Raw genomic sequence first — 62,859 nt, forward strand, 5'->3', positions numbered from 1 at the left:
CCTGTCATCCTCTGGAGGGAGGTCCACTTTGGCCCCATGAGATTTACTCAGGTCTTCACTGGACTGGGAGCATGGCGAGCCACAGCTGCACTGGTCATCGCAGCTGGCCTGGGGGCCCGAATGACGATGATGAGGGAAGGACTGATGGGGGTACGAGCCATCTCGGTCCATTCCATCTTTACACAGTGAAAAGAAAATGTAATTTCGAAAAGAATATTTGCTTTACCAAGTTTTATTATTAAGCTCTTCTTTGGATCTACCTCCAGTTTCCATTTTTATTCAAGGTTGATGATCATTTCATATGTCTGTTTTTAGAGCACCAAAACAAATTCCAATCAACTCTGTTGACATGGCAATAAAGTATTGAATCTTGAATCTATATCGATATACATAAGTGCCAGCTGAACTGACCTAATTTACAACCACGTCACTCCTTAAAAATAACAGATGTTATCCAGTTAAGCTGTTTTCCAGTTAAATAGTTTACTTTCAGTTTCAGGGAACGAATCGAACGATACGTAAAGTAAAAAAGGTTAACGGGCTGCATATCTGCCCATTTGCTGCCCATGAGTTTCAGGAGTTTGAAAAACGTCACGTTCACCACTATGAAAGACATTAAACACAATGAAAAAGTCTATCTTTTTTTAAATAATTGTATAACCTATATAATATAATTTCTATATTCCTATAATAAATAATAATTTCTCTGTGCAACATCATATTGATTTTCTAATTTACCAGGTCTTATCCGACAGTCCAAGGAATGTCCTCTGTGTCTTGTCTTGCGGTGAAAACCACAATCATCACCAGAATCATCAGGTATTATTTGTGGAACTTCATCGCCCTGATAAAAATAAAAATTATTTTAAATTGGTCTGAAAGATAACAGAACACAGTGCATTTAGTAATGGACATGCCTAAACATTTAAAAGTGTAGGTGTAAATGAAAAGTCTGTATTGACACAAAAGAATTGAAATGGTACACTATCTGCTCCTAGCAAAAAACACAGGTTGTTTTGAAACAGAAATGCAAAAAAAAATACGCCGCTACCTAAAATGTAGTTGTTGGAAAACAAGAATCAGATTCTCCATTTTATATCTAGAAACACCAAATGTTTGAATTCATAAACATTACATCTCTAAGGTCATAGGTGATCTCCAGGTTCCTCCAGAAGTTGTCTGCAAAGCTGGGGTAGATATCTAGGACCTCCAGAAGATCGTCCCTCAGGATGCGATGTAAGTCACAGTATGTAATGGCCTTGACATCCGAGTTGGACTTCCCTGGCTCCTCAAACAGGTGGATAGGCTCCCCAATGGTGTCATTCTTTTCTGCAACAGAATGACATGTTCATTGCCGCTTGTATTGTGAGATTATATTATTATTGGACAGGGGTTCCTTTTGCATTCCAAAATAAATATTGGAATGATCAGTAGGCTTCCACTGAAGAGATGCTTAACTTTTGGGCTGGAAAGGTCAAATGTCACAAAGGTCACAAGCAAGATCAAAGACAAACTTGTGAATGGATGGGTGGCTTTTTATTAAACTAGTTGGGGATGTAGGGTTCCCCAAAGAGATGATTAATTTGGGGGTCAAAAGGGCCAAAGGTCAAGGTCACATCAAGGTCAAAATGACATGATCACTGTCAGTCATATTGCTTACTCAGACATAGAACTTTGTAAGTTGCTCTACTTAATGCCTAAATTGTAATCTAAGGTGGAAATGGCATATCCTGACATAGCATTTCTGTTATATTTTATACGTACAGCAGAGAGGAAAGAGAGGTTAGATAAAGGCATGACAAGGTACACAGGTCACATTATGTGCTGGATTCAATATTGAGATGACAACTCTGTGCCTATAGCATGATACACACTCCAAGTGGCTAAACCACCAAGATCCCTTGGAGCATTTTTGACAAAGCAGTAACAACTTCCATTTTTATAGGACTTCCATTTATATGGGACCCCCATAACTCCCATACATATTCTGATAGCCTATGTGTTCATTAACTTCTTTACCCAATATGGCCACCACCACATCATCCCTGATGATCTGGATGGTGCCCCGAGAAATGAATAACAGAGAGTCAAGGATGTCTCCGTAGTGGATCAGAGTATCTCCTGGTGGAGCATGGACAGTCTTGAATCTCATAGCCAAGGCACGCAGACACGCTTGACTGCCACCGCGAAAGGCCTTGCAGTTCTGTAGCAGTGATCGGTTCAAGTGCAAAGAGATGTCCGCCTGCAAACACTCCGGAAATCCCTTCAGAACCTACACATGAGATTCATCAGAGACAACAATATTCATCAAGCGTAGTGATTTGGCAAAATGATACCATTGGTATGGGAAAATATAAGAAAATTAGCCTATGGAGTTGTCTAATTCACAATTTATACTTACAGCATTCATGTCAATGCCATTGGTGTAGGACCATGCATGTTGGAAGTACTCTAACAGCCGTTGGCGAAGGCCATTTGGAATCTGGTGGAAGCGGATGAATTCCTTGACACGTAACATCTGAGTGTGGTATCGGGTCGTACCGGAGTACAGCCGCTGGATAATCGCTGACACATTCCCAAATATGCTGGCATACATGAGAGCTGAGGCAAATTAAACCAACAATGAGGATGTCAGTGATTAGGCCTACATGGATTTGACTGAGACCTAGGTTAACCCCCTCATTTCCTAACTAATCTACAACCTCACAACGTTTGCAGATCAGCATCAGCTATTTTTGAAACATTTTGAAAGCATGAAATAGGGCTTAAATGTCATACTATGTATGGCATATCAATTAGGCTTGAAAAGGAGGTAATACAAATAAATAGTGATGCACATGATCTGGGAATAGTAGATAAAATAGTGCCGACTCACAGCCAATGACCATGACGCAGATGGAGAAGAGCTTCTCAGAGTTGGTGTTTGGAGAGACATTACCAAACCCCACACTGGTCAGACTGCTGAAGGTGAAGTACAGAGCTGTGACGTACTTGTCTTTGATTGAAGGACCAGAGCTGGAGTCACTGTCGTTGTAGGCCTTGCCTAGTTGGTCAGCCAGGTTATCAAGCCAACCAGTGCCAATCTCAGTGTAAGGCCTCTCCACAAAACCAATAGCGTACCAGATGCAGGCTAGCCAGTGAGCGATGAGCACAAACGTGCACATGAGCAAGAAGAGGACGGCAGCCCCATATTCAGAATAGCGGTCCAGCTTTCTTGCCACACGGACCAGTCGCAGCAGTCGAGCCGTTTTCAGCAGACCAATCAGGGTCGCCATCTTTGTCCATGAACAGTGAGAGGAAGATGAGAGCAGAACAATTTGTTTTAACATAATAATAATAATAATAATAATAATAATAATAAGGGTAATAAAAATAATGGATTTTCTTTATACCGCACTTTACATTCATGTTTCTGAATTCCGCAAATAAATATTAGAATGAAACCTGGTTTTCAATTGAAAATCTTGCAAAATATAGGATACAAATATAAAATCAAACAATTCACATGTAGGATGTGGTGTATTTTATTATAATAATAATCATTAATATGAATATTAATGTTAATGTTAATATTAATATGGATATTATGTGATTATGTTTGTGTTTGCTTTGCCCTATAGACAAATAGGGCAAAGAGGCTTTGCCTGGGTGCGGCCATTACTGAGGTGTACCATTAAGTGCAGCAGCACTGATTAGCTACACCTGGCCTACGGAGCACCTGCTCCATGGATTACACCTCAGTAATGGCCGCGCCCAGGGCACCCCTCTGTGAATTCGTCTATACAGATGTATGCTTTCTCATTGGATCCCTGTAGAACAAAACAATTATTTATCATTATTATTCAGCTCAAGCAGAGAATAAAGTCACTTACATCATCAGACCCAGATCTGAAAATGAACAGGTCAAAGGGGATTGTTGCAAAGAGATCAATTGGAAACCAGCCTTTGATGTAGTGCTTGGCTATCCGGCTGGACTGCGTGACCACTTCATCGTTATGGTTGACGTAGGTGGTGCGGAAGTTGATGACTATATCCACAATGAACAGCACGTCCACTAGCATATCCACCATACTTAACGGGTCACAGGTGTGGCCGCAACTCTCGTCGACTTTTTTACGCACATTCAAGTGTTCATCCAAATGGAATGCCGCAGAGTATGGTGTGAATACAGCCGTGTACAGGACCAGGAGCAGGATGATCCAATCCCAGAATGCCTTGAAGGGGCTGTAGTGAAGCAAGATGAACCATGTTGTCTCTGGAACCTGTAGTTTGTATTCTGGCAGCACGTCTGACTCCAAGGAAAGGACCTGTAGCCACAAAGGTATTGTGAACCTGCGTTAGTTCCTTTTATGAACTGGTATTCCAATTGAATTGAAATTAGGGTCCCGACTCCCCAGCCAAATACATTTAAATAAATTTCACTTTTATTACCATACAAAATGTATGAGTGACTATTCAAGCAATATGAGTCAATGTCACTGCAATACATCTAGCTGATGATGGTCTTATGACCAGAAACATGTTGATGTTTCAGTCTACTTGTGTCACCTGTTCACTGTCACCTTGGACTTTAATGCTGGCCTCTCGCACCTAATTTGGTATGCCTTGAGTTTAGAGCACAAACCTTTCTACTGTTTGTTTACAAATATGACATTTTCACAATTTAGTTTAATTTAATTTAAACCAACACAACACATTTAGTTTAATTTAATTTAAACCAAACCTTATAGAAAAAGCCAGATGCACACCTCAACAGGTTGATGATGATTGATGACAGGTGTGTAGGGCAAAAGTGCATATTAAAAAGGGTATCTTTGAAAAACAAAGAAAGGGAGACACACACACACACACACACACACACACACACACACACACACACACACACACACACACCAATTGTGCAAAGTGCAGTCTCTTGCAACATAAAACTTTCAAAGAAAACACTTTAAAAGAGCAAGCAGTAACTATTCCAAACCACTAAATCAGCACAAAAACATCCTAACCCTCTCTGAAGTTACCTCACAGACCTTTCCCACAGATGTGCTGCTCCTCTGACCATTGTTATGGGCTTTGTGACATACAGCAGTTTGGTCAGTAGAATCCTTGGTCATCCTGTCTAACGGATGCAAGACTTGGGCGAACATTTCTTCTAACAACTGCATCCTTCATGTCCAGGTAGTGCCAAATTATAAAAAAATTATCAACAGCATCTCTGCTGCTATGGAGAGTGAGGGTGTTGACCGAATGCGATGGCTGGCTGGATTGTTCTAATGAATGAAAGCACTAATGAATCAGGGCATCCTGATCACATAACAGAGTTCATTTCCTGCCTAAGTCCTCATGCTCTGGAACGTTCAATAGAACAATTGAAGCCCTGACTCCCTAGAGCCCTTGCACATCACACCTCACACGCAAAATAACAGAAAGGGAATGATAAATACAGTGGATAGATAGATGGATAGATCTTGTGACAGAAAAAACAGGGATCACCACAAGTTGGCCTCAAAAGTGGCACCAAGGTCACTATACCACTGTCATTCCCTTGAGCTTGTATCATAGACTCCTATACTATTACACATTGTCACGCACAGTCAGCCATGCACATGCCTTGCCCCAGGGCCCCGGGCAGGGTGAACCGCATGCATGAACTCTCCACATGCAATAGATGCATAGATATCACGATTATGATGATGGTGGGGGGGTGGGGGGGTTAGATATTCCTAAAAAAAAAAGTTAATGGAGCTGAGAACTTCTCATTTGGTCCAGCCCTTCCTGGGACATGCATGTGAGAATGGGCCAGTGAAGAAAACTAAACTAAACTAAAACAAAAAGCCCATTGTGAGTGTATGGGATTTTTCTATAACTCAACTCAACTCAAAATATATTTATATAGCACATTTAAATCACTATCACTAAACACGGGTGAAATTCACCCGAACACATCCCTGTAAAAAACAGGGATGTGGTCAGGGAAACAAATCTATACCTTCTATATGTCATTGAGCATCACAAAGGTACTAAAAGACCCACCCACCTCAGACATCAGCAACATTATTAATATTACAAGAATATAATTGTCCGGGTGAAAATCTGTGTTAAAACTTTTGGAGAATGATCCAGTGTGTAAACTTTATTGTTTTTGATTAAATCTACACCAGGATGTTGGCACCTCAATCTCTCAGATAAATAATCAAAAAAATAATAATAATGATAATTTATTTCAATTATGTACCATATATAAATGTCACTTTGTCTGCAATGGTTCAATACACTGTCAGAATGAAATTACAACATAAGAAGACTATGAAACTTTGTAACTCAATATTTGGCATACAGTATTATGGCACAATTTGGTCAAAGTCAAGCAGATTGATACATTACTTATCTTACTCATCATAACACTGCGTTTGTCTAAAACTCATTTTCAGCAGGAATAGTGTTATAGCACATCTACATTTGTGAACATGTAAATCGGCTATTTGGGGAACTCGATCCGGTCAACCAAGTATATAGGGTTTAAGTGGTTAATTATTGGTCAATTCCACACCTCCAGTATACAAACCACTGAGACACACAGTTAAGAGTAGAGACTGAGGCCAGATGTTCTCGGGCCCCGTACCTGAGTGACCTTCTCTGTGACGTTGTGCGTGCGGTCCTTCACCTTGGAAGGGCTGAGCAGCTCCACCAGTGGAGTAGGTGAGGGCAGGTGCTCAGTGCCCCTACTGGGTAGTGGTCCACCACTCGTCATGAGGTCCGAGTCAGACATGGAGCTATATACTGGTCTACAAGTGCAGTGACAAGAGGTTAGACTTTCACAACCAAACCAATTCAAACATACCAATGCCCAAACGTTTTTTACAAATATATTGGTTAATGGTACTGATTTCCATTATATACATAATACATGTATTATGCATTCCTTTAAATAATAATATTTAAATAGGCTAATAGTTTTATAATTTTAAAATGTATTTGAATAATACTACTGGATAAAGACAATTCTTCAATAAAGACAAGTTCGTAATCTCACTTCAGACTGAATTTAGCAGACGCTATAGAACCCAGTAAATGTCATGCTGTGCACCTCCCCTCTGCAGGTGCCTCAGGCTGCCTTTGTCTCCCAGAGAGGCTGCACCCTTGCTCATTAGGCTGCACCCTTCCCCAAAATAACCCCCCCCCCCCCCCCCCCCCCCCCCCCACACACACACACACACACACACACACACACACCATGTTAAATGCTTCTTATTGTATTTTTTTTTAATCTCACTGGCACAAACTACAAAAGATCTACTCTCACCAGCTGCTCAATTCTTAAACCAAATCATATTTTCTGATAAGCAAGCCAACAACACCATACCTGATTTATAAGCTCAGAACTCAGAAGTCAGAAAGTCAAATCCCACTACAGGCATCCGGTGCTAGTCGTGATTGGTCCAATTCTTCATTCTTCAGAGTACTTTGTGGAGGTGCTTGTTCAAAATTATTCGCCCATCTCTTTTGTAGCTCATGTTTAGGAAGAAATGGTTTACTCAGTGTGTATGAATGCAGACCTCAGGGTCGTACTGGCATAGGACAGTGGTCTGGACTGGGTTAGCATGTTCATTAGCAACACAACTTTCACTAACACTGGGGAAATGATCAATGGCATGCTATAGCAGTGAGCTTCTAACAGCACAATCAATGGCAAATCATTGATAACCCTGAGGATATGAGTTCAGTACCATCTCAGTTTCCCTATATCTCGTATGTTAAAAGTATAGGTTCAAAATGTGTGTGGCCGGACTCGTCATTAAATGAATCTTGCAGTGTGATGACAAAAACGAGTTGGAAAATGGTATGTCAGTCACTCAATATTGGCATGTGTACAGTTAATGTGGGAACCTTATCGACTGCAACGTTAACATTCTAATATGAGGGGTAATGACCTGTTAAGTGACATATGGCTCTAAATGTCCTTCAGTAACAACCTTCAGCTATCTTTTTCATATTATGTAGTCCTGTACTGTTGTGTGCATGCATGCATTACCGGTAGTTTGAAATACAATTGTAATTTCTTGGACTACTTCACCCATACATCCTAACAGAAAAGTCCCATCTGATTTCTAAACTACGTTAAACTCACTTTGACACTCGTTTTCCATTCACTTTATGCATGTGCATACCCTCTATCTATTCCACAAGCTGATATAAAAACACTCAGAAATAGCAGGATCTCATTCATGGTGTTAACATCTTATTGTGATTTATTGTCTTAAATAAAAAAACATTTGATAACAAAAAAAAAAAAGAAATAGCAGGATCTCATGATGTACGCCAGTATCTGCCAACAGGCTGCTTTTCTCATGAAATTCACGGCTCAAAATCCTGTGTCCATAAAAGAGTGTTCAGCTCTGGGCCTGGATGTTGTCCCAGACTCGAACCACGTCGGAACAGTTGTTGAGGGCTTCTATAAGGACTGAGGCTCCCTCCAGGTGGTCTTGAGCCAGGGACACATGGTTGTGGGCAACAAACTCCAACCCTGCTGAGATGATTTGTATCCCGAGCTCCTCCAGCGAGGTCCGCACCTTCTTCAGCTCTTGTATGTCACAGATAAACTAAGGCGAGAAAAGAAACAATTACCAAAACAGTGGGAATCTTATTCTTAGTGCACATCACAGTTAAGTGTGCAGGTTGTGGTGAACATTTAAACATGACATGAAAAATATCACTGGGTGAATCAATTGATGAAAATGCTGAGATAAAATGTCCTAATTGGCACAATCTTCAGTATCCTATCCATTACAATACCTTACTTGAGATATTCTGAATACCATTGCTGATGGAAAATGTTGTTATTGACAATAAGAAAAGCAGGCTTCTCGAGTTAGCAGCTGTGTATTTTATTAGCAAAATTTTAATGGATACCAGCGCAAGAAAATATATTACACACCTCAGTGCCCTCAGTACCTCAGAGGAAATGATTGCTCCCCCCTTAGTCAAGTGATCACCCCCCCCCCCCCCCCCACATCTTTATAAGCCCCTTAATTTTTTTCCCCAACCTATACTTTACTTTTTATGATTTGAATTTTGTCTTTTTGATTTGATGATTATGAACTGAATGCCCAGGACGTCCTGAATGGAAACAAGACCGCAGGTACTTTTTTCGGTGATCCCTTTGGACGTGTGTTTGACCGTACTCTGAATACTTTATTGGCAGAAATGTAAACAGTACAATCAATCATCTTCTCAATTTGTTCTGTGTGAGCTACTGACAGATTTAGGTTTAAATGTGTGTGTGCTGCTGATTCCTGTGCTCCACCTTCAGGTGTTCAGTCTGACCTGTAGGACGGGCTTGTCGTCCTCGTCCTCCATCTCCTGGACGTCCTCGGCTCCTGCTTCTATAGCCAGCTCTAGAGCTCTGTCTGATGTGATGTCTCCAGCTGGGGCCACTATCACTCCCTTCCTGTTGAAGTTATGGCGAGCGCCGTCTCTTAGTGCCCCCCTGTGGAAAAGCACAGAATTAGCCACTCAATGAGATTTATCTGCACAGCAATCATAGGAAATGTACATACATACATCGTTTTAGTTACCATCAGACGACCAGGATGAACCTGAACTGGCAAGGGACTACCTTTTTTGCAGAGCCTCGGTTTCGATGGGCGCTGATGGGACACTTGTTTTACAGCGCCGGCTACTGATAGTAGGGCGGAGTTATATAAACTCACAAAAACTATGCCTAAACCTAACCTCAGTAAAACTATATGCCCAAACCTAACTCTAACCTGTAAAACAAGCGCCCCCTCAGAGACCATCGGACACCAGGAAGTTGAAATTAGCATCACAAGAGAATTGTGGGGCATGGGACATTTTAAAGAACACTGAAATATTATAATGCTTATCTTTAACAAAACCTGCCCTGCAGCACTGTTTAATGCAATTTATTTGTGCGTGTATTGCAAGTATATTACTGATGACAAAGTAAAAGTCAACAGTATGTATATCCATAACATAAGCAAGCAGCACGCTAGCAGACAATACACTAGTTCTTTCTTTCAATCATTTTATTATTACCAGTAAGACGCCTAAGGGTGAGAAGCAACCTCGCCCTAAAGAGCGAGGTTGCGTGCACGCATCCGCCTTGTTGACAGCAGGGTGCTGGGCGAGCACTGGTGCTTTGGCATGGGGTGCCAGATCAACAGAATGATTTCTGTACTGGCCATATAAGGAGCAAGTCTTGAATGCAAATACTTATGCACAATAAAGGCAGTAACTGTACAACCCGTTACAAAAAGCTTTTAAAAGTGGTCAAAAAGGCACTGAGGCACTCCACATCCGGAGATCCCCACTCTGATAAAAATATATTTTATTGTAGCATGGATAATACAATAAAATACTATAAGAAAATTAATTTTAACTTCATCAGTGTCTCAGATGTACTTTGACTGCCACTTTACACATCCTTTTAAAGAGTTTTGGAAAGTCAGTACCTTGTATGTTTATACATTTCATCATTCTATCTCCATTGTATCTACATAACAGTAACCTTACTAAAGCAATAAGCCCAAAGAGGCTGTGGTTTACAGTCATTTTAGAACAGAGCATCAAGTCACTTTTCCTGACCCATTCCTGTGTAGTGTGTTTTTGAGCTCCGCGAGGCTACGGTTGATGTTGTCAGTCAGGATGTGGATGAGCATGGCACATCCACCAGGCCCCCGGGCTTCATAGCTGTGCTGGGTTCCTAATTTGGTTTTCTCCTGTGAAGACAGGACAGACGGCTTATTAGGAATTAACCCATTAAAATCTGAGGCTGATTCTACAAATGCCTTCTACACCAACCAAAAACACAAATTGATCTCTCTCTCTCTCTATATATATATATATATATATTATTATTTTTTTAATTAAAACATTTACAAGCTTGCAGCGCAGCACAAAGTGACGCAATGTGAGCTTGTGGATCTGATCTTTTTGAATAGCAATTAGCAAATGCTAAAATCTCCTAATGACAGATGCTTTCCAGCTTTTAATAGGTTAATCTGTTCTGTTCACCTGTGTTCTTACTCTGCCACTTCAATTACAAGGTATGAAGGGTTTCCTTTCTATTACGAAAAGAGAAAGTATTCATGATAATTCTACTGGGTAGGTAGTTAGGTACCTTGTTTTGGTGTTGGGATAATATAAGCCAGAAGGCTGGTAGCACGGTACACACATGCAGGAGTGTTAATTCAGTACACAAATACCTCCTGTATTGAATGGAGGCATCATCAATATATCGTATTTGACGTGAAATAATCGCGACTCATTTTCGTATCGTTTTCTCGTGCATCAAATGTGTTGTATTCAATTGAAAATACTATAATCTAAAAAAATATGTGCAAGGATTGGACACAATACAAATAGCCTATGGATAAAACGTTTTTTTAAATTTGACAGCATAACATACCGCACTCTTGATGGCAGCCTCTATAGATGCTTTAGGCATATTCTTGTTTCTGCATTGCTCTATTGCATGGGCCAATGCTACATTATGGTCCGGGTTAGATCCTCCTTCTGCAAAGACCACAGGGCTGGTTGAGAATAAAGTAAGCCAAAGAGGGGAAAAACTCTTGAAATTATGTAATTAATTTTTTGTTGAAAATTAAGTGTACCTTTAACAGCTATCATTATCATCATACCAAACTTTTGGAAGATTCTAGCTCGTGCTTCATCTTTGGGTCCTTTTATGTGTTTGACCTTAGACCATTTGTTGTGGCCAGCACATAAGTTAGCACACAGGTGTAGTGTTCTGACAGGTGAGAGTGAGACAGTCCACGGCAAAAAGTGATGTGAACTTGAGGGCGCTGTTTCGGTGTGAGTAGACCATATCCTTGCGCCTACTGAAGAGCTAGTCCAGGATATCCTTCCACCTATTGAAGAGGTAGTCCAGGCAATTCGGCGAGAGCAGACGTTCAACACAGCCCTGCGCATCACTTCTCCTGCCATCATTGCCCTTGAGATACAAAATCAAGGTTTAGACAGCGGTAATGTATAGCAGTTCAATAATAACAACGGTTGCTTGCTAATGCAGCTACAGAAACAAACTGTTACTATTTAGTATTTATGTCTGTCTCTTGCAAGCAAGCTGATATATAATGTGATTGCTCGTCTGCTCCAACATCAACGTCAAAATGTTCAACGAGAAAGGACTTTCAATATGCAATGTATTCATTCAACGGTAGATGATGACTGACTGAAAGTTATTGAAATGAAAGGTGTTCTGTGAGAACTTACAGTTTGCTTTGGCTGCAGTACGATAACAACATGCAGGCTGCTGTCCTTGTGTGAAACTAACTGACATTTCCTGGTTGAGTTGACGTCAAACGTACGTGCCGCTTTCAGAATAAAAGCTCATGTATTCATTAGTAAGATTAGCATATTGTTCTAAATAACTGGCCTATTTTGTCTAGTTTGTCTAGACAATTTAAAAATTGTTATGGGATCCAGTCAAAACAATAAAAAGGCCAAACTTAATTAAACCACACTTCTTTTCTGGTTAGGAACGGATAGCATATTTTGATTGATTGAATTGAATATACTTTATTAACAGTTTGCTAAAAATTGCACAGATTTATACAAAAGCATGCTAAAAGAATAACTCAAATAAGCCCAGGGCTTAATTTTTTCCATTAGATGTTTAAAGACCAAATAATATACAGCTAATATGCAAAAACATAATAAGGTAGGCCTATATGAGTATAGTGTAATACAAATACACTACTTTACTTTACTATACAAATCACACCAGTGTGAAGTGAGGGGCGCTCTTTATCATCGTACATCATCATACATAATCTCATTCCGGCCAATCACAATTTGCGTCCTCAGCTCCTCCCCTTCGTCACCAATGTTTGTGTTTATGCAAACACTCAAAATTGTCCATTCATTGTCAATGGCATTTAATGTTTGTGTTTACACTCTAGTTTTTTTTTTACACAAACACTCAAAACTAGTTATAGGTGGTGGTAGCAAAATAAACCCTCAAAGCTGGACATAGGAGGGGCTAGCACCCCTCAAAAATAAAGACACCAGTATGTACAGTAAACAGTTGGGGGGTGGGTCATTTCCAGTGATAGACTGTTTACTTTTTACCGGAGCCATGCAGTTACAAATTTCAGCCACCACCTGAACACACAGTTTAAGATACCAGCATTTCATGTAGGTCTGGGTAATTTGAAACCCCAGTCTGATTACAGTAGCATAATTGTATGAAGAAAAACAGTGTAATTCATGAGAAACTAAACAGAGGGCAAGAAGACACAATATAAGACATCATTTGGGGAATACTTGGTGGGATAATGTGTGGTGTGGTGTGTGTTTTCCTGGCTGTTGCCTGTTCTCTCCAGTCTCTCTCCAGGTATACCCCTCCCCCCTACAGAACACAACACTTAAACATTTTGAACATCCTCATCAAGAGCGAGGCTAGGACTAGAAAAAATGAAGTAAAAAGAGACAACCTGTTGTACGAATTATGAACTTGGAGAGCCAGATGGGCATGTGTCACTCCAGATTCAAGGAGAACAAAGAGTTAATTGATACAGGGGCCATTCTGCTGCTAACATTCAACAGTAGAAGGAATTGCACAGAAGGGGGGGGGGTCCTTAAATGCTCCCTCCTCTGCACAGAAGCCCACTCACACCACAGATTGCTTACAACGCAGCACAAGCAGATCCTCCTACATGGGCCCTGACCAGTGGTGCCCATTGATCCTCTGAAAACTGAGCAAAGGAGAGAGGAGAGAAGGTTTCGAGGGATAATTTCTATGCAGACTGCAGAGGAACCACCAGGCGCTTTTAGCACATCTTCAAAAGTGGTTTTACTATTTGCAGATAATTTCTCATTCAGCCATTAAATAGTTATAGGCCTACGAGTTCATGTCCTTGAGTAGATTTGATATTTTAACTTCCTCAAACACATTTCCATTCTGAACCTTCATAGCCTTCAAGTGGACCGTACACAACAAAGGCAAGAAGAGAAGAAATGGGACCAGAGGAGCACAAGTCTTTGTTTAGGAAGACCGATTCCTTCACCACACCCTGAGGAGTAGCATAAGGTGTTGCATGCTGTAGAAGGTTGTGTCTCTATTAAAGGTCTTGATCAAGTTGAAGGTCGGACAAAAGTCATGTCAGTAGGTGGAATGAGCACCCTGGTTCTCTTCCATGTCCTGGTGACAGTAACAGCATTGGTAAGTACATCAACTTCATTCAGTGTATTTCATTCATGTATTAATTGATTTTCCTCATCTTGTATTGCCAAAGGAGTTTCTATATTTTTGTCTTTAGCCTATTGGTTTATTGACAAAACATTGAAAACCAAATTATTTTATAGGAAGCATTTTAACTTTACTTCACTAATTATATAGTATTCAATAGCATTGATATCAGAATCATGCATTCCCTATGAAACAGCTTGACAATGATCATGTCTTGCTCCATACAATTTGAGATTGTTTGATTTGTGCTGATTGTACTTCAATCAAGTGAGTTATTATGGGGAACATAAACTTCATCAATAAAATACAAATCTATAACCGTTTAAAATATATTTGATAGATTTTCCATCTGCTGCCATGTGCATAATTTAAAATGCATTTGTTAATGTGTTCATCTTGTTGTGGAAGTGCACTTGGGCCAGACGCAAAATATTTCCATACGACTAAACACCAGGCCAAATATAGAAAACCTCATGCATATGGGACTTTCTCTTTGACGGTTCACACTGTCGGGTGTGCAGACACATTTGTCTTGTGTGTCAGGCAGCAAGCCAACAATGAGCCCACAATGTTAACTCAAAAAGGATGCTGCAAGTTTATTTTTATCTCAGACTGATGATGTGAAGCTGATCACTATTCTGCTGAACTGTTGAATCTGTTAACTAATGGCCATGCATACATAGTGTAGCTCCAACTTTAAATAACATACTGTACATACATACAGTACGTATATCGAGAGAAGCATCAAATAAATGCCAGTAGCTGACAAAATAAATGGCTCACTGAAATAGGCCTACATCTATTTATAACAGAGTGGCAGATTGTGATGCCGATAGTTATTTTTTAAATATAATCTTAAAGATTTCTGACTGAAATTAAACCACAATTCAATGACCATGACTTTATTCAGAAAAATACATTCCTGTTGACCATTGGTAACATAATACCACAAAAGGTTCTCCCTATGTCCTGACTTGTCTTGACAGCTGTTGTACTGCCAACACACCTCAGTTTCCACAATCAGAAATCCCCCTGAGGACTGAGGTCTTGCTAACTTCAGAAAAATGGATTGGTCTGCACCTTTTAACCCCTTAAACTGCTCAAATTTGACCCCTCTGCAGTAGGCGCTGGCCACAGTCTAGTCCCTGTTCAAACTCTCCATCTCTCCAAAATCGATCCTCAGGGTTGATCTTTGGAAGAATTATAACCTGCTGCTCAGTCAACCTGAAAATCACCCTGCACCAAACAAACCTAATTAAAACGCAATGACCAGGAGATGTCCAACAGTAATTGTTTTGTTTGTTTGTCTGTCAGCAATTTGTACAATGACCATGGATGGTCCATATTTGTCAGTCCCAGCATTCGGCATTCCATTATGCTATATAACATGACCGCACTTTAAAATATATATATATATATATTTATTTGAGTCCACATTTATAAAATACATTATCAAGGGCACAAATAGATTTCAGTTGCTTTTGATATCCCACACACTCGAAACATCATGTGTCTCAGTGCTTGAATCCAAACAAGCCCTAAATGTACAGAATGCACATGAACTTATTCACAGCCAACATTGGTCACTTCAGTCTGTCATATTACCAACCTCGAAAGAAAATCATGGGTACAAAAAGCACCTTCTCCTCCAAATAGACGACTGCCTATAATGGAGGAGATTGAACAGTATGTTGCGAGCTGCTTTTGCCTTACACTAGAGACAACCCCAGAATCCTCAAGCCTCTGACCAGACACACACACACACACACACACACAAACACACACACACACACAAACACACACACACACACACACACACACACACACACACACACACACACACACACACACACAGAGCCCTGCAAGTATGTGTCCACAGTCCAACAATAAACCCTTAAGCCTAATTCATATGACACTATCATTCACCATAAATCACTGATTTCCAGGGTTAATAACTGCTTTAAATAACAGATTTCCAGGCAAGCGACACAAATTGGCAGCTGAGGTGTCTTCATCGGTTTTGGCTGGAGGCCTTCCTCCACCACACTAGGAGATGATGATAGCTGTGAAGCCTGTGATAAATATGACAGCTGACTTTGGGTGCTGCATTATTTGAAATGCTACTCATCCATTGCCAGTTTATAGCTTTGGGTATGCAAAGAATGTGTTAATCACATAAAAAACCCTGTAACCTTAGTTGACCGGAGTCCCCCGCGACTATGCTCCCTCCTGTTTTCACTAGATATCTTCACTGAAAATTGGTGATCTACAAGCTCACAACGCGTCACAGCACATTGCGATGTGAGCTTGTAGATCTGCTGTTTCCGGCGAATTCTCAAACTAGAATACAGACACTATGGTTCACATGGTGGTTAATTATCACATATCCAGATGTATGAGTTGTTCCAGGAGAGAGCAGGTTTATTCAGTGACACTGACTGGTTTCCTTTAGCGGAGGTGGGAGTGGCCCCCAGGATTCCTGTAAAATGTATGCACACACATTTGTGGAAAAAATAATATTATGCACACAAAATTCTCATCTGTGAAGTTGACGTAGGACAGTACTATCTAGACTGTCCTATACTTTATCTTCTCTCTTTCTTCCTTTTATTTAGCTGTATTCCTTTCTTCCTTTCACGCCCTGTGATCTCTTTTTCCTCTCTCTGGCCAGCCATCTTCGTGCGAGGTGGCTAGCTGAATCGCTGCTAGTTTTGTTGTGCGGTTGTGAAATGTACCCAGGAACACAAAGCTACTTGTGTGGGGCTCGCTCTCACCCACAAGCCTGGGGTCTCGACAGACAAGGGCCCCGATGCGGCCAGCAGAAGCCCCACCACTGGAAAACAGGGTTGGCGGGGCATCGCCACATACCGCACCCCCATACAACTATTTCACAACACCTGGAGGCAGCACATCAGATCGTTGGGAGTGAGTTGTGGTTGACAAATCACCCCTGTGGGAGAGGGAGTTTAGCGAGGCTGCAATTAGATCACCTTTAATCTCTTAAATAACAATAGAGGAGCTATAAAGTTTGTCCAGAGTAAAAAGAAAAAAATAACATTTGTTGCCTAATGTCTAATGTCTAAATTATATTTAGAATCTGAATTTTATATTGAATCGAGTGAAAGAAACGGCTATAGATTTTAAAATATAAACATTTGGAGGCATTTTGGCCGACAAAGTGTAATTAGAACGAAACGTACATCTACAGTAATAGATCCCCTTTGTACCATGAACCTCTGAAACATTACATTTATCTGTCATGGTGCAGTTTAAAGCAGTGGTTCCCAAACTTCCCAAACCTTTTTAACTCATGACCAGCGACGGCTCCAGAAAATGGTGACGGGGGGTGTCAGAGTTATCTGACCTCACTACTGCACTTTTAGACAACATAATTAATTAATTGTATATAAAACACTTGGCTGGCTATTTAGAGCGGGAGCGGGGTTTGGTTTACTTAGAAGTCAGTCAATTGGGCTTGTTTGGAGGGACTCAGGGGAGCCTTAGGGGGGGCTGATCGAGTCCCTGCTCATGACCCACAAGAGAAATTGGACATTTGTCTGGGACCCAAACTGGTGAAAATAACAGATTGTCTATTTGTACTACTTCTTAATTATGTATTTTTGGAATTTATGGAATTTCTTAGATTTGTTTATTTGTTGTTTTGTAAAAAGAATCATGACCCAAACACAAATGGGACCCAATCCACTGATTGGGAAACAGTAGTTTAAAGAGTTATTCAACTCTCACTACTGCACTTTTAGACAACATAATTAATTAATTAATTGTATATAAAACACGTTTATTATGTCCTTCCTAAATCAGCATTTTATTTGATGTTGCCATTGAGTCTTGTCATTGTTATCTACAGATAGACGCTGATGATGTCATCACAAGAGACGAACAGGAATACCTTCTAATTGGGGCTCGTGAAAAGTGTGTTAGGAGTATCCGGGTACAAATGGCCCAAATTAAAGGTTAGTATGTTCTGGTCTCTGTTCACAATGGTAACAGCCTATGGCAATGTCATATAACAGTCAATATATCATGTCAATATATCATGTATCCTTTCAAATGAAACTGTCAAGACACTGAACTCCAGCTGACTCCTGCTTAGTCAATCTAAGCCACTCTGGACGATAACATCAGTAAGCAAGCTGCATCCACAGTTAAAACATATACATACAAACTTTTAATTTAAAAATGGAAGCCAAAGGAGCTGATCGGGTTGAAACTTTCCCCAAATTTGTTGTCATGCATCATAGATCACCATGCCGATTCCTGTGGATCACTGTGGGATCTTGATTTCATTAATGTTTTGGTCTCTGATACTAGTCATTATACTTAAAGTAGGCTACTTCAAAATCACTAATAATAACCATTAAAACTGAGACTTTTTAAGATCCAGATTATTGGCCTTTATAGTATTATTTATCTGGTGCAACTCCGCTGGCAACACAAGAAAACAGACGGGTCATATACTGTATGGCAAGTCGTTTTAACATTTAATCGAACCAGTCTCCTATTATATCTGTAATATATTGTTTTAGATATAAAAAATCATGAATTGAATCAAGATATCCATAATAACATTCTTACTTCAAGATATCTAGAATTGTATTTCTCCTAGTTTCCTAATCAAAATTTACGTTTCAGATATCCACAATGACATTCCTCCTATCCACAACTGTCATTTCAGATATCCATAAATGACGTCACTTTTGCCATTCATGTGTATTGATTGGGCTTTTAGTTCACTACAGGTGTCTGTACTGTACAATCAGAGCACAAATAGCTCTTTTCATCAGATGTATTATGGATCAGATAACATATCTGTCCAATATCCTGTTGAGGAGTACCCCTGTTATAGAAAGGTGTTACCTTGAGGCGTTCACAATGCCAGCGCATTTATCATTGAGACTATGAGGCAAATGCTGATGACAGCCGGTCTTGATAGTGGCTGTCTCTGGGGCATTAGAGGAGGTGGAAGAAAACACCTTGTATTAAACACAGTTAAGGCATAAATTTATAATACAGTATACAAAAATAACCCAGACATAATATCTTGCCTTGAATGTGTAAATGCATGAAATTACACATTTCCCAGAAGTGGAAACACAACACAATGGAGGTAGTCAATGGAGACTGTGACCATCATACATGTTTTGACTTTGAATCCGGTACACAAGGTATATTGATACAGTTAAATCCTGTCAAAATTGACTTTTTACCTTTTTACACTATCAAAGGATTTTACTGTGTAGATGCTGAAGACAATCTAAAATGATACAAAGTGAGCAATATGTTCGTAACTTCGTATAGTAAAATGGATATTCATACTCACATTCCGTGCAGTAATAATGCTCAACATTCTCTTGCTTGGGCAGGAGGCGAGTGTGAACCGGAATGGGATGGGCTGATCTGCTGGCCACGGAGCAAAGCCAATCAGGTGGTCTCAGTGCTGTGTCCAGTGTACATCTATGACTTTAACCACAGAGGTAGGTACACACAGTAGAGCGCTCATAACCTCAAATTGTCCTTGTACACTGTACAGTATGATACTTTCACTCAACAGTTAGTTGCTTTCTGGAATATCCCCGTCTTATTGTTGATACCGGCATAGATGGCCATCTAGGGGAGATATATTGACTAAGTCACTGACATTATTGAACTCTGCTCTACCTGTGATTGGGCACCATATTCCATTGCTTCTTATGTCATGTTAATGTGTTTTATTATTACTACCACATTTAATTCTTTCCACATTATTGAAAACATTTTATGACTTTTCTTTTTGTTGGGGTTGAGCTTCAGGTATCTCTGTGCATGCGATAATTTAAGTTTGACCTGATTAAATAAAACTATGATTCATATGGACCAGGTCAGGCTTACCGTCAGTGTGATGCATCAGGGAACTGGGAGAAGGTGTCCAGCATCAACCGCACTTGGGCTAACTATACAGAGTGTACCACCTACCTGACCTCAAACCAGAGGACCCAAGAGGAGGTACGTATTGTCGTCTGTCTTCATTGTGTGTGTGTGTGTGTGTGTGTGTGTGTGTGTGTGTGTGTGTGTGTGTGTGTGTGTGTGTGTGTGTGTGTGTGTGTGTGTGTGTGCGCGTGCGTACGCGCGTTCAGGTGCATCGTCTATTCCTCGCTCAAATGTTTTCAAAAACATTTTTGAGAGCAATGTTTAGCTGTAAATGACATATTGTGTGTGTTTACATGGCTGTCATGTTGGCAACAGCAGTAAATCAGCGGGGCACAGCAGGTGCTCCGAGGGTTTGATTAGGCATCGGTCTGATATAGAGCGGAGCAGTCATTATCCAGAAATAACAGACCGTTGAATTTGGCGATTGACCAATCAGAATCAAGCATTCAACCAAGCCACGTAATAAAGTCATATAATGGCTGCTGTTGTGAAATGTTACATGTATGAATGGGCCTGCAGCCTTTCATGTACAGAAGAAAGCTTTCATCATTGATATATGAAAATAAATAGTTGGAACATGAGTTGTGTTCAGGCAGCTGCAATGAACAACAAGAAACCACTGTTGAACCTTTGTGTTTGTGTAGCTTTTGTTCTCATTACTTTGTGGAATTCATCAGTACTCTTGAACAAACACTGACTCAACATGCACGCACGCACTCTAAGCATGTTTCTGTTTTGTTTCAGAAGGTGTTTGAACGGCTCCATCTGATGTACACCATTGGCTACTCCATTTCTCTCGTGTCGCTATTGGTTGCAGTCTCCATCCTCTGCTATTTCAGGTAAGAAATGTCATAAAACATTGCTTTGTTAATAGATGTGTATTTGGGGTGAATTAAAAACATTTCTAAATGTTACTGTAGCCAGTAGCTTCATGCAAACAATGAGAGAAGGCTTTCAGAAAGTATAAACCATGAGTCCTTAAGTAGCTGACAGTCGTGACTCGTGACTTCTTAATCATAGACAATCTTTTACAACAAATGTATCTAAATTGTGAAGCAGTATTAGATTTTCAGCAATTCCCATAGAGCAGTGGTTCAGGTCGAGACCCAAAAGAGAGATTAAACATTTGCTTAGATTTGTTTGTTTTAAGATTAATAACATTTGGGAAACCGTGCTATAGAGCATCGGTCGGGACTATTCCCATAATAGGTCCTGCCGTGTCTTATTTACGTAGATATAACCGTGCCAGAGGTACTGACCTGCTCTCTCCTTGAGGCTGCACCTTGATGAGTATCGGTGCACGCATGATGCACACATGGACACGGTGAGCCTCTTACGTAGCCCGAGGCTGGTCTGTCTGTCCATGGTTATCTCTGCTGGGATCAAGCTTGTCTGGTACACGGCTGTAGTCTGCTGCAGGGTCACAGTGTTAGTTACTGTGGTTCATCATGTGTAGTTCAGACCTGTTTTTGTGACAGTGATGGTTCGCTGAGAGTTGCTTGATTTAGGTTGCACTGCAGTGACGGAAAAATAACCAAGTGAAGTATATTTACTCAAGGTAGAATTCTGAGTTACTTTTACTTTAGGCTTCTTGAGTATTTCCAATTAGTTTTTCTAGTTTATACTGTATTCTGTAACTTCATTTTGATGACAGTATATCTTTTAAACCTTGACTCAAGTAAAAAAAAAAAAGTAATACAGAACATTTACTTGTATTAGTATTTATATATTGAGGTACTTTTTCCGTAAGTAAACAAATCTGAGTAGGCTACTTCTTCCACCACTGTTAGGTCGGTGGGATCAAAAGGATGATGTCTCCAGGGTGCTGAGGTTGACTGTGAATTCTTACCCTCTCTTTTCTCTGCACACTTCTGCAACACACACACACACACACACACACACACACACACACACACACACACACACACACACACACACACACACACACACACACGCACATCTGGCAGACGTCTCCACTGCACACGTGTCTACATCCACATAAACCTCTTCATCTCCTTCATGTTTCGTGCGGTCAGCATCTTCGTGAAGGACGCTGTGCTCCACTCCATGAGTGATGACAGCAACAAGACCGACCTACACATGGTAAAAGTACCACAATCTTTTTATGCAAGCCTAGTGTTGGTATTGTTGATGTTGTTGTTGTTTTAATTTAAGATAAGTGTTAGTATAGACCAGTGAGTGATCCTCATACATTTTTATGTCAAGGACTCCCAAATTTAATATAAATGTATTTGCTGTGGACCCACAATTGAAAATAAATTGTGCCAGGGACACCTACGTATAAGAGAAGATCTGGCAACATTTTTCATCATGATGTTGTAAGCTAGTAGATTTTGGAATAGCCAATAGCCCTGTATATTAATATGTAAAAGTAATAAAGTAATAAAAGTAATTTAAAAAAATGTATATATAAGAAATGTCCATAGCAGACTTTGTTTTATAGTTTTTTATTTTATTTTTATAATTAGGTTGGCTGTAAAGTTGCTGTTACTCTCTTCCTCTACTCACTCGCTACCAATCATTTCTGGATCCTCGTGGAAGGACTGTACCTTTACAGCTTAGTCTTCATGGCCTTTCTATCCCACAAGAAGTCCCTCCTGTGGGTCCTCAGTATCATCGGCTGGGGTGAGAACTACTGCTGGTCTGAGCAATGCTGCCTGCATGTTCTCACCTTGTTGTCTGTATGCTCACCTCATTGTATTGTTTAACTGTGAGAAATTTGGGACATACAAAGGTTGTTCAGAGACTACAATATACCTCAAAGTTAAAAGATTCTACTTGGCTTTTTGAGATTGAAAAGAAAAGAGAGGAATTAAAATTGTAGTATACTGACTCCACATCAATAACACAGTTTGGTGTAAGGTTCTGGAAAGCCTGACACCATTATATGATGGAAATAGCTGTTATTATTGCTGCGGATCACTGGAATTCAATGTATATATACCGGTATTAAGAATATAGGCCTGGACAATCTTTTTGTGAATGACATCCCCAATAGCATCCCCATCCCCAATAGTTTAAGTGGAGAGGTTGCAGAAATCTAGCATAAACAATTTTCCTTTCATTTCTCATGTACATGCTTTATTGTACTTTCAACTTAATGCAACCTCATCATTCCTCTCGTCACCAGGCGTACCTGCTGTGTTTGTGTCCATCTGGGTCAGTGCGCGAGCATCACTGGCTGACACACAGTGAGTCATGAAATCTAGTCATGTGTGCTCAGTCTTTTACAGAGCAGTGGATAAGCTAACATTTACAGAAATACCACTTATACACAAATATACTCCAATCGTTCCTCTTTACTCTATTTGCAGATGCTGGGACATCAGTGCAGGAAATCTTAAGTGGATCTATCAAGTTCCCATTTTGGCTTCCATTGTTGTAAGGCGATGATTAAACTGTTGAAAGATATTTGAGAAGCTAACATTTCATGCATTTTCTCCAGACGTGATTATTTGACCCCTATTATTTTCCCCCTGGCAGGTGAATTTTTTCCTCTTCCTTAACATAATTAGAGCTTTGGCCTCCAAATTGTGGCGAACCAACAGTGGTGAACTGGACCCTCGACAGCAGTACAGGTGATTGCTCTTTTTTTCCTACCTACACTGTCAAAGCTTCACGTATAGCCTAGATCTGTCACACACTACTGTTTGTACGACAAAGTATAAACACTATAAAGTGTACAGTATGTACCACTTGGTTCATTATCTACAGGAAGCTGCTCAAATCCACGCTGGTTCTCATGCCATTGTTTGGAGTCCACTACATGGTGTTCATGGCTCTGCCATACACAGAGGTCACTGGGCTGCTGTGGCAGGTGCAGATGCATTGTGATATGTTTTTCAACTCCTCCCAGGTAAGACACAACAAGCCCACACGCCTTCCCAAATCCTGAATGAGGATTTCAGAGGTCATCATGAAAACATATTATAAACTAAGTGCATGAATGGATGTATTTGTTTACTTTTAATTATCTGCTTTACATTTCCAGGGTTTTGTTGTTGCATGTATCTACTGCTTCTTCAATGGAGAAGTATGTAGGCTAATTCCTAATTTGACAAATAACATATTACTGCTTCTGGTAAGAAAATGACCTTTTCTTCCATTCCTGTTCTCAGGTAAAGGCAGAAGTAAAGAAGTATTGGCTAAGGCGGAGCCTAGCACTGGACCTCAAACAAAAAGCCAGGATGACCAGCAGTGGGGGCGGAGGCAGTTACTGTGGGGGCATGTTGTCACACACTACCACCCACAGCATCAGCCTCTCTGCCACAAATCCCAAAGCACTGTCACTCAATGGAGGTGTGATGGGTGCAGGAAGTCCCAGCTGTGGCGGGGTAGGGGTCAGGCAGCCACGCCTCACCTCCCTCCACCCCCTCACCAACCTGCCAGGCTATGTGCCCAGTGATACGGAGACTCTGTCTCTGAGGAGACCGGCTAATGCTGTTGGCTCAGGGATTGGGGCTTTGGCCAAGGCCTCTGAGGGAAGCCATGGAGGGGCCCCTGGGGGCCAAGGAGGGACAGGGTATCCAACACAATCCACAGGAACAGAAGATCCAGGCAGCGGTTTGTCTCTAAAGGAGGTGGAGACCGTCTTGTGACTGTTCTGATGTGTGATCAGTTGAACAATCAAATCCATGTGTTTCACCCATCTAGACCAAGACAAATGCATGGTCTATTACATGGTGGAGCTGATCAGAGTCCTGCACATCTACACACACTATGAATGATCTTAACCACTTTCACCCTGACGTGCATATTTTGTGCATGCCATTATAGGTGATACATTTTAAATATCTTCAAAAAGGTTCACACTAATTGAATTGTTAATTGGTTAATCCTAAGTATAAAGTAGGTTGTAAGTGGTTTAACACTGTACTATGGATGCTTTGGTACATCATGGATGGTTCATGGATTCACCTGGTTGATGTTGTTAGGTTATTTGTCACTGTATATTTGCACATACCTGAAATTCAACCTAGATTCCTTGTTTAAGGAATGAACAGGTAATATAAACATTATTTATTGAGCAAAGTTACTTTGAAAATAGAATCACATTCAATGTTTTCCCCCTCTTCAGTTACGCATTGTGATGGTATTTTCTTAGTAGGCTAGTTCTTCCAATTGGTCATGCATCATGCTATCACAATTCCTTTAGAAATGATCTGACTTATATGAAATTATCTGATATATGATGCACCTTTTGCTTTTAGCTAAATTATTGTGCATTGTGTGTTCCATTTAGATTTTAACGAATGGAAAGTACAGTATACAGTAACCTGTAGGTGTAAAATTGATTGCAGATAAAACAACTTCAAAACAATTGTATAAGCTAACATTCATTAGGCCTAAACATGCACTAGAAAACACGTATGTAGAAAAATTAACATACGCTGATATCCATTGAGAATTATTGTGTTTAATAGTCTTATTTATGTTCCTTTCATCATTCATTGGTGCTATGGTAAAGCCATGTAAACGGTCCGATTTGAAAAAGAGTGTTTAAAAACACCCTTCATATTTATTGTAAAGAATTGTAAAAACAAAATTGTAAAAATTGTAATAATGTTCATTAAAAATGAGGTTCTTGTGAAACAAGACTCCTTTTCCTATAAGAATATATGAAAGACCAGTTAATTGTAAGCTGATCAGAATCTGTGAAAAAAATCTAACAAATGACACAGGTCTCCATGATCATGAGTGAATTGCTCACCTCGATACCTCCTCATAACTCCTATGTTGTTTTAAAGATGTGCATGTGTGAATGGAAACTATTTTATATAGCCTACTGCGTCACAATCAAACACAAAAGTTAATCTTGAATTGAACACACAAACACGCACATACGCACGCATGCACATACGTAGTAGTTTACTTGACTTGGGCTACAGACGTGATATATGTTGCTGTTGCCATGTCTACTTTAGAGATGCTCTCATTTCTGCTGCTGGCAAGTATTGACTTCCATAATTCAGTCTCCATTTCCCCATGATTGCTCTGCAAAAGTGATCTCTCATGCTTCACAGCATTTCTCCTTTCCATCATAATGAGAGAGAAAAATACATTGTTCCCATTTAATTCTGAGGATTTCACTTTGTATTTACTGTCTGGTGTCCACTGCCTCATTCACCATTTATCTGTCTGAAAGGGTCCAGAGAGGTGATGTCTACAACCTTTCACCCCTGAAAGGTCAACCCTCAAGCACTTTCTCCCTGCTACCACTGCCCCAAACGCCCTCACAACAGCATCCAGTATTTCACACAATGACCTTAGGCCAAGTCTTGAAGCAAGAGGCATTTGGGTTGTCTACAGTCCTTGAATCTGAGTGACAAAGCTGACTCACAAGCCACCAGTCACTATTGTCTGCAAGATAAACATCAGTCCAATATGGTGGAGATGTGGTTAAGAATATTCATTTCATAGCAAAAAGAGCACTCAAGTATATACAAGTCATGGAGGATCTATGCCCAAACAAGATTTATTGCTGAATGTTCTTGTTGTAACCATTATTTTGGTTACATTTGTACACTCAGACTTACAAATGGATAAATTAACAATGAGGATTTAGCTGTAACCTATATTTCTGCATCTACAGGTTCACGAGAAAAACTTTGTTGTTGAACAATTGTTGTTTTATTGTATGTTTTTAGAACACTGTGAGGAATTCAAATGAATTTGTTGCATACCACTACAAATACATATGAGGGGTGAACAGGCCACAATGCTGTCATTCAATAATGTAGTTAGGCTACATATAGTCAAATACAGTAGAACAAGGGAGGTTATGCCTTTATTTATAGGATAGTTTAGAGACTGACAGGAAATGGGGAGAGAGATTGGGAGTGACACACAGAATCGGGATTCGAACCTGTGACACTGAGCCTGCTATTGCAGCATATATGTGCCCAGACCACTATGCCAGCTGCCCAAGCCAGTGGAACAATATTCTCTGCTAAATTATTTTAAAATAAAGATTATTACCATAAATGCCAGCTCATGTCAGGTGCATAGGCCTTCTTGTGGAAAACAAAATGATGCATCTCTGCCCCCTGTTGTACAAATTAAAACATTACAAGGTGGAGTATTCTGATTTTCTCACTTTATTGTGAATGACAGAATGAGCATATCAATTTAAATCCATGAGATCATCTTCTAATTGGAAATTGTGCACTTTTGTAAGTAGGCTACAGTGAACCAAATTGCCTGTAACTTGAGTCATGGAGCAGGACAAATTTGAATTGCAAACAAATTATAATAGCCAAATGGCATTGATCACGCCTCCAGGTCTTAAGTTAAGTAATAAGACCTGGTACTTAAGACATGCAAAATACAGCCCTCTGTCTCCCCAATTTATGGCACTGGCAGAAACCCATAAACGTTTAAAAGGTTGTCAAATCAGAATTCAGCTGGCTCTGGCAATGCTGCATGTTCCAAGGTGGATGCAGTTCGAAACTGGCCTCAGTAAAAAGTCAAAGCTTTATGGTAGGCCTACATATTATTTATTTTAGATTTCTAACCGTTTTAAGATGTTTTTGCATACTGAATAGTACTATATTTGTATGTCATTAAATAATAATTAGGTTAATAAAGTAGGAGAATCGATCAATCAATCAATCATCAATCAACAATCAATACATGGCAACAGGCAACCTATACAATGGAAATGGGGAGTTGATTACTTTGATGATGACAACGACATTACACTAGGCTACCTCAGCATATTGCTATCAAAACGAATCGATAATCCATTTACTGTATGACTCGTCATGTTTCTAGTCTGCAAGATGCGGGCTGAGGTCATGATGAAGTAATTAAAAGGAGGCGAGCTGATAGGGAGGAGAAAACAGAGGGTTGGAGTAGGAGGAGGAAGAAGAGTCGTCAGGCGACAGAGACAATTTATCACTGTTGTTGGGGGGAGGAGGCCTAATATGCTGTGAGTGACCGTGAGGCATGCATGTGCCATGGTGAAGCGTCAACAATAACAAGCTGAGAGGGGAAGTTGCAATAGCTTTGATGAAAGCAGCTGCCTCCTTCATTCTTTCATCTGATCCGAGGAAGGGACGCATGAAGACCGTCGGCCGGTAGGGAGGGGTCCCGTAGCCTACTCTCCTGTACTGGATGGAGCCAGGTTGTGTGCAGGCAGCGATGGCTATGGGAGATGTCGCGAAAAAGCCATCCACTCGCAATGTGTCAGTGGAGCGGAGAAACCTGCTCACCGTCTGCAGGTAACCCTTCCTTCATGTTAATATCATATGCTGTTGTATAACAATATTGGTTGTTATAGAAAGGGCGTATCGCTATATGTGCATGTTAGTTTGCGTTTGTGTTTTGAACAAAGGCGATGCTATTTAGCGTAGCCTATAATGCTGATTCCTTTATAATATTTAAAAGCTCTGCTGGTGTAACTTACATCATGTAAGTGTCTAATGTCTACAGTATATAGACACAAGACTAACTTGCTTTCCGTGTTGAGTCTGTTAACTGTGGTGCTGCTTGTGCCTAATATCTTGTAAAAGTCAACAAATATTTTCGAGATCCACGCGTATACCGGTAAGCGTATAGCCTAGCACTATAGGCTATCCTACCATTTATAGCAAGTCCTTATTTATAAACTTAAACATCGGTCGGGCAGCAATAAGGCACACCAGAAGGTTTGAAGACCAGCTTTTTTGAGAGTGGTGGTGTCTGCCTGTCTGGTGTGGTCGTGTCATCATCACGAGACGTTAGATTTTTTCCCTCCCTGATGATGATGTGGTTGCTATGACGACAACCTTCCGGGAATAAGGACTAAGGACATACAGTAGAATGAGTAGATGGTACCCGACTATACCCGTACCCCAGGGAGCCAGCCAGCCAGGACACAGAGGCAGACAAGGCCTCATTAGCAGTGGTGTGTAGAGTGGACAGCAGCCTACCTACAGACAATATAAGTACATTTATACTCAAGTAGGCCTCCTGTCCTTAAGTACAGTTTTGAGCTACATTAAAATAATACAAATAAAAATAAAATACGAATGCAAATATTTTACTTTTTACTATAGGCTAATGATTTGAACACTTAATATACAAAGTTTTTTTGAAATTTTTGACTATACTTCATCTATTCAGAAATTGCCGATCTACAAGCTCACTAGTCACTACAGCTATTTTCTAAAGAATTTGACAAATTTTGAAAACTTTTTAAAAGCAAAACAGAAACAGCTGTGAAATGGGATATCCTGCATACTGAGCAGCACAGCACTTTTACTTTCGGCACATACTTACAAATTACAATAAGTATAGTTTGATGCCAATTTTGAATACAGGACGTTTACTTACTGCGTATATCTACATTGTGGTATTGCTACTTCTACTCAAGTAAAAAGAGTACTTCTTTCACCGCTGCTAATTAGTCCTCTGGGCTTATGCATCAAGACTTAACATTATATTCCAAAGACAATTTCACTGACACCTTCCCTTATCCTAGTTACAACCGGCAATCTCCCAAACTTGTTTTAACACCCAGTAATCCAAACCACATTATAAATAAAATAACATTGTCCTATAAAATGGCTTTTGGTGACTGGTAGAAATTATGTCACAAATCAATCAATCATCAATTTTTAATTTCCATAACTTAATGAAACAAAACGAACAAAAAACACAAAACAAACAAGAAAAGAAAAACATCTTGATATGGACTGCTTTAGAAACTTTCAAAATAAAATAAAATAACAACCGTACAGCTTATTTCAATTTAACGTCTCTGTATTTTAGTTGTGTTATGATCTCCATAAGGTAGCCTACAAACACACACACACACACACACACACACACACACACACACACACACACACACACACAATAATTGTGCAAGCGAGCAACATTGCACCTATTTTAGCTGGGCAGCTGGCGAGCCTATGAGTGCTGTAGCCCTGCTGTCTGTTAGCCCAGGGGAGTGGAAGCTAATTACTGTCCAGGATCTGATCCAGGGTCAGTTATCCTGGATCTGACCAGGGTCAGACTAGCTGAAGGAGACATTGTTTCTCTTAGAACAATGGCGAGTGAAATCACTTGGCTAGCTGGCTTTGTTCCCGAGCCAGTGATAAGATAAGCATTGTCTTAATGGTAAAATGCACGCACACACACACACACACACACACGCACGCACGCACGCACGCACGCACGCACGCACGCACGCACGCACACACACACACACACACACACACACACACACACACACACACACACACACACACACACACACACACACACACACACACACACACACACACACACACACACACACACACACACACACACGCACACACGTGAGTGGAGCGCATGCGTGTGTATCAATATGTCATGCATGTTTGTTTGTGTCTATTGTGCCATTTGTATGTTCGTGTACAATACACAGCATACATATGCCAGAGCTTGAAACAAACTGTGTGTACCAATTCTAAAAGAGTAATATTTAATGAATCATATAAACTGCTGTGTGATATTAATACAAATGTGTATCTATAAATCTGTTACTCTAGTCTATATGGACTAATATAGAGCAGAATTATCTACAGATTTGATATATACAATGAATCACTAAATGTCCAGTAGAGGTCATCTGATCATCACACAATATCTCTCCATCTTTTTGGACAAAGCAGATTTGACAGGCATGTTGTCTACAAATGGACTTCCTGAATTATTTATTCTTAAGGACATATTGTGCATTTGTGCACTCATTCTACTAGAATATTATTCTCATGCTGTTGGTTACCACAGCACATGAGTCAGCTCAGTTAATTTCCAAAAGGAAGTAGGAATGTTAGTTAATGTAGTTCATGTAGAGAGTGATGATGTGCATAGTGAGTGACTCAGTGTGATCCTCTCTAATCACACTGAATGACTGACAGTTGGTGACTGATGTTTTAAAGTGGAAACATACTGAGCCTCTTATCACACCGGCGTACATTGTCACATCCACATTTGGCATGTAAAATAAGGCAATTTGTCCCCTCCAAAAAGCTGGTGCAGTCTTGGGACTTTCGTTGTTTCTACTTTATACTCATGAAATTGACATGTCACGTGTAATGAACGATTACACCCCTGTGTGGTAAAGTCGATTGGCTTCTTAGAAATCCAGACAACTCTCTACAAAGCCTTCCTCACAGTAAAAGGTTAACTTCATACACAAGCAGGCCATGACTGGGTTGGGTCATCACATGGAGGCATGGTAAAATGCATGCACACATCACAGCCATAATGGCCCTTGCTATATGATGAGAGGGATCTCATACATTTAATGATACTGAGCAGCATTACTCATTCAGTACAGACAGCTGGCAACATTAATGAATTACTTCATTTCCGGTTTAGATGCATGATGTCAATCTAATCAGACCTTTGCTGATGTGAAACAAGCTTGACTCTGATTTGTGGATAAATCGGATCAGTGAATTTCCCATGATGACTCGATTACCAGTAACCAAACTCTCTCTCTGTATCTGTCTCACACGCCCATCCTCTGCAGGTTCTCAGTGAAGACGCTTTTAGAGAAGTACACAGCCGAGCCCATCGATGACTCATCAGAAGAATTCATCAACTTTGCAGCCATCCTGGAACACATCCTCAGCCACCGCTTTAAAGGCAATGACTATTATGAGGTTCAAAGGACAGACTGGAGAGGATTTTAACTCATAAATGTTAAAATAAGTCGTTAATGTAATTATTATATAAATGATATTTATACATAATTTGCTTTTTTGCAGGCTCGGGGAGCTGGTTTGATGTCCAGCGTAGTTACTGGGACTTCATCCGTCTGGCCTGTGCTAAAGTCCCAAATAGCTGCATCAGCAGCATTGAGAACATGGAGAACATCAGCACCTCCAGCGCCAAGGCAAGGCCTACATTCGGATCTGAATATTCATTTATTTGGCAATAATACTTTTAAAATGTTTTCGAATGAAAAGACAATCTTTGTGTGCAACCAGTGCTCTTCAATATCAGAATAAGAAGAGCAGCTTAATAGGCCGCTTTATGAATTGTTTCTGTGCCGCTAGATGGTAGCAGAATTGTAGTTAAGCTGTGCCAGTGTTGCGTTCACTTTAAGAGGATCAGTTTCATCCCTGCTGTAGCCACCTGCACACTATCACTGTAATGATTGGCTATCATTAGCATTAGCGCACACTGTTTACCTCTCGCCAGAAACGTTTACAAATCGGGAACGTCACAAATGACATCCGAACTTTGGATGGATGACGATCACCAAGGACAGCACTCGTAGTTATGGAGCTTTGAAAATCCTGCTTGTAACCAAGGTAAATGGAGAGGAGTTGTAAAGAAAGATCCCATAGCCAGTGGTGACAGAGGTGTTGCATAGCAACTGGACCAATGTTAAAGCTGCTTTGGGGCTCAAAACCACTCAACCGAGTATATGGGGGCGGGGGGGGGGGGGGGGGGGGGGGGTACTTGCTCGTACCTGGCTGATAACGTCCCATAGCTGGGGGTACGAATATGTACGTACTAAAAAAGAGTTAAGGTGTAAGTATAAAAAAGTCACACTTGTGTGAAGTGAGGAGAGCCTGGTAATGTTTGTGTAAGGTGCTATAAACAAAGATTGAAATCATGTTTAGTACCCTAAATTAACATTAAAAGTCCATAGACTTGGCTGCCATATGACCTAATTCCGAAAGTCAGACGCTGGAGAGAATAGTAAGCAAGCATTAAGATCTTCTTTCTTGACTTTGTGTGTGAACTTTCAGGGTCGAGCCTGGATGAGAGTAGCTCTAATGGAGAAGAGACTGTCCGAGTACATCGCCACTGCTCTGAGAGACAGCAGGACCACCAGGTTAGAAGAACCAGCTCATGTGCCAAGCTTTCACAAGTGCTAATTGACCCTATTCACACAGTGGCCTGGCCATTTTGACTTAGTGTAAGATCTGGAATATGGTCTACTCTAGTTCTAGTAGTCATGTCAGAAACAAGCTTTTCTGACGTTGATTTATTGGTGCTTTAATTGGTGAATTTCCATAAACATGAACATATATTTTATTTTATTTTGAAATGTTGGTTAGAGCCCCTTGAGATGCATCATCTCATTTTAGAGATGTACACATCTTTCAGTATTTGTACACATCGTGTGTGTGATCTTTAGGAGGTTCTATGGAGAAGGAGCCATCATGTTGAGAGAGGAGGCTACTGTCCTAACAGGGATGCTCATCGGCCTTGGAGCCATAGACTTTAGGTATGTAACTTCAGATTTTTATTGTGAAATGCATCTTTATCTTTATCGCAACTTTATCAGATCAGATCTTATTTATTTGAATATCACTTCTGGAAAAAAAATCACACCCGTGTGAATCCCCCCTCTCTCTCATTAGCAGGCAACAGTGCAGCACTATCTCTCTCTCTCTGTTTCTGGCACAACAGCGCCACTTTTGCCTCTACTGCTACTCATAGTCACATAGGTTAACACGCACATAGTCACATAGTCACATAGGTTAACACGGACATTGCTGTTCCTTGGAGTGGTTGCACCACTCAAAAACCAACCTGTTAGCACTGCAGAGTGCACTGTATTGATCATATTCACATACATCCTATTCACCTCTGGCGAGGTGCCGTTTCCCACCCCCTGAGTTTGACATAAGAGGAAAATGGTCACCATCTGAATATGGACAGTGTGGTTTCTTGGTGGATTTCATGGTACTCTCTGTCCGCAGTTTCTGTCTGAAAGGGGAGGCCTTGGATGGCAAATCAACGTCTGTGATTGACTATACACCATACTTGAAATTCACACAGAGGTAAAAATGTGCTGCTGCCACCGTTTCACACACAACACAAATTGTCAATGCAAAACTAAAATCACTTTTTTAAAAATACTGTTTTTATTAGGCATTTTGTATTTCTGACATAACTTCAAAATATAATTGACAGATAAATGAGTAATATAAGTAATATAAAACAAAAAAATTATAATATTAGCTAAATCACTTTTTGATCTGATCCATTACTCTTACCGGAAATTCAAGACTAATAATTGTACAGTTATAGCAGTTTCTAGGAATTTGTCTCAGTGTGTTCAGTCCAATTACAGAATGGGACACTAGGTTGACATTTAATTGTCCCCACACAAAACCAAACTCATTATATAAATAAAATACAATACAAAGACACGCCTACAGAGGTGATGCTACAAAATGCCAGGCCATAAAAGAAACCAACTACAGTCCATGGCTAGATTTTTGACGACATGAAATGTAATTTCAATATATATTAAAGTATTGGGGAAATTCACTGATACCACTACTTCCTGGCCAGCAAGGCTACTCTGCTATAAGCCCTATGTTGCTGTATATAACTAACCTTATCGGGCTAATATATCAGAAGGCGTGCAGCAACTTGGAACACTAAGATCGAAGCATGCTATTCAGTTCCGCTATTCAATTCTCAATCAAATTTCCTTTAAACCTTCTTGCAAATATTATTTGTCCGCATCACCTTTAGCTATGACTACCTGAGTGACGATGACGACAGACAGAGTGTTGACAGCAGTGCAAGTGACGACAGTGTCCCTGAGCATCCCTATGTGCCGTTGCTCGCTGACGAGGAGAGCTGGAGCACCAAGTGCCGCAAAATGGAGCAGAGATTCAAGATTGTCTACGCTCAGAAGGTGGGCAACCATCTTTGGTTTCATAAAAAGCTCAATAGATTTTTATAGGATTTTTCAAGTCTTTCAAGACAAACAACCCCATATGTACCCCACCCTCCCTGGATCCCTTTGATTGATTGATTGATTGATTGAAAACTTTATTGAAAATTAATTCAAAAGGATACAGACACAAGAAAGCCGTTAAGCTTGTTTCCGTTGTGGTCCTTTTGGGGAACGGGGACATGGGGAGTAACAAAACAAAACAGACAAAAACAAAATTCCTTTGTATTTTGCCCTGACCCTGTTCCCTTTGGGGAAGGGGGGCAGGAAACAAAGACATAACAAGAAACAAAAACACAAAAAGGTACAAAAACTTTTTTTTAATCTAAAAGGTCAGTACATGGATTTAAAATGTTAGGTCATGTTCCATCTCATAAAAGACAAACAACAACATCAATACAGTAGTACAATTGTATGACGGAAATAGGTTACCACCACACATCCAAATATCTCTGTAAACAAACATGACAAATAAAAAAGTACAATTGAAAGAGTTCGAGAGGAAGCAGGAAAAAGATATATGTCGTGGTAGGAAAACCCTTATTTCAGCTGAGATACAGCATCCCCTCCAGGATCCTCATGAAGATGGGTCTCTTGCAAAAACATGATTTCTGCACCCAGAAATTTCTAAAGTGCAAATATACCAGTACGTTTATGTGTTCTTTGTTTGTTTATTTCAGATGTTAAACAATTAAGATTGAAATTGCTTTAAATGTGAAGGAGAAGGCCTATAAGTAAAAGCCTGTGAAAGGTAAAAACCGTTCAGGGCCTTAAGTGGCATTCCCCAGGCAGTTTATTACAGTGAGATTACAGCAATGTGGAGTAGACTATAGGACAGACATACAGTACAGTAAAGAAAGGACTCTATTAAAGGTTGAATATAATATTTATTGATATAAGGACCCACTTTTAGGCTGTTTTATGTTGGTATGTGCTATCAGGGCTATCTGGAGGAGCTTGTGCGTCTGCGTGAGTCCCAGGAGAAGAACATGGCAACAGAGAACAAGAAACTGAAGGCCAGGTTGGAAGAGCTAGAGAGACAGGGCCAAGAAGAGAAGAGGGAACTTGAGGCCATTGTCTTAGAGCTACAGGAGCAACTGTGAGTGCAATACAATGAATGAATGAATGAATGAATTTATTTAAGTGTCATGCCACCTCGTGGCCCATCCCTCATGGGATTATTACAACAAAACAAAGCAGAACAAAAATAAACAAAACAAAACCGCTCTTACTGGCTGTACATTGCTTTTTTCCTTAGGTCCCAGGCTTTTTCTAGATAGTTTGCCAATTATTATTAATTATTTTTAATAAACGGCTGATAAATTGTGCATAATTTAAATCCATCATATCATAGTTTATATTATTAAACAGTTTTTCTCTGACCCTCCCATAAAAGGGACAATACAAAACAAAATGAAACTCATTCTCTATTTCATTGAGATCACACATTTGACAGATTCGATCTTCTTAATCCAACCCAACATAGCGACCAGTTTCAATGTAAAGTGGAGATATACCTCCTCTAATCTGAGCACAAAGTGATATTTTCTTCTTTGGTAAATTAAATAAAACATAGTTTTCAGTGCCATAGTCATATTTAATTTCCCTATATGTACGTAATTTTGGTTTACTCCAGATCTCTTCTATCCAGGTATGTTTGATCTTATCTAGAAGCGTCTCCCTTAGCCCCACAACATTAACCTGCTCCAATCCGAGGAAAACATCTTGAACTCCACATTCCCAGAACATGTCACGCATGTCCTCTATCCATGGTCCATTCTGTTAGTTAAATAATTTCTTTGTCAGTCTATTATCATTCATGTTGACTAATCTGTTCCACAACCTGGCGGTGCAGACCTTCCATCGAACCTCACAGGGCTCCCATCCCATATCTCCTGAGACTGCTGCCATTGGTGCATATTTATGTACACCCAGGAAGTATCGGAGGGCTCGGTTATGTACAGCTACACTCTTAGGGAATCTCCCATGACCACAGACTCCAGCACCATAATCTAGAACTGGGCAAACACATGCCTGATAAAGTGTATAGGTGTGGAACCCAACATCTCTGAGTACCTTACTTTTGCCAATGACTCCACCTAGGGCTCTGCCTGCAGACTCCGAAAGGACTGTGGAACCATGGACAATACACTATATATGTATTCATATAACTGCATGTGAATTGCATACCTAAAGATGGTGGCCTCTTGGCCATGCATCATTCCGTGAGGGATTAGCATCTGTATGCCTCTCGTTCATTATTGCTTACTGAACTAGCCCTTACATTGCTTATAACAACCTTAAAAGACCGTTCAAAGTCCATTTACAATAATATATGTTGTAAATAATCATTTTCCCATTAATTTGATTGACAGACTATTTTCAGCCTTAAAATATATTATAACACACTGATAGCAGAACTTTCACAAAGAATAACCTCCCAGTTATATTTAGCATATTGGGTGAACCATCACAAGCAGTTGTCGACAAGTAGATTTTCACTGATATCAACTGAATCTGATATCAACTGAATCCAATGAATCCTCAAAAATGAATGAAACCACTGTATGCTTTGGAAGATGGTCGGCAGTAGGTTAAAATAGTCAATGGGTTAAACATGCCAGACCACCAGTATACAGTATACTTTACTAATTATGGTGATCTGTGTACATGTCATGTAGGTCAGTTCAAAACATTATTTCACTTAGGAAGCTTTTAAGAAATAAATAAATAATAATAATAATAAAAAGCTTTAATGGGAGATATCTCGGTGTGTATCGTTGTGCTGGGAGACCTGACTTTTGATTACATTTAATCCTTGTGTTTTTCAGGACAAGCCTGATTCCATGTGACTCTAACCATTTGGCCAAAAACCTTACAATCCCTTTGGTCAACCAATGGCCAACACTCCAGCCCTACAACAACCAAGTGGACAACAAGCTATTCCGCAGGTACAAAACATCTTACTTCTGTGGTGAAAATTAATTATGAGTAATAAAATAATCATATTAACAACTTTAGCCTGATATTTATATTTAGTCATATTATACTGTCGCACATAAAAAATTGCCTAGCTTGTAGATCTGCCTTTTTTAAGAGCCTATAATCACATGTAACAGCAGGTTCAAAGTGGTTAAACCAGGTTGCAGCTACATTGTTGACCATAGTTGGTTTCCTTTGTGCACCTGTAGGAGGAGCTTCCCCAGCACTGAGCTTCTGTCAGTGGATGTCAGCCTAGATTCCGACTCCCAGAGGATTGAGGGCAAACAGAACGGAGGCGCCTGGTGCACAGCAGGTACAGCAGACATACACGCCTTCTGATGGTCGCATTATTTGTTTTCATGGAATGACCCATGAACAAACACACACAAGCAGGCTAGCATGCATACGTTCAGTTGTGTGCATACGTACATGTTCACAAAAACACACGCGCGCACGCACGCACGCACGCACGCACGCACGCACGCACGCACGCACGCACGCACGCACGCACGCACGCACGCACGCACGCACGCACACACACACACACACACACACACACACACACACACACTTGAAATGTTTATTTATGTCCACATAATGAGAAGTACATTAATACCTTGTACAAAGGACACAAACACTGCCAGTGCAGTTTGACAATAGGAGAACAGCCAGTTACAACGTGCATGGACGGCAAAGCATCGTTACATACAGTACAGCTGACATGTCGGACACAGGACAGCACACATAAATCATGGATAAAGGAAACAACGCCTCCTCCAAATTGAGTGGCTTCCTATAATGGCTGAAACTGAGCAGTACCTCGCTAACTGCTTGGCTCTCCTTTTGGAAAGGCCGGCCATTTGTAAGCCCCTCACAACCAACTTATGCACATGCCCTAGGCTGCCAAAGATAAACACTAAAAGTTTACATCTGTAGCCTAGCTTTGAGATGGTCTGCACTAGCTGCTGATACTTCAGCACTTTGGTTAGAAAGGCTTCTTCCAGGCTATAGTCAAAGGTACAGCCGACCTCGAGAATGAACACCTCTTACACACACACACACACACACACACACACACACACACACACACACACACACACGCACACACATACACATACACACACACACACACACACACACACACACACACACACACACACACACACACACTGATCCTCCTGTGTATATTCCTCCCTCCCATCCAGATAAGGACTACACGCCTTCTATGATTGGGCTGTGTGGATCCTTGGCCTCCCTTCCAAGCTGCAAATCTCTGGCCAGCCTCAAGTCCAGTGAGTGCCTCGTCAACATCAGCACAGAGAACAGCCCTGCGCTCTCTCCCAGTTAGGGGGCGTCAGAGAAACACTGCCAACCACCCACAGACACTGAGACAATTCAGCGTGAAAAAACAAAAACAGTTGGTGGAAGGAGATGCTATTGTGGTCCATTTAAAAGTCCCTTTACGGTTTCTCTCAGAGCCCAGCACTCTGGCAAGTTACAAAACACTGTTCTGCAAGCACTCTCTAGGTTTACGATAGTTTCTCTATCTGGTACTATAAAAAAGACAGGAATAGCTGCAGTACTGCCCAACGACCCCCTTCAGTTTCACTGTCTTTCATTGTTGTGACTTGATTACTGACCACAAACCAGTGGATGTTCGACCTCTCTTGCTTCATGCTGCTCATTCTTACAGTATGTGATGTATTTGTCTCCACTGACCTAAGCATTTAAACTCCCTCTACACAGTTGTAGTGTATGTCCATTTGTCTGTCTTATCAGTCTGCTAGTGGTATCTCATTCTGTGCACTTAATGCACTGGCAGAGCAGGACAGATGAGCCGTTATAACCTTTTAGAAACATCCAACATAACAGACTGTTTAATTGATGAGAAGTGAATGGGGTCATTTGTCTCATAAATTGTACTATTGAGTTTGTGCATGAGTTGAGGTGGCTTTGTGTTCTTACAGTAGGATCAATGAGGGGTTAGGCCTTATTCAGTGAAAAGTTGGATTTCCAGGATGTGGCATGCAAGTCCTGTTGTGTACAAAGAGAAAACATCCAAACCAATTAAATGCCAAAGGTGCATTGCAACTATGCAGAGTTTCATGTGACTTGTCCCACAAACCTGGCTTTATGGAGTCGTTTGTGCTGGACTTGTGTGTGTGTGTGTGTGTGTGCGTGTGTGTGTGTGTGTGTGTGTGTGTGTGTGCGCGCGCGCGAGAACACTGTTATTTATTTGCTCTTTTTTTTGTGTGCTATATTCTTTTTTTATAGTATCATTTATTTTATTACTTGTTTTGTTGAACTTTCATTTAAATTACTATCAATGGAAGTTGGGGTGGATCCTGAATCATGATATTTAAAACTGCAATAAACCTGCTTTTATTTTTTAAACATTATTATGCATGTGTGCTGTGTATTTGCAGTTGTTTGTTTAATTCTGTAGAGAGTATACATACATATTGTACACATAATACTAACTGTACATACAGAATGATCCAGTGTATGTGTAAGAAACTCATTGCACAACCATTTAGATTTATGCTACATTTATATATTGTATATATATATATATTTATATATTTCGTATCCAATCACCTTTGTAGCTTAACTTTGTTAACCATCACATCCTTCTCTAAGTCGTACAAAGCCTGTCCGAGGTCATAGGTTAATGGATTCATTATTTAGCACAGACAAATTCACAGAGCTACACAAACAACTGCTGGAGGTTCCTTGTTAGTAGCTGGAAATAGATAATGTGGGAGACGCATTCCACATCGACATACTGTCCAATTAACTCCCAGGCTGTAAATGAATGGGTGCCTATGGGTCAAACAAAGTTGGGTTGACTTTGTCTGGCTTTTGTTGCCTACCATTTTGTTCCAGTGACATCAATTGTTTGTGGCAGCTAAACTAGACAGATGAGCAAGGTGAACTCATGCTTCAATGCGTTTCCCTTTGGTCACTTTGGTGATAACGCTCATTCACTCACTCCCATTTCAAAGAGGCTGACGCAACAGCCTGTTATCTTAGTGTGTAGGTTGAGGTCCGACATTGGGCTTATGGGCAGTCCGGTTTTGTGACTGATAGATGAAAAGGACCTTTGGACCCTCAATATTGCTCTGAGGTCTGTCTTCACAAGTTAGCTGCAACTGCATGTGTTATCTCGCGGCTCTCGCCTCTTCTCATGTCTTGGTTTTGACACTCCCTTAAATTCAGTCTTAAGGCCAGTTATCTCCTACAAAGCACACCGTCAGATACATGCACACACACCACCCAGAAGCAGCCCATGTTGGAGATACAGTACATCTCACAGTTAACCCTCAAATCCCACACACCCAGATACGAGGATTTAATGTCCACCACGATGGCACAATGACAGAATTAATTAGTCCAGCTGTTTATGTCGCTTATTTCTGATTTTGTAAAAAAAACAACACTTAAAATTCAATAAACAGAACGTTAAAAAAAAGAATTAATTAGTCCAGGAGTGAGTGAATTGATAAATGAACTATATAAGCAATGCATTTCATCAGAGTACACTCGTGAATGAAATTCATGGAATGGTTGATGAAAGCATACTTTTTAGTGTATTGACCTTATGCAGAGCATGGCCATCTTGCCATTAAGTTAATGGTGGTAACTAGCCGCAATTTGCCATTGACAGGCCCATACATCCAAACAGAAAAGTCCTATCTCATTGTATTAAACAACGTCAAACTCACCAACATTGCAGCTGTATGCAAAGCTTGAATTATGGTATCTATCCTCTTTCTAACTGTGGTTAGTGTTTGTTTCATAAAAATCCACTGTAGCGGCTGCTGGCCTAGCATTCCAGGCGCATACCACATATAGGCTCTGGCCTGACAGCGCGTGGCGTGTTCGAGTCCCGTTCATGTCTCCCCCCATCTCTCTCTCTCCCTCTTTCCTGTCAATCTTCACTTGTACAATAAAATAATGCAAAAAAGCCCAAAACTATTACATCTTAAAAAAAGATCCACTGTAGACATGCTATGAGCTACTTTCTGTCAAGGAATTCCTTGCAGGTTATTATTTTAAGAGTTTGAAAGTTAGTGCTTCTTTGATATCACTCAACAGCCCCTCAGCCCTGCGTACCACCTGTTTTGAATTTGCACATAATGCAGGAGGATGTTGCTTTGCTGAAATCGAGCGTCTACGGCAGATTTTTACAAACACTTTGCAGATAGAAAGAGGATAATTCAAGTATATGGACTGTCTGTCAATGGCAAGTTGTGGCTAGAAAAGTGCCAAGCCGACCCTCAAATTACAATTTTCTTTGCGGCTCCGGCGCATAATAACGAGCGGCTGTGTGTGCGTCCTCACAAACAGTGAAAATAGCCAATCTGCATGAGGAATAGCAGCGCTCTCGTCAGGAGGGGGGCAGCATATATGGAATGAATTCTGTACTGGCCATATGTGTCTTGAGTGTACAGGGTCACATCGACATGGAATGTCAGAACAGGTCAGCTCCATCCATATATGGAGATCTAAAGGTTGCAGTGGCAGCAGTGTCTTGAGTGTACAGGGTTTGATAAGGCCCCAGATAGTCTTTAATTTTCGGGCCTGTTGAGAACTCTACTAATAACTTTGGGACAGGCCCGTCTAGAGTTTGAGGGAGACATCGAAGAGGAAGGACGGATGGGGAAGGATCAACATAATGGAATGTCAGAACAGGTCAGCTCCATATATGGAGATCTAAGGGTTTGAGGTTTGAGCCAGGTCAGATGTAGAGTTGCTGGCCAGCTCTATATATGCAGATCTAGGTGATGATCCAGTCTGCTCTATGTATGGCTATCCAGGGTTTGATGAGGTCAGTGACGTGATCTTCATATATGGAGAGGGCCATGGCGTGAGTCGTGTCCTGAGGCGTGATGTCACGAGGCATGACCATATATGGAGACGTGACATGAGGTGTGACACGACTGACGGGAAATGCAGGTTTTAGTAAAGCATCAATAAATAAATAAATTCATAATTCAAAATCTGAAATGTCAGTTTTATATAGTGGTGCTTGTTGCTTGTATTGAGAGAGTTTTTTCTCAAAGAACCCAAATCAGGCTCTGACCCAAATAAAATCAATCAATATGACGTATGTGTTAGGGGCGGAGACTGCAGAGTGCAGCTGCTTTCATTGTTCACGTTTTGATGGATTGATGGTGAACTGCCCAATGGACTGAGGGCAATAGATTTCACCAGCCAACCAAAACCGAGATTCAGAGCTAGACCCACCCCACATAATTAAATCCACACGAGCGTGGTGGTGGTGGAAGTGTTTGGAGTTTAGTAGTAAATGAAGAAAAGCTCAGCATACTACTCCAGCACAGTGACAGACCACCACCTCTCAACCTTGTGGGTGACCAAAAATATGCTTCGCTCCGAATAACTAGAATGAAATGTGAATTCATTGTTGGTCCGAGGACGTATGGCGTGAGTTCACACACTTTCTGGGGGTTCTGGAGCTGCTTCCTTGTTCGTCCAAAGAGGTGAAATATCTCAGTATCGTCACAAAGAAAGTTTGCCTGCTAGGCTGCTAACTCGCACGAGCCAGGGGGGGGGGAGCAAAGCAAAGCAAAGAATGGTCACCGGGCTGCTATATTAACATCCAGACTATCACTATTGACATACTCGTTTGTGGTAGTGTGAATTTACTCGGAACCGGGCTTTGTTGGACAAAAAGACCGATACTCTTCTACTTCGAACCGTCATCCTGGGTGAAAGAAGAGTTTCAGCTGGTATAGCCACCAGTCCACCACCACACTAGTCTATAAAGAGCACCCCTATAGAAGACTGGTTGTTTCAGCTCATCCACCGTCCAGTCTGGGCTGGCCCAAGTCTGATAATCTGGGACGATGTCTGGCCGAAGTGGACTTGGACAGACCCGGGATCGAGCAACTTTGGGTCCACAGCCGGTCAGAGCAACAGTTCCGTATCAGCTGCACAACAAACAAACACGACAAAATCCAAGAGATGGCAAGTCAGGTACTGCAGCTGCAGTCAGTGTATTACATTTATTATAATGCTTTTTGGGGTGTCTGCCTGGAATGAATGGAATTTTGTTTGATAATGTTAAATCACGACACACAACTCGGACCACTTAACAAAGTCATCAAAGTCAGTCATTAGCCCACCTTGAGGCTTGATTAACATGTTTTGCATTGAACAGGATAGTTACAGCTACAGATTTGATAAATAAATGAGCATTCAGATCTTAAATTTGCTGTCATGTTTCATTATTGTTGGACGCCGTCGCTATTTAGATGGCCCCACGTTGTCGTTGCATGTTTAAATGGTCTGTTTCCTGTTGACAGCAGGGAAGACCAAATCGCACCAGCTGAGCCCTGGCATAAGGCGGACAGTATCTCTGGATGCCATCCTTGGGCCCTACCTGCAGGGCCACTGGCCTAAAGAACCAGAGGGTCAATGCAGCCTGCCTCGGAAGGACAAGTCCACCCAGGTCAGCTCTAAATGAGGGGGATCATACTTGGACAGTAGGCATTGGGTCCAATTTAAAGGAAATGCACACTGGGGGGGGGGGGGGGGGAAGAGGAGAGAAAAAAACCCGAGGGGAAGATGGAGGGAGGGAGTATCTGGTGTTTGGGTTGCTCTTACAGACTGATAACCATAGCCATGTGAACAGGCCTTGAGTCAGCTGATGGGGCCATTTCGGCTGCACCCATGCTCTGTGCAGGGCAGGCCATTGCTTGCTGAAAGCCCACATCCTCCCATTCTGTGTTTTCCATTCTCTTTTGTTCATTTTGTAAGACTGAAAATCAGAATTGACTATTGTCACATCACAGGTCTAAAGAAGCGGTAATTCTTTGTGTGCTCCATTTTAAAGCTTTTCATGAGAATGGAAAAGACTAGATAACTGAAGAGCAGGAGAGAAAAGAAACGCAGGATAGAATTTTCATAGAAATGGGTCAAATCAAGATCTATGTATTTTACAGAGATGTGTACATAAATATACCGCCATGAGACTAAATGTAACGGCAGGTGAAAATCAAGCTGAAATGGCTTTTTGCCTTAATTGAGAAGTTTGGGGTAAAACAGAGGCTGGTTGTGCAACCATCCCGTCGCCTTGGGCTATGGGATTACACAGCCTTTTGCAAACCGGGAGGGGAGAGAGAGGGAGGCAGTGCCAAAGAATGCTTTATGTTAACTGCACTGCCTATTTCTCACAAAGTGTCTTAGTATTTTGGTGTAATGTTTAAAACGGGAACGTTTGTAAAGTACCGTCTGGCCCTCCAGGTGAATATAATAATGGTTCATGGAACTTCATGATTAGCTCTGGTCCATAGCCTTCTACTATGGACCAGAGCTAGTTCATTATTATTCATAGGGGCTTGCTGATCATATGTTTTAGTTTGACAGGAAGTACCGGTAATTAAGATCAGACTTTTAGTCTTAAAAATATATATATATACTTTGGCATTTATTATAGCTCCAAGTCCATTATGACCCGGCACAGATATGTCTAAAAGTGCAACACCAATTCTTTTTCATTTCGTCTGGTGTAGTTCACAAAATAAGTGGTTTGTAGGCGTGGACATGTGAAGTTGGTTGTACATCAGGCTGAACAGTGCAATGGTTTACTTTAGATGTTGCAATTTCATTATACACATTGTTTTCCTTCCCAATATGAGTTCCTGCGTCGAACTTGATTATTGGCTGATATCCTGATACTAAAGATATCTGTATATAGCTCATACGACACCACGCGACACGCTGTCATGCCAGAGCCTACTGTATATGTGGCATGCGCCTGGACCACTTGGCCAGTGAGCGTCCCTTCATTTTGTATGTCTGACATGTGATGTAATAATGTGACTTGCTCTACATCCTCCCCATTTTTCTCTTCCTTCCTTACATCCATGTTTTAATTTTAGCAAGTTGATGTTGCCATGTCCAAAAAAAGCGCCGTAATGTTACTGTAACACATCCATTGCCTGTTTCGTATTGGTAGGAAAAGAGAAGGCAAGCTATGGAACCCTTTCAAAACATGAATTGGGTTTCTTTAGACCTTGATGAGTTCTAGAAGGTAAATTTGTGGTACCTATTGGAGCAAGTATTCACAAGTGTGCAGGCTCTTTCCTTCATTTGTTAATGTGTCAGTCATCCCTGTGGCGGTGGGTGCTTGGGTGACCGACTGACCGTGTTGTGTTCTCTGTTCAACTCTCCAGACCCCAGACTCTTGGTCGGACAAAACTCGGAGCAGGAAAAATGGGAACGGGCACAAGCGCTCTGCATCATGGGGAAACGCAGAGCAGCTACGGGAGGTAAGTTGACGACTTTCCGTCCAAACATTTAATTTGTTAAACAAACAACATTTTGAAAGTTGAGTAACACCGGACCTAATCTTACCTCGGAAGAATCCTTTATTTTTTACCGGTTTTGACTAAAGCTACAGTCTCATTTCATGTCTGTTATCCAAACCACATTGTATTGCCAGCCACCCCCACAAACAAATCGACCACGGACCCATTGACAGCAAGCATGGTTGCAAAGTGGCATGCTGCAGTTTTAGCCCGGCACTTCCTCTCTGTGAATGTGTGCATGTGCTGATTGACTGACAATAACCCCTGCTCATCAGATTGCCAAGCTGAAACAGCAGCTGCAACAGCGTACCAAATCTGTCGTCTCAGGGGGCCATGACAAAGACTGCCAGCATGGCTCTCCTCCAGGGGGCTACAGTCCAGGGACTACACAGGTATATTTCCTCTACAACATCTCTTAAAGGTATCACCACGAGTAGGATTTCCCTATAGTCATAATAATCCCTCTCAGTCATCACCTAAGGTCCCAAACTATGGTGGTGTCTGTATCTGTAGAGACCCTTCCCTCTGCCTGCATTTTATCATTTTACTTGTTTTAGGATGTTTCTGGCTGTCAACCTTTGGGCAGATATGTGCATTGGTGGTTTTGAGCCGGGGAGGAGGGACCAGCTTTTGCTGTGTTTACATGACCAAATCCTACTTACTTATTGCTAAAGTACACACAATATAATAATCTATACTAACACATCATTCCTTATTCCTTGCATATCCCAGGCTAATAAGCCTTATAATAATGATTAATAATACAAATTAAAATCACCTTAAAGGTATATTCAGTGATTTCACTCAAAAAACCTTAGGTTTCGTTTTTGGCTGTGGGACCTAAGCCTTCGTCCAATCAGGATAGAGTCAAAAACGAAACCTGAGGTTTTTTGACCCCCAGGGGTTAACTGGGGACAGGGAGGAACTGCTTATATGGTCGGCACACTCTATAGTAGAGAGGATTATCACAACAAAACAAAAAAATAAGTGATATTTGAATTAAGTGAAATCACTGAATATACCTTTAAAATATATATTGTTTTTAGAAATGCTTCATCTTTTACTCAAGCGGGACAACGACTGTCACAAGTTGATATAATTTGTGTGCTACAGCCTTATGGATAATAATAAAAAACACATGGCATTGATGCTCACATTAACATTAGGAAGCATTAGAGTAAGTTTTTTTTTTAGTTAATGTTTAACCCAATCTATGCCAGATTAGATAATTCTCGTATAAAGTGCTTAAACTCGGCTGTGCCAGATGACGAGAATTCTCATATTTTGTTATTAATCCAGAAATATATCCATAAAATTATATTTACCGTATGTTTAGCTTCCCGTCGCTAGTCAATGCTTGCTCGCACAAATTGATGCTCAGATTGAGGTGATATGAGGTTGAGGGAAGATGTTAGGAGCTCAATAAAAGGGCATAGAAGGGGACGCATGGTGACGGAAAAAAATGCAGATTACTACTTCGGGATCACAGGGTCCTCTTTGGCTTTTTCGTGCATTCTGTTGGCACTGGCTCCAGAGCACGGTCAATGGTGATGGCATGTAATTGGTACAATTGTTTATTGCTTGACCAATGACCACACATGGACAAATTACAACATCAACTTCTGACAGCATTGTCCACATTGTAAAAGATCCATTTCCTTAAGAGATTCTTTAAAACTTCATGAAAGCTAGAGCTAGGTATGAAAGCTATATAACTTGTATGTACTTGTATGTATTAGTATGACTATGTATTGTGAATGTAACACGTTCAACACACACATTCTGAATTACCACTCACTAGTGTTGGGCCCACAATCCCTCAATAGTTGGACACTGACATGATGATCCCACTGCATTCACTTAAAGGGACACTTCACCCTTTTTGCAAACAAATATGTTAATGACATTTAGAAGATCTTCTAGACCACTTTCCTGGGGGTCTTATGTGTGTAATATGTGGCTGTTGCTCCGGTTCGGCCTCCTTTTATTACTCTATGCCACTGAGAGAACAGGAAAATGACCAAATCTCAGGCACACACTTCTGCTTCTGGGCCCAGCTGGTTACTTAATGTATTTGTTCACCCTTCACTGATTTTAGTTCCCTTTCTAGATCAAAGTGCAATAACTTGACAAACAAGAAAAGAGTTAATAAGCCCAACTCGTACTTGGATAATTACCAATATTGCACACACTGTTTTACTATACAGACTTGCCATACCTAGTCTTTGATAATAGTTTGGTGCTACCTAGCCTCGGTCCCAGGCTTACTTATCTGCGAAAAGAAAAGCCTGGTCACAACATAAGGCTGAGAAGCTATCGGCGGATGTATCCTCCGGAACATCCGTCAGATGTATTTCCCCCGGATACGATATTTTCCTAACCAATCGCAACACTTGTTTCATTCGCGGAGAATCTAAACTGATTTGTAATGCATCAACGTCATTTCCTTGGGTGATACTTCCGCTAAAATCCCGCAACTTCCGCCCAAACAATGATAGTCTTTACAGTGTAGGTCTTGCCCAGGCTGGGTGCTACCCGAGGATCAGTGCCAAGTCAACGTGATGACTCACTTGTGAAATATGTGCTGATGCTGAAAATGGGTGCACGTTAACCAGTTCCTGTTGGATTTTAGTTCAGAATGTGTCTTGAACGTATTATTTTTTGTAATGCATACATTTGCTTCAGTTTTTCTTTGGATAATAAGTTTGAACTTTGAATTAGGTCAGACATAATTTAAAGTGAACTTGAGTAGAACCTTGAATTGTGTAGCTACCTGGCTATTATATATGATAAATGTATCTGTTCTTTCTATAGTATTTTCAGTTGCCCATTTCACGGTGAAACAGTGTTTCAAAATCTTGCATCACATAAACAGAATCTTCCAATATACATTGTATTTTATTCCTCCTGCTACATCATTTAGGGAAAGTGAAGATGAAATGCCAGCACCAATAGATGAAATTGGCAGAATTTCGTATATTTGCAGCTTGGTCTGAGTTGTGCTAAAAAAGATTTTGGGCCATGTTTCTCCATACTATGAGAGTGAATGGAATCACTACTCCTGTTATTTGATTACAGAAGCAATGGTTAAAGATGGACAGTTTATCGACTTAACTACGATCTATCATGGCCAGGTACGACACAGTGTTTCAAAGTTCAACATTGCTTTAACTGCTGTGTGTTTTTTCTCAGACTCAGCCGGTTACCACCCTCGTGCCACTGTACGGTCTCGCTCCTCGTCTGCGCCGTAGTGTGGAGGGTCTCAACCAGGAGCTAGAGGGCATGTTCATCTCTCAGCCACCACACCATCAGCGTGGGGTAATTTTGACACCTCACTACAGCCTTCTGAAAGTGATAGGACATTGTCATTTCATTGCTTGCATAATGGCCTGAAAGTCAAGCCTCTGCAATGGCGTAGGCAGTGAATATGTGGAAAGGGAGATAACCTATGGTTAACCCCTGTGTGGGCAAGCTTGTGGGTGATTGGTACAGCAAAACAGCCTGGGATTTTATTGCTTGTTTTCTGTCCAAGGTGATATTGTATTTGGGTAAAAAAATGTCACTGTTGCCACATGCAGATCAGGAGCACTTTACCCCCAACATTAGCTTTCTTGTGTCTTGTATCATTTGACACCCCCTCCCCTTGAAAAACAGAAGCCAAACTTCTGGGTAGCTCAGTGGTTAGCGTTGTTCCCTCGCAGCAAGAAAGTCAGTTTCACAGCCAACTATTTGCATATTCTCCCATGTTCATTTGGCCCTAGCCTTACAGCTGAAGCTGTTCCTCGCCTTGTGTGCCGTACAGTGGCTGCCTCCTGTCCTAATTCTTGGGGATTGAGTGCAAGGTTGATTTCAGGCATGTGAAAGTTGATGAAATGCAATAATAAAAATGACTAAAAACAAGCTATATGTAGTAAAGTGTGTCTTGTGATTTCAGCTCCTAGATGTTCCAGATGGCCATCGGGCTCCAGTGCCTCCCCAAAGCTGCAGCAGTGGATCCCAGAGTGACCCCTGCACTACACCACCCTCTATTGTGTGCTCTTCTTCATCATCTGCGTCCTCTTCACCCTGCTTCTCTCCCTCCTTCCCCTCCACAAATCCCTCTGCTGTCGAAGGTGTACCTGTGGACCTGGACCACGGTCAGTGTACAATGCCATTTAATCTAGAATGTGACGCTAATAAATCTTTCATCAAATTTTCATATGACAACAGTGACTTAATATTTCCTCTCAATGTTTAATTCTCAGAGCTGATGGAGGGTGCTGAGATGTACCTCCTGTCTCCGTTGACTTCCCATAATGATGTGGACTCCTCCTTCCCCATGCTGCTGTCCTCTTCTCCACGCCCCAACAAGAGTTACTGCTTCCAGAGAGAGCCCCCAGAGGGCTGTGAGAAAGTCCGCGTGTTTGAGGAGACCAGGTAGGTTTTTAGATTCAGTCACACACACCCCCATATGAATGAAGCACAGACGGATGAACCAAACCAAGATTGAAGTCTTTACTTGTGTATGTATGCTGCTTACGTACTACTGAATGCATTAAAACAAGCAAGTTGAAGGGCCTACTGATTTATTCTGTCTGCAAATACAGCGTTTTGCATAATGGAAGAACAAAACTGGGCCAAATGAAAATGTCTTTACTAAAGACTAACTCAAAATAATTTGGTGCATGGGTGCCCTCTAGTTGTGCATGGGTGCCCTCTAGTGGTGGATATTCTCAAAGGTTTTTGAGCCCTATTTTATATACTTACAAAATAATTTGTAGACTTGTTTAAGCCAGTAATCTTTCTAAACGCAAAGTAAATTTTACTTTTGAATGCATCAAATACACACTCGGACATTACCTAGTTAAAAGGCACTGGTCAGCTTTTCTTTATTTTTTTGAAAAAGTTAAAGTTTATGTAGACTGCTTTTTATGATCATCTGATCATCACAAATGTTGTCTGCAAACATTGTGCAGTCTTTGTTGTTGGTCTATTCTTTGGAGCTATTTTGGAGCTTTCCATATGTAGCCACATGTGAGAATGCCGTACACGACGTGTCGTTTACATTGTAGAGGATTTTTATTTGAAGGTTGAACTGGTTCAAAATGTTTTTTGCACCTGCAACATCACTTCATCTCTCTTCAGTGTTCCACATCAACCCAAGGCCACCCTCATCTCCTCGTGCCCAGACCCCAACAAGGTGAACTTTACCCCCCACGGTGGCTCTGCCTTCTGCCCCGTCAGTCTCCTCAAGCCTCTTTTGCCCTCCATGGACCTGCTGTTCCGCAGCTTGGTTGTCTCTCCCGCAAGTAGCAGCTCTGGCCTGGTTACGGTCTCCTACGAGTCAACACCCTCCACTGGTAACCTGGATCCTCACCCAGATTCCCCCGTCACCACTGCTGTGTGACGAGGCCAAATGCATTGGAGCGTCTGATTATTCCAAAAGCTGGTGGTAGACTGTTTTGCTTTGAAAAAAGCATTCATCATATATTCATCTTACCATTTCTCCACACCCGACTTCATATGAAGCCTGAAATCAAAATTCAGAGCCATGTGGAATAATTGCTGAACCACAATAATATAGCGGTGTGCCTGTTAATTTAGCCAGGCTAACCTGACTTGGAATGATGGTGAGTGAGCTGTGCTATGCTCAAACATTAGCCAAACTACCTATCACTGCCCTTTTTGTTACATTTTCTAATAACATGCACCGTTTTGAATAACATGCACTGGTAGTTATGAGGCTTTTCATTCCAGTGGCACTTGATTCCAGTTGACTATTTTGCAAGAGGTGGAATATACTGTCACCTCAAAATGGTCTACACTCCACAGATTACTATATTTGATAAAACGGCAACAGTTTGCAGACCGATGACATCACTGATGGCTATGTTAGAAAGCTTTAACTAGTCTGATAAGATACTTTAGTATTTTAAGAAAGTGACTATTTTTTTATGATAGACATATGGTTTAAAAAATGTAGCAGTGATGTCATCAGTGATGTGAAATATGTATCATTTTTATGATATGAAAATCTTTTTGGGCAACTTTACTTTCTGAATAGCAAAGACTTGGTGTTTATATAAATGATTATACACCAAATAAGTATTGTTGGTCACACATGGTTAAGAGTGTGCTGCACCTGAGAGTATTTTATAATTTACAATACATAATTTGAACCACGGTCATAGTGGGTTGGGGTGAAAGAAAAATGGCACCTGCAGCCTGTGTGATTATGGCCAATAGAACTCGCCAGTCTTATTCTATAGGTGTAATGAAGTTACACAATTGTTTGGACGCATGTTTGTGGATAATCTTTCACTTGCACAGTAAAGTTTGGATTTTTCTGGAAAGAAATGTCATGTATGACTCACAACTTTGATTTGGTCATTCCGGAGAAGACTGGCTGAACCCGTCATTTCAATACAAAGGGTTTTGGGTTTGATGCTATCCAAAATGGAGGAAGAATATGGTCGAATATAATGGCTTTTAATATTTAAAGATATTTATCTACATTTCAACTGAAAGAGAATTTTGTTTTTAACCACTTTAAATATGCAGCAAACACATTTGAAACGCACAAATGCATGAGGTTTATGGTTTATTTTTATGCTTGCATCCTTGGTGGCATTGAAGAACAAAGCATGACAAATCAGTTTGGTACTTTTAATGAATGGAACATGTTGCTCTGTGACATGACATTTTGATATCATTGAAAAGTTTTTTTTTTTTCAAGGAAATGTTCCTATTGTTGGACGTGTAAGGATGAAGCTAATGCATTCCTTAAGCCTGTAAAGAATTTTGTTATTTTGTGATGTATTTCCTATTTACTTGCAAAATGGCAACTTGTAAATATGTTAATCGGAAAATGTTTATTCTTAGATTTTCTAGTTGCGTGCTTGTGTGTATTTTCTCAATAGTTTTGTACGGTCTCTCACAGCTAAGTCGACTACCTAAATCAGTTTTAGAGGTGTATACTCATCATCCTTAAGATGAAAGGTTCTCTGAAGGTGTTCCATTACCTTTTCTCCACTAAACTGACTATGTTAAATAGGGAGGGTGGGAAAATGTTTGCACAAATTAAAAGGCTACTTTTGAGTCACACATTTTATTTTTCTATTCACTTTTTTCTACTTTATTTCTTTTGGTAACCAAGTGTTAATATGTATCATTTTCTTCACCCTTTTCAATTATCTGCAACATAAGCTAAAAAAAAGTTCTGATGTTACTTTAGTTTTGCCCCCTTGTTGGTCAGACATGGTGTAACATGAACATTGTATTCAGTGTGAATTTTTATGCACTTCACAAAGGATTTTTATGTGGTGGAGGTTTTTCTCTCCTATACATAGTTATTGAAACATTGGACCATGGGGTGGTTATCTCTGAAAATAATTTGTGTGTGTGTGTACTGTCCATGATAGGATTTTCTTGTCTGATCTTTTGCCTAATCCCTAGTGTATTAGTAATGAGACTGCTTTATCCAAGCGCCACAGCTGTGGGTATTGTGGGAAAAGTTATTAGCTCAGGTTTTCTTTTTCTGTCCACATTTATAAACATGAGGAATTTGAGAACTTTGTTTCATGTGATTATTATACATAAATCATGCATCACAATTTGATAAAATGCCCAATGCTAATGTAGCATATAACAAATTATATCAGCCTATTTGAAAATGAAATTTGAACCCCTTGTCGGCCTAGAATATAATCTACTTTGGGGATATCATTTGATTTCCTTTTCTTTTTTTTAGTTGCATGTACAGTTGTGACGTCGCATTGGGCGATTGGTTGACTACAGGGAGCAGTCTTTGGTGTCTATAGACTGGCACGGACAGTCCTTTCAAACAAACCGCTATACTTGTTCGGGCGTCTTTTATTTTTAACACACTATAGGGAGCGGATTGACTATGGACGTCTTAAGACAAGTCGGCAAACAGCTCAAGAGCCACCCAGCTGTAAGTTTGTGTTAATTACGTTTCAGCGCACTGTCAGAAACCAATTAATAATTGGTGTCTGACAGTGCGCTGAAACGTGCGCTCCAGCCGACCGAGTGCGCGCCACCGGTGACTGGACGAGAGCATGATCTCTAAAATCTGTTTGTAATCGTATTATTTTAGCATAGGATATGAGGTCTGTTAACCAGTTTCTTTAACAAGATAATGGTCCTCTGACAGATTAAAAATGACGTGGATGAATTGTCTATCATAGATGTGCAGTCATTGTAGCCTACTATAGGCCACCGTATTTGTTTTACATTGTTGAATGTGCCGCTGTAAAACTGAGATACTGTAGTTACGGATAACTGATGGTCTGCGAGTATGAGATATTGGAAGATGTGCCACTGCAGCCTAGCTCGGGTATTATTTTATTTGTACCCGCCCGTGGGTACAGGACGTGCACAGGACAGGTTAAGTAATAAGTACACGATGTGCCCATCTCTAACTCGAGATTCACGCGTATGTAAGTTAAAATAGTGTCATCGGTTCGATAATTTTTTTTTGCAGGAAATGACCTAGACGTTTATAATCTATATTTTTCACATGGGCTTTATGATAAAATAATCTCGTTAAATTATAATTTAGAAGTTTAATATTGATTGGAATATTAATGAAATGGACGTCAAAACGAGACGTTTCTGAACATGTTCACCATTCGTGTAAGTCACCTTGGCACGTAGCCTACTGTATGTCGCCTACATGACAGTACTGCATGTGCCATGCGCAAAGCATTCTATAACATGTACAGTATACCGGTATGTGTGCACACACAAGGACGACGGGGTGAAATCATATGGGTCAAACTTTGCTTTACGGCAGCTTCCTTCCATACATGAAATTATATGCCTAGGGGCTATAGTGTGCAGTGAAATTATGGATATGCGTAGTGTGGTGGAAAGTAACCAAGTACATTTACTCAAGTATTGTAGACCCAATTAATTACATTTCGAGTACATACTTTTACTTGAGTGTACATTTTTAAGTAGGCCTATACCTTTCTATATATCTCAGGTAGGCTAATTATACACAATGAGTAGGCTACTTTTACTTGGCTACATTGTGGTAGCCTATACTTATAGGCTACTTAAGTTTTGTAAGTGAACATGATAACCCCCCCCCCTAAAAAATACACCTGCTTTTGCCTATTGCCATTATTATAAATATGAATCTACATTTAGACAATCTGTTACTAGGCTGTAATGCCATCATAATAGGCTACCTAACACAAACATTACCTGTTGGCACCCCCTGTAGGCTTACTTACATTTGTCAATGATTGGGTCGCCTCACTATCCTGGCTAGATTCGAACACAAGTAAAGTTTTACATGAGTAAATACAAATAAGACAATAGTATAGCTTTCCTGTTTTTATATGACCGAGGTTATGACTAACCTTGCGTCACCGTCACCAGACTTTCCGAGGATGATAGCTGACAGGTCACCTAAATGTCGTTGTACATGGACGTTCCAAAATTCCAATATTTCAACATTTTTTATTGAAGGAATGTCACAGGATAAGATAAAAGGTCAGTGATATAAAGAAACCCTTCTAGTTTCCTGAAAAACAAATTCACAATACAAACATAAACCCTCTCACCCAACCCCCAAAAGACCAGCCAACAGTTTATCAGAGCCAGAGGAGATGACAGCATATGTGATACGCTTGATGGTCCAACATATTACAAATGCAGAACTTGTATGTTTCTTCTTTTCCTCCAGCTGATACCTCTCTTCGTCTTCATTGGCGCCGGTGCTGGTATGTGTGCCGCATATGTGGGTCGGCTAGCCCTGAAAAGCCCTGAGTGCTCGTAAGTGTCTAGTATATATACTTAAAGATGGAGTGCCACCCTAAAACATGATTATATTGGTCGGGGGGGTAGGACCAAGGGATTTGTTTATAAACATTTGGGATTTGTTTATAAACATTTGTGATTTATTTATAAACATTTTGGGATTTGTTTATAAACATTTGGGATTTGTTTACAAACATTTGGGATTTGTTTATAAACATTTGGGATTTGTAAGTCTCATGGGGGGGGTAGGACCACTACCAGTTGACCTGTAGTAAGTCTCATGGTCGGGGGGGGGGTAGGACCAAGGGATTTGGGATTTGTTTATAAACATTTTGGTATTTGTTTATAAACATTTGTGATTTGTTTATAAACATTTGTGATTTGTTTATAAACATTTTGGGATTTGTTTATAAACATTTGGGATTTGTTTACAAACATTTGGGATTTGTTTACAAACATTTGGGATTTGTTTATAAACATTTGGGATTTGTAAGTCTCATGGGGGGGGTAGGACCACTACCAGTTGGCCTGTAGTAAGTCTCATGGTCGGGGGGGTAGGACCAAGTCTCATGGGATTTGGGATTTGTTTATAAACATTTTGGTATTTGTTTATAAACATTTGGGATTTGTTTATAAACATTTGGGATTTGTTTATAAACATTTGGGATTTGTTTATAAACATATGTGGCCCCCACCTAGCTTCTTAATTTTGATCTCAAAGTGCACCAGATTGAAGCATTTTCATGGCAAATTTACAATTTTTATCCGGCGTGGCAAAGCAGGAGGGGGGGGGGCTCTGTATAATATGTTGCCTAGGGCCTCAAAAGGCCTAGAATCGGCACTGTTATAAGGTATTATCATATAAGGAGGAATAATCTTTTCAAAAGTGTACAGTATTTGTTAAAATGTTGTTTTTACGTGGACACAGTTCATTAAGTATGCCTGGTTTGCCATGGGTGGTGATCCACCTGAACTGAAGCCGGACCCACAACTGTTGTTGTATGATAAAGGGGGAGGGGATGATATTGTGAATTTGTGATATTGCCAGCTAGTGCTGCTTTCTCCTGAATGAGCACCCCTCTGTGAGATGTGATTTGCCATCAAGTTCAAATTCAAGTTCTTTATTAGTGTCCCCGGGGGGCAATTTGGTTTACAGCAAGTATAGACACAACAACAAACATTTGACAACATAACGTAGGACAACATGGCATGGGCACATCTGTGCAGTTGATAAAAGGATAAGAAAAAAAAGGAGAGAAGCCATTCAAGTACAGTACAGGTAACATGGTGGTCAATGACACTTGGTGGTCAAGTGGTGGTCAATGGGGGAACAGAGTGCATTCCGACGCATCGCCATTCCGACCATTGACTTCCATTGATCGGAATGGCGGGGTTTCTTCACTTTTGTAAAGACCCCACCACTCCGACGGTTAAACACACCACTATTCCGAACCGCTATTTTGAAGAATGTATGCGTGCCGTGCGTGCATGTACAAAGTCACAAGGCCGCCCAGCCTATCTGTCTGTGCGTGCCAGACTCTCTCTCTTTCAAAGAACTATATGAGATTACGGGCTGTATTTTGCGTGTCTTAAGTACCAGGTCTTATTACTTAACTTAAGACCTGGAGGCGTGGTCAATGCTCTTTGGCCACTCAGAATAGCCAAATGACATTGATCACGCCTCCAGGTCTTAAGTTAAGTAATAAGACCTGGTACTTAAGACACGCAAAATACAGCCCTTGAGCTACGCAAGAAAATGCCATTCCACCAAACACTCTCTCTCTCTCTCTCTCTCTCTCTCTCTCTCTCTCTCTGAGCAGCGCGCATCTCGCTCGTTGACAATTAAGCCAGCCAGACGTCCTTCACCAAGTAACAAGTCCACCATTCTGTTGCTAGTTGCTACAGCTACAAATTACAATGATACAAAAATAGAATAGAGAAAAATAATTAAGCATATAGAATATAGCCTGTTTCAGACAGACATGACAAATAAAACCAGCAGAAAAAAATATGCCAGCTAAATTCCAATTTAACCAGTCAGTAGGCTAGAGTTGCAGCCTCCTCGACTCTGTGTAGGCCTACTTGTGTAGTCTACCATACCAAATAAGTATACCAATGTGAGATTTCCGACATGGAAAGCAAAAGTCAGCACCAGCAACCACTGAATATTCCAGCCACTGCCACTCCCGTTCATTAAACCAGCTTCTGCAACAAACAAAAAAAATCACAGTAATAAAATTGATACAGCTGGGTAATGTCTGCAGTGTTATCTGTTCAAATCAAATTATAATTGACGTATCTCTTTGTCTTATCCCCAGATGGGATCGTGCTGGCAACCCTGAGCCCTGGAATAATATGGTACCCACTCAACAGTACAAGGTAAATGCACCTCTATACACAGTGGCGTGCACAGACATTTAGAGGGGCAGGTGCTCAAGTGAAAAAAAAGGGCACCTTGTGCAGCGTGTGGAACCGGCCGGTTGCCTTATAGTCACAGGATAAGATATTAGAAGCTTTTTATCAATAATTGATCAATGTCACCATGGTCCACATACTGTACAGTGTACAATGTACAATATACGTTTCTGTGCCCTTTTGAAAAATAAAAATAAAAAAATATATACAGTATATATACAGTATATATATATTTTTTTTTTTTCCAGAGAGAAAAGGACAGGGGGTGCACTCCCTAGTGTCTATCTGTGCACGCCACTGTCTATACACCTTACAAACAAATTAGTTCTCCAACTGTATATGTTAATTTACGGTACTTAGATTTTTTAAGAAAACCTGTCAACTTTGCTCATGCAAAATGTACATTCACATACTAAGTATAGCTCTATTCTAAGATAGGTACCATATATCTTGAATTAAAATGTAAAAGTGTGAGTAGCATTATTAGTTTCATGGGGCCTGACATTAATGCTTAATTTATACTTAATAATTTCTTTACTTTACTAAGTGTCGCTCAACAACATGAATTTTATGTATTAAAATGTATTATCAGTTGAAACTGTCATTTTTGTCAAGCAAATGGTCATGCATGCAGCAAAGTATAATTACATGCAGTTTTACAGTGGCCTGATGAGCCTTGTGACAGTACTGATTATGCATCCTTCCTTGGAGTCTATTCTATTATCTTTATAATTGTCTCAAAGTTCACATATTCTCAAACTGACTGATTGTGTGTGTGTGTGTGTGTGTGTGTGTGTGTGTGTGTGTGTGTGTGTGTGTGTGTGTGTGTGTGTGTGTGTGTGTGTGTGTGTGTGTGTGTGTGTGTGTGTGCGTGCATACGTGCGTGCGTGCATTTGTGCATCTTCAGCTAATCACAGTCAACCAGGACTACTCCAAGCTGAAGAAGGACAGGCCTGACTTTTAAGCCAAGGATGTATCTGCCAATTACTCTGCAGAGCTGGTGCACTTTTTATCTAATACTATAGCACTTAATACAGACGGTTGAATCATCCACTCACTTCAGTCATTGTTGAGGGGCGCTAGCCCCTCCTATACCCAGCTTTGTGTGTGCGTGTGTGCCCCATAGCGAAAAAGTGAGGATGACAAAAGTGATTGACCGGAATGTGATGATGTATGAGGATGTACGATGATAAGAGCGCCCCTCACTTCACACAACTGATTTTTTCTTTTGCATTTCCACCTGACAGTTGGAAGGATTTATGCCAATTGTAAAACAGTAAACCATCTGTTTTTTGGATGTCATCAAGTTGTAAATTATTTAATGAATGATGTCATTTAAAAACAAATTCAGTCTTTGTGTTTTTTATTCTGGTTGAAACAGTATCAGTGTTGCTTCACTATATGAATCAAGACCTATATTTATTAGGCTGCAAGTTGTAATATTTTTTTGTTGGAAAATCAAAATACGGGTAATTAGTTTTTGTTGCGCAATTCAGATGGATGTCAATTAAGCAATGGAACAGTGAATATTGAATTGAGTACAAGCCCCCACATATTTTCCTTTTATCATAGCTTGTTCAATTATATTTGCCATACAATTTTCAATGTGTTAATAAATATTCAATCGATCAATCAATCAATCAAAACAGCATGGTTGTTGATGTTAGTTTTTATATCCATGTGTCGGTTAAAATAAACCAGGTTAAATTGAAGAGCCACTGAAAAGCACCTTTAAAAATCATCTTAAACAACAGAAGACTAAAATAAAGTAGACAGACAGCCAGTAGTATGATTTTAGATAATGTATTATATTGGGGAGATCAGATGAAGTCCGCAACAGTACAGCATAGGTTACAGAAGCATTCAAAGTTCTCCCCACGAAGGAACGATGGAGGAGAGTATATCAGTCTCATAACCATAACCCTGTCACCGTACCATGACTCGGTTACTCTAGTTAACAACAGCGGCCCCAATGGGCGGGAGGTACTTCACTCGGGACAGCAATATGCCCTTTTGAAAGTTAATTTTATGGACAGTTTGTTAATTTTGTTTGTTTTGTACAGTGTACAGTATACTGGCCCATGGTGGCATCGATCAATAGAGGGTAGGCCTATGCGCGTGACATCATCAAACCCGAAGTTATGCAGGAATGCCTACTGAGTGGCAAAAAATACTTTCTGGCCTTGACAACCCATGCATCCAAACAGAAAAGTCCAATCTGGTTGCATTAAACAACGTTAAACAATGTTAAAGTCACTTTGCATGTTGCTTTGCCACTCGATGTGCCATTCACTTTAAGCATGCGCATACCCTCTATTCTGGATTAAAAGCTTGTAATATATTATTTATGCCCCAAAATCAATACATTTCACACACTATTAAGGCAGTCAGCGGTTCCACACGCTGCACAAGGTGCCCTTTTTTCACTTGAGCACCTGCCCCTCAAAATGTCTGCACACGCCACTGCCGAAAGCCGATATCAGGCAACAATCAGTCTACTGCAGCTTCCAGGTGGCAATTTAACCAAAACATATTCTCCACAGAGAGAAATCATTTATATGGGGCAGAGTTGAAGGCCAACAAACACGAGACAGAGCTCTATCTAGTGTGCACAGAGCTTCACCCTTATAACAATCTGACATGACTGAGTAGTGAGTACAGATCATTATGACATGAAATGATAAATGGCACATGACATATTATTCAGAAAAATAATATCCATCAGCTGTCACCTCTGCCTCACAACACATTCCTACAGTACCTTTCTCTGTGGAGATTGCATGACCTCATGTCAGTTTGCTCCAGTATTCTCTCATAATTGAAGATTGATGTGATGATCTGTTGTCGTGTCTGTCTCTTCCACCCATAACATGCTCTCCAGACTCCAGCCCATCGAGATTCAGAATGTAATCAAGAATACAGGACCTTGATGGCCGGAAACGGTTTGTTATTTATAAATTAAATTTAAGCAATTGAAAATGAGAGAAGAGGATTGAGTGCAAGATTAACTAAAGCAGACGATGGATTGTGAAGGGTTTTTGTTGTCATTCACCATTCACCAAGCAAAACAGCATTCCAGTAAGGTCCAATCTGCAATGTTTTCTAAAACAGTTTGTAGAAGACAAGAAAAGTATAGCTTACCTGCACAGCATGTTTTTGTTACTTCAACTAGTCAGGCACGCTGACAGTGCTGCCCTGAGGCCCAATGGCTGCGCAAGTTGGCAAGCTCATCGTCCGAGTTGGCAAGCTGTGGTGAGATGGACTGACTGATCAACCGACCGATCATCGATCCTGTGAAGGAAATTCAGTTGTCAATGACAGTTGGAGCAGTAAAGGAGACAGAAAAAGTACATACAGTACATGTTTCCTTTTGCTACTCAAAAAAATACAGATAGTAAGATAAAGAAAAGGGTCATCAGGTGACAGTCCACTAGGGCTAGGAAAGGAATATCAGACATGGTTGTAGCCTATTGCCGGCTAGGGGTGGCGGTGGCTCAGGGGTAGAGGCTGCCAGCTCGCCTCGAACCCGTGCTCCCTCAGAGCCAGTGTCGAAGTGTCCCTGAGCAAGACCCTGAACCCCTAATTGCTCCTGATGTGCAGGTTGGTGCCTTTGTTTCAGCCGCCATCTGTGTATGAATGTGTGTGTGAATGGGTGAATGTAATCAAGCACAACCTATGTAAAGCGCCTTGGATAAAGGCGCTATATAAATGCACGGTAATTATGCACCATTTACCATTTACTGGAGAAACAAAACCTGGCTCAATCCATAGCCTGATGGCCCCAAAAGTCTAATATCTCCCCAAGTTCATAAGGATATCCCTATGGGCTATGGTCTAGTGGTTAAGATGTTGGACTTTCACGTGGGAGACCAGGGTTTGAATCCTGGGCGTTACATTGGTGCTGTGACCTGGATCGGGGTTCCTCGTGGGAGGAGGTCAAAAGAGGGATGAGTGTAGCAGAGTGGCTCAAACAGAGCCCCAGCCTGGATAATCAGGAGAGAAAACTCATCATGATAGGCCTATAGGACCACACAGGATAGACAGGTGGAATTGGAAGTGATGGGGAAATATAAAGAGGAAATAAAGAAAGAAAGAAATAACTAGTGCTTGCATCGTCCCAAAGCATCCACCAGATGGCATTAATTCATAATTTTAAACTTCTGACTGCAACTGTACCCAAACTACAGTCATACAGATTCATACTGCCCTTGTTTGCTATTTAATAACAGTTCTTGCATGCAACATTTATTTAGCAATTTGCAAACATATATACATTACAATTTGAAACGATATGAACGAAAGCTGCCTCCCTGTTTAGAGGTCACTGAGCAGCTTTCATGTGAGATACAATCAAAAATGGGAGAGAACAACTAGGATGAACCCGATTATAATATAACTATGGGGTGATCATGAATTTAAATTAGTCGGTGGAATGGCTTGAAGGCTCGAGTTAATTGATGAGTACATAGATTAATTCCCGTCTAGAGCAA

The 62,859-nt window shown here is 40.6% G+C and overlaps 6 protein-coding genes across 8 annotated transcripts in view; 4 read left to right on the forward strand and 2 right to left on the reverse strand.

Annotated features, from left to right (window-relative positions):
- Window positions 1–6,766, reverse strand: part of kcnh6b (potassium voltage-gated channel, subfamily H (eag-related), member 6b) — a gene marked incomplete at both ends in the record, with an annotated part of 8,794 nt that extends 2,028 nt beyond the window's left edge. The window contains 8 exons of the mRNA XM_080789047.1: window positions 1–176; window positions 739–844; window positions 1,136–1,329; window positions 2,020–2,272; window positions 2,402–2,601; window positions 2,876–3,275; window positions 3,873–4,307; window positions 6,662–6,766. The exon at window positions 1–176 is cut by the window's left edge and continues 94 nt beyond it. Coding sequence (XP_080645173.1) covers window positions 1–176; window positions 739–844; window positions 1,136–1,329; window positions 2,020–2,272; window positions 2,402–2,601; window positions 2,876–3,275; window positions 3,873–4,307; window positions 6,662–6,766 — 1,869 coding nt within the window. The remainder of the gene's footprint in view (window positions 177–738; window positions 845–1,135; window positions 1,330–2,019; window positions 2,273–2,401; window positions 2,602–2,875; window positions 3,276–3,872; window positions 4,308–6,661) is intronic.
- Window positions 6,767–8,309: 1,543 nt separating this feature from the next.
- taco1 (translational activator of mitochondrially encoded cytochrome c oxidase I) lies at window positions 8,310–12,331 on the reverse strand. The gene is made up of 6 exons (XM_080788964.1): window positions 12,253–12,331; window positions 11,631–11,971; window positions 11,426–11,532; window positions 10,603–10,736; window positions 9,322–9,484; window positions 8,310–8,597 (listed from the first exon to the last, which is right to left on the reverse strand). Exons 1-6 carry the CDS (start codon window positions 12,282–12,284, stop codon window positions 8,388–8,390), a joined length of 987 nt encoding a protein of 328 aa, XP_080645090.1. The 5' UTR covers window positions 12,285–12,331; the 3' UTR covers window positions 8,310–8,387.
- Window positions 12,332–13,489: 1,158 nt separating this feature from the next.
- Window positions 13,490–25,004, forward strand: pth3r (parathyroid hormone 3 receptor; the record flags this gene model as incomplete). The annotated part of the gene is made up of 14 exons (XM_080790005.1): window positions 13,490–13,586; window positions 14,109–14,203; window positions 18,099–18,204; window positions 19,615–19,725; window positions 20,109–20,233; window positions 20,903–20,997; window positions 22,126–22,261; window positions 22,648–22,804; window positions 23,310–23,370; window positions 23,494–23,560; window positions 23,663–23,757; window positions 23,894–24,035; window positions 24,171–24,212; window positions 24,298–25,004. The coding sequence occupies 14 exons, from the start codon at window positions 13,490–13,492 to the stop codon at window positions 24,775–24,777; spliced, it is 1,809 nt and encodes a 602-aa protein (XP_080646131.1). The 3' UTR covers window positions 24,778–25,004.
- Window positions 25,005–28,082: 3,078 nt separating this feature from the next.
- rundc3ab (RUN domain containing 3Ab) lies at window positions 28,083–40,249 on the forward strand. The gene is made up of 11 exons (XM_080789114.1): window positions 28,083–28,401; window positions 31,689–31,804; window positions 31,927–32,054; window positions 32,920–33,005; window positions 33,312–33,401; window positions 33,880–33,960; window positions 34,664–34,829; window positions 35,810–35,967; window positions 37,700–37,819; window positions 38,060–38,163; window positions 39,056–40,249. The coding sequence occupies exons 1-11, from the start codon at window positions 28,295–28,297 to the stop codon at window positions 39,196–39,198; spliced, it is 1,299 nt and encodes a 432-aa protein (XP_080645240.1). The 5' UTR covers window positions 28,083–28,294; the 3' UTR covers window positions 39,199–40,249.
- A 2,922-nt stretch (window positions 40,250–43,171) lies between these two features.
- Window positions 43,172–53,702, forward strand: LOC308332826 (protein FAM117A-like). 3 transcript variants are annotated; one of them, XM_080788930.1, is made up of 8 exons: window positions 43,172–43,850; window positions 44,180–44,325; window positions 46,052–46,147; window positions 46,462–46,578; window positions 49,379–49,504; window positions 50,121–50,322; window positions 50,431–50,602; window positions 51,311–53,702. In XM_080788930.1, exons 1-8 carry the CDS (start codon window positions 43,721–43,723, stop codon window positions 51,570–51,572), a joined length of 1,251 nt encoding a protein of 416 aa, XP_080645056.1. In that variant the 5' UTR covers window positions 43,172–43,720; the 3' UTR covers window positions 51,573–53,702. The 3 variants fall into 3 exon arrangements, with proteins under 3 accessions (XP_080645056.1, XP_080645057.1, XP_080645058.1); XM_080788931.1 differs by having other exon boundaries at window positions 44,183–44,325; XM_080788932.1 differs by lacking the exon at window positions 44,180–44,325 and having other exon boundaries at window positions 43,756–43,850.
- Window positions 53,703–53,984: 282 nt separating this feature from the next.
- Window positions 53,985–59,668, forward strand: ndufa4b (NDUFA4 mitochondrial complex associated b). The gene is made up of 4 exons (XM_080788992.1): window positions 53,985–54,119; window positions 55,881–55,969; window positions 58,273–58,333; window positions 59,277–59,668. The coding sequence occupies exons 1-4, from the start codon at window positions 54,072–54,074 to the stop codon at window positions 59,331–59,333; spliced, it is 255 nt and encodes an 84-aa protein (XP_080645118.1). The 5' UTR covers window positions 53,985–54,071; the 3' UTR covers window positions 59,334–59,668.
- The last annotated feature ends 3,191 nt before the right edge of the window (window positions 59,669–62,859 follow it).

The sequence above is a fragment of the Protomyctophum bolini genome (genome assembly GCF_963924005.1).
Source record: "Protomyctophum bolini genome assembly, chromosome: 18".
Taxonomy (NCBI): Eukaryota; Metazoa; Chordata; class Actinopteri; order Myctophiformes; family Myctophidae; genus Protomyctophum; species Protomyctophum bolini.

What these genes read in the sequence shown, in the direction of transcription:
- rundc3ab (XM_080789114.1), top strand. Translation starts at nt 28,295, where the DNA reads ATGGAGCCAGGTTGTGTGCAGGCAGCGATGGCTATGGGAGATGTCGCG. An exon ending in TCAGCACCTCCAGCGCCAAG is followed by an intron (nt 32,055 to 32,919) that starts GCAAGGCCTACA and finishes GTGAACTTTCAG; the next exon opens with GGTCGAGCCTGGATGAGAGT. An exon ending in AGGCGCCTGGTGCACAGCAG is followed by an intron (nt 38,164 to 39,055) that starts GTACAGCAGACA and finishes CCTCCCATCCAG; the next exon opens with ATAAGGACTACACGCCTTCT.
- LOC308332826 (XM_080788930.1), top strand. Translation starts at nt 43,721, where the DNA reads ATGTCTGGCCGAAGTGGACTTGGACAGACCCGGGATCGAGCAACTTTG. An exon ending in TCCAAGAGATGGCAAGTCAG is followed by an intron (nt 43,851 to 44,179) that starts GTACTGCAGCTG and finishes TCCTGTTGACAG; the next exon opens with CAGGGAAGACCAAATCGCAC. An exon ending in CACCACACCATCAGCGTGGG is followed by an intron (nt 49,505 to 50,120) that starts GTAATTTTGACA and finishes TTGTGATTTCAG; the next exon opens with CTCCTAGATGTTCCAGATGG.
- taco1 (XM_080788964.1), bottom strand. Translation starts at nt 12,284, where the DNA reads ATGTTGTTATCGTACTGCAGCCAAAGCAAACT. An exon ending in GATAATGATAGCTGTTAAAG is followed by an intron (nt 11,533 to 11,630) that starts GTACACTTAATT and finishes TGGTCTTTGCAG; the next exon opens with AAGGAGGATCTAACCCGGAC. An exon ending in AACACACTACACAGGAATGG is followed by an intron (nt 9,485 to 10,602) that starts GTCAGGAAAAGT and finishes GCTTTTCCACAG; the next exon opens with GGGGGCACTAAGAGACGGCG.
- ndufa4b (XM_080788992.1), top strand. Translation starts at nt 54,072, where the DNA reads ATGGACGTCTTAAGACAAGTCGGCAAACAGCTCAAGAGCCACCCAGCT. An exon ending in CTGAAAAGCCCTGAGTGCTC is followed by an intron (nt 55,970 to 58,272) that starts GTAAGTGTCTAG and finishes TCTTATCCCCAG; the next exon opens with ATGGGATCGTGCTGGCAACC. An exon ending in TACCCACTCAACAGTACAAG is followed by an intron (nt 58,334 to 59,276) that starts GTAAATGCACCT and finishes GTGCATCTTCAG; the next exon opens with CTAATCACAGTCAACCAGGA.